The sequence below is a fragment of the Camellia sinensis genome, chromosome 8, assembly GCF_055761805.1.
Source record: "Camellia sinensis isolate YWXY chromosome 8, ASM5576180v1, whole genome shotgun sequence".
NCBI classification, from domain to species: Eukaryota; Viridiplantae; Streptophyta; class Magnoliopsida; order Ericales; family Theaceae; genus Camellia; species Camellia sinensis.
This window is the reverse complement of record NC_138968.1, coordinates 12,874,791-12,946,755: the sequence shown is the minus strand read 5'-3', so window position 1 is coordinate 12,946,755 and position 71,965 is coordinate 12,874,791. Positions and strand designations below refer to the sequence as shown.

Here is a 71,965-nt window from a genome sequence, read left to right as displayed (position 1 = left end):
CAGTACGCAGAATCTTTATTCCTGAAGTTATCGAACTCTTCGATAAAATTCTCTGCTTCATACTGGGCATGAATTCGGAGAGATAAAAGTTGATCCAGATTTTGGATGGTGATCTTAGAATTCCGATGCCAGTAGAGGAGCACTGGGAGTTGGTCCAAAAACAAATGAAGCTCTGCTTGGGCAAGAGGGTTGAGGACTTGACCCCTAGTCAGGACATCACAAGCCCATTGAAAGTTCTTAAAAGGAATGTCATCCTCAAGAACATTGAAGGGCAGGTGGGAGAAAGCCGCGAGCAAAAGTTGAGCTTGTTTTCGCTCGGCTGGAGAAGGAGGTGACGGAGGTTGGTAAGGTGGAAAAACTTTGTCCATTGGAAGGGCAAGTCTTAGTTTCTCTGTCCAGGAAAGAATGGGAGAAGGAGAAGGAGAAGATGATCCTGCTTCGGAAGATGGGAAGAGAGTAGATGGCTCTGCTTCAGAAGACAAAGGGGAGGGAGTAGATGTTTCTATCTCAGAAGATGCAGAAGAGGATGTGGATGCCTCTATCATGGGAGATGGCACGGGAGCAGAAGGAATAAAGGCATTAATGTAATCAAGCCAATCGGAAGAACAAATCTTCGCCTTCTTGGCTAAGAATGAAGGGGTGTACCCTTGTGCTTCTTCTGGACGCCGGGCAGGGTGCATTATCTTTGTAGGCATGAAAGAAGTATACCAAGCCACAAGCAGAGTCTCTTCCAAGCTACGTCGTAGGTCGATGGGCACGTAAGGGTAGACTACTGAGCTTCGAGCGTAGGAGGGAAACTCCAAGGGGTCAGTGAACTCAACAAAATGGTGATTGATTCGCTCCCTTAAATCATAAGTCTCAGGAGTTGACCAGCTTGTCCAGCCAGAAGCCCCAGAGGGTGAAGAGGTTACAGTTTCATCCCATGCAGAGGTCTGTGAAGAAGAGTTTCCTAAGTCCATATTTGCAACTTGTCGAAGCAACGGCTTGAGAGTAGTTCGGTCAAAATACAAAGGGAGCTTAGGGGAAGAACTATTTGTATCTGTAAGTTTGTAAACCAAGGGATTGAAGGCAATGTGTTCGTAGTCCAAGGGTTTATAATCTGCAAAAGCCTCCATTACCTGAATAGAGAAGGGCGGGTAAAGATGGCTAATGAATGCGTGAAGGTTCTTTCGAGGGGGAATATCATCACTCAAAGGCTCTTCATATGCTTGATCAGTAGTAAGGGAAGTTGATGCGGCCATAGCCTGTTCGAATACTAAGGTATTGGGATGTTCGACGAGTTAATGCAAATGATAACCAAATGGATGACGGTTGTGTTTCCAGAATTTGGACTCCTAGAGGCGCGGGAAAATTGTAATCCACTAATATCACCAAGTATTGGGTATATTAGTGCGGGGGGTAATGTTGGCTACATATTTTGTAAAAGCCAGTTACAGTTCGACACGTGGCAGAGTAAGGGTAATAAAGGAAGGTTATTCAAGCCTTTAATCCTGGTCGTACACGTGGCAATAAATATTGGTCCTCACATGATCTGAGTAACACTAGATCAATAACGGAATGCAAGATGACATATCTTCAACGGTTACTCATATTCAAATTCAAGTACAAGAGGGAAGCTCAACTGCCAGTAGTGGCGTAATGGAGCTACTTGTAAGGAAGCATGATCAGCGATCATGGAGGAGTAGTTCGACGGTTCGAAGTGCAGTTCGAAGGTCATCACTGACGAATATAAATAGCAGGGCAGCCCCCAGAAAAAAAGGACGGACTCAGATCATACAAATCAGTCATTTACTTCATATATTTTCTTTTCCAGTCTTTTACATTTCCAGTCTTTAAATACCTGTTCTTTAAATACCTGTTCTTTAAATACCTGCACTTTAAATACCCGCACTGCACTTCGATTCATAGGAGTAGCTTCAAGTAGATTCAAGTAGATTGCTGTTGTAAACCTCTCCGAGGCTGAGTTCGGACCATTGTAAGTGTTCATTTTTATGAAATACTTCAATTGTTCTTCATATTACTGTTATTTCTCTTAATTTCTCCTAAGTCAAGCCACCAGTAAAAGTCCTCTTCATTGAGGCTGAAAAGAACTAAAACACAATCGTCTGATAATTGGTTGGCAATCACAATTTCTGTAAGGACTGATTGATCCTTGCTGGCACGCTCACATTCACAAAAATACCCTTCGAAAAGCCAAAAAGCCAACAGAGTTATGTCTCTGTTTTTCCTCTATGTCTCTCTCTTCTTATTTGAACTCCATTGTTGCTTAAGTTTGAGCTTCGGATGGAAGTCATAACCCAGTTAATAAAAATCACAAACCCAAACCCAAATACATTACCAGTTCAAATATAGATTTGGTTATATGTAAGGTAAATAACAAGGTTCTTGGTATTTGGATGGGTTTAATAAACAAATGACCTGTGAGAGCGAGAATGAGATGAGTTAATTAATTGTAGAGGATGGGTTGTAATTAATTGTGGAGCATGGAATTCAAATAAAATGTATTAGATTAATTCAAAAAATTGTGGGTTTGGAAGAATGGACTTCTAATAATAACAGTATAGAGTCCAATCTGAATGACCCATAAACAATCTAAAATAACCCTAAAAATGTATATAACCTTGAAGCCTTTGAACTCTCAATGACCCACAAAGAACTGAAGAATTGAAGAAAAACCAATGAAGATAGCGAATTTTTAGAGAGAGAAATAAAGAGACAATACAAAATACCTTTGTTTTGGTGTTGAACGATTGAAGCATTATCAGAACCTTGAAGCCATTATCAGAAATAAAGACGACAAAGAGAGAAGGAAAGAAGCAGAAATCGAATGAAACACAACATAAAAAAACCTGAAACAATTCTCAAGTGGAAAAAAAAATTGAAAACAATTCTCAATCTTACCTTGCGAGTGCGAGTTCGAAGGGAGTCGAGTTCGTGAACAGCAAAGAGGGAGGGTGTATGAATCTATAATAATTTAAACTAATCAACCAACAACTTCAAAATTCAAAATTAAAAATCCCAAAAACTCGTTCAGGATTTAGAATTCAAACTACAAATCCAAACAACTAAACCTAATCAACAAATCCAAATAATTCAGGACTCAGAATTCAAACAACAAATCCAAATAATTTAAACAACAAATTCAACCCAATCAACCAACAAATTCAAAATTCAAAATTTAGAATTCAAACAACAAATTCAAACAACTCAACATAGCGATGAAGAGCAGAGAAAGGAAAAAACACAACAACGATTAAGAGCAGCGAGTTCGAAGTCTTACCTTGCAAGTGCGAGTTCGAAGAGAGCCGAAGGAGGAGCCACATCATTTGAACTGCAGAAAGGGAAATTCAACCTAAACAAATCTAGCCAAAAACAAAAACAACGGCTGAGTTCAAATCAACGACAACGACCGGAACACAAATGTATAAAAACAATCTTACCTTGCCAAGTGTCGGTAGCAAAGAGGGTGGGTGTTTTTCGGCGAGCTCTATTGTGAGGATGAGAGGATTGAAGTAATGAAGGGGGATAAGGGAGCAAGAGATAAAGGAATTGAGGCTATGGCTAGGAGAGATGGAGGAGGACAGGAATAGGGGGTTCAAGTTTGGGTCTCCGGTGAGGGAGAAGAGAGGTGGTTGGTGGTTGTCGGTATCGCGACGGTGGTGATTGCCACAAGAGAGGTGGTCGGTGGTCGCGATGGCGGTAGTAGAAAGAACATAGCGTATGAAAGAGATATGAGAAATAGAGGAAAGTTTAGAGAGTGAGAGAGAGAGAGAGAGAGTGGGGAGACATGTGTTTTTGGTGGTTTTGTTCAAGAAGAAGAATAAAGAGGGAAAGAGAGATAAAGAGGAAATGAGGAGGAGACGTGAAAACAGAGAGGGAGAGAGAGATAAAGAGGGAATGAAGATGAGACATGTGTAGGTAGGAAGGCTAAATGAGAGAAATGTTTGGGCGGGAACCATCATTGATTTGAACCATTAATATAAATTTAAGATTCATCTCAGCCGTTCAAATGAAATGTATCTCTTAGACATGTTGAAACATTTTCAAAAACCATTATGTTTTATTATATAGATGGCATGACGGTTTTTGAAAATGTCTCAAAATGTATTAGAGATACATTTTGAATCAACGGTTTAGATTATTTCATCTAACAATTTAAGGGTCAAGATGATTTCTTTACTTTTGCTTTCTCTCCAAAATATCTCTCTCTTTCTCTTATTTTTTGAGTCTTTTCACCGACCCACTCACCCATCCTCCCTTTTTTTTTTGAGTTTTTTCCCAAATTTCAAGTGACTACTTTCTCCAATGCAATTAATAAGTCTTTAGTTTGTTTTTTAATTTTGTTTTGTTTTGTTTTTTGTTTTTTTTGTGTATAAAATGAAATTGGACTTTTAAAATATCTCTTGGAACAAAATTTGACTCTAGTTTTAAAAAAAAATTAAAAAAATTGGACAAATCACAAAAAAAAAAAAAAAAAAAAATCTTAAAGTTTGACCATGATAATAAAGTAAATCTTGTTGTTTTATTTTTATTTTTTAAATTTAAATCCTTATTTTTTTAATTTGAATTATTTGTCTATTTTTATTAAATAAAGCCAACATAAAAAGTATATTTTAGCCATTAAACTTAATGTAGGTATACATAAAATGTTTAAAATATCATTTTTTTTGTTCAGTTTAATGGCTAAAATATCATTTTTTTTGTTGAGTTTAATGATTAAAATATCATTTTTTTATTAGTTTTACTTAATATAAATAGATAAACAATTTAGATTGAAAACAAATCAAAATATTAGTGTTTAAATTGACAAAATTAAAATCTAAGGGCTTATTTTGTTATAAGAGTCAAATCCTAGGAGTTTTATTTATTTTTTTTTTAATTTTTTTGTAATTTTCCCAAAAAACTTTAACCAAATTATTATTGATTTTCTTATTGGTTGTATTTAAAAAAACTAGGCTACGAATTGTTAAAAATTAAATAATGTTCACATTTTTCATATTCTTACACATTTTTATATATTTATATACATGTGTTATATTTTTAATATAATTTATATATATATATATATATATATTTTAAATACGTATTAAAAATTTAAAATTTTCTGACATTATTTGATTTTGAACAAATACTCAGAGATGGGTTGTAAGTATAATATTTTTTAATAACTAATAAGAAAATCAATAATATTTTGGTCAAATGTTTTTTATTTAAATAAATGAAACCAATAAGAAAATTAATGCAACATTTAGCCACAAGGAAAATTTTTAAAAGCCAATGCCATTCAGCAACAATGAGCCAAAAAAAAATAAAAATAAAAAATAAAAAACAAAATGATACCGTCCTATGTGCAGCAATTGCTGCTGTGCTTTATGCACAACAACATCTTTACATCTAACATCACCATTTAAAACTTTGCACCCATCCACCCTCTCTCTTTCTATGTCACGTCTCACCTCATTCTCTCTCTACACTCTCCTATCTCTCTTTCTCTCAGCCTTACTTTCCAAATTTTAAATTTCAAAACACACATTCACTCTCTCTCTCTCTCTCTCTCTCTCTCTCTCCTATGCTCTTCTCACTTTCTCTCTAAACTCTCCTATCTCTCTTAAGGCTCTTAGCCTCACTAAACACTATCTCTTTCGTCTTCCAGTCTCACTTCCCTCGGCCCAAACCCAATAACCTGGCGGCATCGACTAACAAGTCTTCATTGTCATGACCACATCCAAAAGCAACATTGGGGACTCTAGTCCGTCGAAACGTCAACATTTCGATTGAGAAATCGCCCACCGTGAACGAACTATCACTGTACAATGCCTGGTAGAGACACATCTAACGGTTGTTGTAGCTCAGCAAGCCAATTTGGTCAGATCGAAGATTGGGTTGGTCTGAGTGTAGCATTTTCGGTACGGGGAGCACTGAATCCAAACGAACTGTCGTCATATGATACCTGCTAAAGTTGTGGCTGGTGGTGGTGTTGCTGTAGATAGTCATAGATAAGGTTTTGGCCCTACTGTGTCGTGTTGGAGGCGGCGTGGAAGAGTCATTTTAGGATGGCAGTGAGGGTGGTTTCGGAGAGGGTGGTGTCACAGTACGGAGATGGTGATTTTGAAGTCTGATTGACGGCGAGAGTTTTTGAATCTCGAGTTGCTGTCCATGAGAGAGACTGTGGTTTTGGAAGAAATTGTAAGAGGAGGGATTAGGAGAGAGATGTAAAGAGAGAAAGGAAAAGAAGTGAGAAGCCAGACATTATTTTTATTTTATTTTATTTTTTCTATAACCCAGGCATGCCCTAGATTTATGGGTTGATGTGTTTTATACTCTTAAAAGTAAAGAGCATGTCCTAGATTTATGGGTTTTTGTAGTTAGTATAGGAAAGGTAACAAAAATATTTTTTAAAAAAAGAAACAAAAGTGGGATAGAGAGATTTGGAGGCAAAGGCATGTGAAATTGGTGTTTTTTCTTTCTTTTTTTTTTTTTTTTTTTTTTTTTAAGTTTACAGAGTTGAATTCAAAATTTAAATAAATAAAAAATTGAAGTTCTTTGGTTATTAAAAGACGAAACATTATTAGAAATATTTATGTTTAATGATGAGATTAAAATATAATTAGAAGATATTTTTTTGGAAAATGTTTTTTTCTTTGGTGAACAAATTTGAATTCAAAATTTAAATTGGATTTAAATTAGGTTCTATTAACAAAAAAAAAAAAAATGGTTTAGTTTTACTATTAAAATGTAATTTTTTTCACAATGAGAGATAAGAGAGATAATGAGGATGGTGTGATTTGTTTAAAAATTGAAAAAGCCCTTTTATTTCCGGATAACTAATCAGACGTGTGTTTATATTTTCCCATCAAATTTTTAGCAACAAATTTGATAAGTTACATTTTTTTTTTTGATAACTCAGGGTGTCCGGGCCAGCTTGCACGCACCTCGACTAATTCCTGGGGGACCAATCCCACCGTCCACTAGCGGGGGGGCCATTTAAAGCCAGAGCAGAGCTCCGTATGGACTGGCCCAACACAAGAGTTGATAGCACCTAAAAGGTTTTGAACCTGAGACCTAGAGAGGAGCAAACTCCTAAGTCCCAAGTCTCCACCGATAAGTTACATTTTAACTTAATAATTTTATACTCAATTATATTTTGATCTTATTATTAATTATATCATGCCTTTAGGTACCGGTATACACTAGTACTTTTATAGAACAATAAGGCTAATATTATTAAAATAAATAATTTAAATTTAAAATTTTATTTTGAATTAGAATTAATTTCATTGTGATTTTATGTCAAATATTATATTTTTAGAAGTGATTTATATATACGTGTAACGTCCAATTTGATATTAATTGATTAAAATAATGAAATTCAATACATTTATGTTAAGTTTTTACAAGTTAAATTGACAAATGTCAAATGATAAATAGTGTGGAGCATTATTTTAAAGAATAATGATTAATTGAAAATGATTGTGTATATTTAAAGCACCTACTGATATTTATTGAATAATTTTTAAATAAAAATTTTGAATTTATAGCGTTACTGGCAATGCATCTTCATGAGCTCTACCAGAAAAGATATGCAAAAATAATTTGGCTAGAATAAAAATTTTACGATTATTATAATGTGTCACATAATTAATTAGAACCCTTTTGAAAACTGAAATTATTAAGGTTATAGAGATTTTGTGTCTGATTTCATTTGAGGACACTACTCATGATTTGAATTTGTAATTTTTTTTATGTATTAATGTGAATAACTTTTAGCATCTTACTAATATAAGTATAAATCTTACTTTTGAGCCAACCCATCTTAAATACTTTTTTGTGTAATAAAATACTTAAATATTGTTGTATAAAAATATTATAATAGATCATAATTAAACATCATTTGAAACAAAATTAACAACCCGATGTATCACTTTAGACATAACAAAAAAATAAGAAATGAGTAAAGACCTTTTCAATTAATAACTAAAATAATACACCATGAGTTATAACCAAATCATAATTTGTATATTGTAGAATTTTTCGTTATTTTTATTTTTTTTCAAAAAAAATATTTTGATACAAGTAGAATTCATGATTTTTGATAAATTTGATTAACACAAATGAAAATTTGATTTCAGATTTATAATACATTGTTTCTTTAAATTAAAAGAAATTATTTTTATGAGCGTATTTTACATAAGATCATATACAGTGATAAAATTTTTTAGCAGCTATTAATAAATTTATTTATATTTAATTTTTATTTGTTAAAATTATTTACACATAAAATATTAAGAATCAAATTTATTTTTTTATTTTAAAAATAAACTTTCATGTATCGCGGATCATCTACTAGTTTTCTCGTATAATGCCATATATATATATATGGTCCAGCTTGTCTCAAGTTGATATCAAGACTGGACCCGTTCAGTTCGACTCATAGGACCTATTTTTTTGGTCCGTTTTGATAATCCGAACCGTGTAGAACTCGTCGAGTACTACATGTCTGTAAAAAATCACGTTGATTGGATATCAATAACTATGTGATCAAATCAGTTTTGTATAAAAAAAATGGACGGCGAACCAATTAACAAATGATAAAAAACTGTTTTGTTCACATAGCTATCGATATCCGATCAATGTGATTTTTTACAGGCATATAGTACTCGACGAGTTCTATATATTGAACGGTTCGGATTATCAAAATGGGACCCGTAGTGGGTCCCCACGGGTCTAACAGTACGGTCCAGTCCGATCTTGGATTGGACCAAAACCACTGCCTATATATATATATATATATATGTAGAGGGAGAGAGAGAGAGAGAGAGAGAGTGTGTGTGTGATAAACCTTATTACGACACAACTACTACTAGAGTAGGGCCTGTCAAATTCAGAAGGGCCGTGCTTCAGACCCCCAGTAAGAGTTGACCTCCAGTGACGTAGCGCCGTCCCATTCACTGAAATCAAAAAAAAATATATATATATATATATATTTTAGACCAATTACCTTTTTACATACACGACCCCAGTGACCCCCACTGGGTCTTCGGCATTTTTCAATTCAAAAATGGTGGACGACTTGTCTCTTTTTGGTATTATGAAAAAACAATTCAAAGGTCCTTTTCAGACATGACTCTTTTAATAATTAATCAATCAATAACACTCTCAAAACAATTCAATGGTCCTTTTCACACTTGACTCTGTATTAATCAATCAATAACACTCTGAAAAAAGTTTATTTTAGATACCCTTTTATGTTTTCAAACTCTCACTTTTTGGGGGGCGGAGAATTTTTGGATTTTTTGGGGTCAAAATAACCCTATTTCTGGCGGATCTGGGGCACTGTCTTTTTTAAGAGAAAGTTGAAAAGTTCACTTAAATTCTATTTGATAATAATTAAATAAACTGATTTTTATTATAAAAAAAATCAAAAAGTAAAGAGTCTATTTATTATTTGTTAAATAAATAAGAGTTAAAAAAAAAAGTTTGAATAGACACAACTTTTTTTATTATCAGATCGATATAATTTTTTTATAAATAATATATACAAAAAAATTTTACAAAATAAATTATTCAAATTATCAAAACGAGACTTATAATAAACCCATAAACTTCTCAATTTTTTCCAAGTTAGCCCAACACATTTGGAAAAGTGAAAATCATAGACTAATGAAAAACAAATTATTCAACAAACAATGTGGGCTAAGACAGCCTTAGAAAAAATTGACTTTTTCAATCTATAGGACTTTTCAAACCAACCACCTATGCTAGTTTTGTAGGTCACTTATATACACTTTCATTTGAGAAATTTGATTATCGTAGGTCATTCTTGTAGACACTTTCATGTGAGAAATTAGATGAAGTCAGGGAATTCAATCATTTTTAAAATTTGATAATTTCTCTCCTATTTATAGTTTTTTAATTGATTATTGGACTTTTATAGTTATTAGAGTATGATTGTACTATTTTAATTATTTTTATATTTGTAAATAATATTTTATTGATTGACAAAAAAAAAAAAAACAAAAACAAAAAACAAATAGGACTATTTGTGCCTAGCTTTTCACTTACCCTTGTTTTAGAGGCCTAAATAAATGGAGGCCAATTTACCTGCTCTCTAGAGATTACTTCGGATGGACTTACATGGATAAAGTCCACTAGAGAGGCAGGGGTTTCTATTTGCATAAAAAAAAAAACAAGTTATCTTTATATTTTTCAGTACACTTTATTAAATTATTTAAGATTATAATTTAGTCTCAACACACTTTATATTTTTCTCAATTTATCTTTCAAGACACGCTAAAATAATAAACAACTTAAAAATCTTAAATTACACTACATTAAAAACCTTTTAAAAAACCCTGAGGCTTATTAATTATTTTAGAAGGTGACTCTCTCAATATGATTAAAGCAATTCAATCAACTAATCTTGACCTCTCTATTGTTGGGCTAGTAGCTGCTGATGTGCGAGAAAATTTGTCTGGTTTTTCAGCGGCAAAATGCACCCATATGTTGAGGACTGGCGATACTGCTCATGGTTTGGCTTGCAAAGCACTCCAGGTGAATAATTTCCATGCTAGGGTGGAAGAGGTTCCTCTGGAAATTCATAATTTTGTAATCTCGGATGTCCGAGAGTTGATTCTGTTTTTGGTAAGGTATAAAAAAAATAAAAAAATAAAAAAAAAAATGTTTCTTAGATGTCATAGGATACAAAGTAAAATACTCCAGGAAAAATTCATCAACACCTCCCAAAAGGACAAAAATAAAATATTTATATAATAATGATATTGATAATAATGAAGAGTTTTGGTAAGGTAAATTATAATTTTGAAGTGAAAAAGAAGATGAAGAGAAAATAATTGAAACTTAGAGGAGAAGGTGAAGAAGAGAGATAATATAAATAATATGTATAAGTGATTTAAGCGTATCATAAAAAAAAATATTTTACTTTAAAATTTAATATGTACTGTCATTCTTAATAAATTTACATTAAAATATAATACGAACTAAAATTTGGATATACAAAACTATTATTTAGGTGTGAATAGAATTACCCTAGAGAGGTTGATCATACTTCAAGCCCTTAAAGTTCAAATTTCAAATGCACTTTTTTGGCCTAAGCTTCAAATTTGTATCCTTTTCAATTTTTTTTTGGTCCATTCATTATTTAGCACTTTATTCAAAGGTTACAATTCAATAGTTAATCATTATCATATTTTGACTTTTAAATAAATGCTAAATGGTGACTAGATTAAAAAAAAAAAAAATTACTTGAGAAGATCCACTTTCAATGATGACATTTAAACAAGTGTATACATATATTATTAATGTATAAATCACATATAAGTTTATTTTGAGAAGTGAATTAAAAATCACCTCCTAACTTTTAACTCACTTTCTCTGTCACATTAAAAAGTCAAAAATAAAAAAAAAAAAAAAACTTTTAACCATCTTTCCAATCTTACTAGGCTATGAGATATTACAAATGGTACTATCAAAATTGATTCATGCAAATGATGACCCTGCAGCCGTATTATAAGGTTATTTCAAAACGAAATATTAATTTTCTACATGTTTTTGTAACTGTCACAACCTCAATATAATTATCAATATGACTTTTTTCATCCGTTTCACAATCCATAATTAAATATTTCTATTGCACTTATTGCATGAGCTTCATTAAATGATAGAACGACATCAATTTGATATATAAGTGTTAAGAATCGTGAATACACTCTTCTGCCGATAAGTTTTCTTTATTATTATAAATTCTCATTTATTTTATATTTTATATTTTATATTTGTGATCTATTTATATTTTATTCCCTGAATTTTCAACATAGCTAACGTTGGGGTCGATGACTTGACTTGTGGAAGAGAAGGCCAGAGGAAGGGCAATTTGATAATTCAAGGGTTAGATTTCATGCTTTTGTAATTATTTTATATGGTTTCATGTCTTTAATTTGCTGTTCTTTTTCATGCTTCCATAAAGTCTTATCATGTGGTTTTGCAATTTTGCAATCTGTACTATTATTACTGCTCGGTGGTGGTATATACACCAATTAATATACACACTAATATATCAATTAGTATTATGCCATTATTATTGACCCCACCTATTATATAAATTATAAATATTCAAAACCTTTAAAATTATACTATATTATCTATTAATATATTAATTGATACATATAATATTACTCATTAGTGCTTCCCAATCTTTTGTTTTTAATCATCTTTTGTTTTGACAGGAAAAAATCTTCGGCATGACTAGCTTAGAAATTTTATTCCTTAAAAGATAAAATTTATTTAATGTAATTAAATATATAATGACCAAAAAATGATTATATAAATTATCCCTTTCAAATAATCTAATAAAGGGCAATTTCAATATATTGTTGCTATTAATTATGATTAATAATTTATTTTAAAAAAATTAAGTAAACTCAAGGGTGCTCATTTATTTGAATCAAATGCCAAAGAGTATTTGTCAAAAATCAAGTCATGTCTCTTATTTTCAAACTTAAGCAGGGTAATATAAGAATTTCAAACATCATTTTAATTGACATCAGAAAAAATCTGGCGCATAAAATTTACAACAATGATTCATCCCCCTTTTCCTTACACTCCCTTTGACCCCCTTTCTCTCTCATTGGTTACATTTTCTTTTTCTTTTTCTTTTTTTTTCCTGCTCCTCCAATCACCCCCGCCACGTGGCAAAAAGGGGTGAGGGGTGACTCCCAAAAGGGGATCCCAAGCATTATTCTAAAATTTAATCAAGAATAATAAGAATAATGATTCATCCCTTAATATTGCATTCTCAATTTCATCCCAATGATATGGTATTAGTGATGCTAAAGATGAGAAAGAGAGAGGAGTGTGAGATTACGTTACATGAAATTAGGCCACATCAGTAGGGTTAAAATTGAGAAGGCAAAATTAAGAGATATAACACCACTATTTAATCAAATGTCAAACTTTGTCCGTGATAGTAATATATTTTTATCTCACATAAAAAGACAAGAATAAATATACATTCCATTCAACACAAATTGCATTAAAATATTAAAAAATTGTCTTAAATATTAATCTCTATATTCGAATAAAGAAAAAAAAATTCCTATAAACAACTAAACATCCAAAATATATAACCCTATACAACAGTGATTTTTTTTTTTTTCTTTTTTAGTGTGAGAGAGATACAAGAGTGATGTTGTGCAAGTGTAATGTTTTTCTCTTATGTATATATATATATATATATACATACAAACATAAAAATATATACAAAAATCTTATATCTTATACAGATGAATTGCAAGACTATCACTTCAAAAAAAAAAAAAAAAAACCAAAATGACAATTAATTGCGATAAAGTCACTGCCACATCGTTCTATATGAATTTTCCGTAAGAATTAGCTTTTCTCCTTATGTCTTTCATAGGTCTCCATTTTCCGTAAGAATTAGCTCTTCTCCTCATGTCTTTCATAGGTCTCCATCTTCGAACCTGCTTTTAAGAATTCAAAAAAGAGTACAAGTGAAGCACTTTAAAGATTCGTCAATAAAGGTGAAGGATTATTTTTGCATGTCCTCATCAAAGTTCCAAGCCATTCCCAGAAATGACAACTATATAGATTAATCTATTAGGCATGCCAAACCCAAGTGCAAGTGCATTAAGGGAACTGCTATGGTGTGAATCCTTTAAATGGTGCATATTATGTACCCTACCCTACCATAATATATGTAACATATCCACAATGTTTTATAGCAAACACCACAAGTCATAACTTTTTCACTGAAATGTGATCTGTAAAATTTCTCGTCACAAATGGTTCGTAACATTTAAGCCTCACATCATTCATAACATAACCACAAAACATGACTACAATGTTTTGTAATTTTCACTATAAGGGTGCACATCATAGATTCACATTCATCACACACATCACAAACATTCGTAACTTCCACTACGAAAAATATTAACTTCCTTACATGTGAACCCTTACTGGGAGCACATCATAGATTTCTCCTAGTAACTATAAAGGTGAAGGCAGACGGGGCAAAGTGGCAGTGTGATGACCAAAAATTGATTACACCTTTCTAAACCTGCAAGGAAAATAAATGCAACAACAAAGCAATCCGAAAGGTACCGCAACAGGTGAAACATAACGACAACGTTTTATAGCAGACACTACAAGTCGTAACTTTTTTTTACCAAAATGATTCGTAACATTTTTTACCACAAATTGTTCGTAACATAACCACAAAACATAGCTACAATGGTTCATAACTTTCACTTTAAGGGTGCGCATCATAAATTCATATTTAATTTTTAGTGTAAAGTGCATAACACACATCACAAACATTCGTAACTTTCTTACGGTGTGACAGAAAAGGGGTGCACATCATGGATTTCTCCTAGTAACTATAAAGGTGAAGGTAGACATGCCAATATCGCAAATCTGTGTAACTTAGCGTGATGTCCAAAAATTGACTACACCTTTCCAAACCTGCAAGGAATATAAGATAAATGCAACAACAATGCAATCCTACAACTAGAGTTTGGTCGGGATATGGGAGAAATTTCCCACCAAACTAAACCTATCATTTTTATGAAAATTAACACCGAAATAAACCGCAACAATTAGCAACCAATCAAAACTGATGTGCATAGCGCCGGTTCTGTATGGTTTGATTTTGTAAGAACAAAAAAAATAAAAGAGGGAAAAAATCATTTGAAAGCAATCACATATACAGTCTTATGTCTCATGTAGCTAGTTTTAAACCCATTAATGATGACATGCTCTCTTGCACCATTTCGTCTCTCATATCTAAGGTTAACACATTTTTTACACGAGCAATATATCTTCGATCCTGGATGCCTATTTCATGTCTCCTGTCTAGCCTATTTCTTATGAATCCAACTCTTACCCATAAGAGTTATCCTCAAGAGCCCCTGAAGTTTTATACGCAAATACTTGTTATCAATCACAAGAAAAACAATTATGTAGAGCAAATAAATTAGAAAAGTGAGTTTGCCTATAAACATAACAAAAGAACCATTTGCCTCAGCCTGTTGGAAATGAAGTGTTTCTAAATAACTTATTTTGATACATACAGACACAAATAGGGAGAAACATGAAGTTGAAATAAGGGCTGTACCTCCTTTTAATTTAGATAGCATTAATGCATCATAAACTATTTCAGGTTATAACAAAAAAGCCAGAAACAACTTTTATTTCTTTAAAAAATAAAATCAAATCAACATCAAACAAATTAATAATTTACTCAATCAGGGAGCCTGCACATCAAACATATTTCCAGTGATGAACATGCAAAGCCGCATCAGATCCGAAATTCAATAATTAATAATATGAGTTCAAGTATTATGAATATGTAATCAACCAATCAATTGTAAAGAAAAGAACCCACAAAGAAAAAATGAGATGAGAAAAACCAAACTATCTCAAGGAAAAAGCAAACTATCATAAGCAGGACTCAATAGTAGACCCCATTCTTTTTTCCCTTACAATAATGTCGATCCCATTATCTATGTTATCATAAGAATGCCTATTCATGTTAGTTTTAGAAGAATTGTTACCCTGCCATAGAATTTCGTATTTACTGTTTGTTTAAAACTGTTGTGTCATGAGTTTTTCATTTTAAGAACCAAAACTTGTTGGGATTTGTGGTTTGACATCTTAATTTGGTTTAATGTAGGAAACTTGATTATGAGGAAAACTGGAACTCATACTTTTTATGTTTTCACCAAAAATAAATAATAAATAAATAAAGGGTGAGGTTAATGCCACGAATGGAAAGTTAGTTCCACGCAATTCCATGGTATTTGACAAAATTATCCTTAAACTAGGTAAACCCAAGTTGTGTCACTCACATGTCCCTCTCTCTGCAAATTTCTTTCGTAACCTTCTGTGACTCGTGTTTTTCTTATCTTTATTCTACACTTATTTCTCTCACTACACAACAAAGAGAGCAGACAGATAAGGGAAGGAGAAAAGCAGGAGGAAGACAACCAAGGGAGACAACCGCAACAGGGAGAGTGATGCTGCAGTGTGAAAAAATAGACTCTATAGTCGCTTCCTTACCAATGCCCGAATGAAGATGATGAGAGTGGGTGGTGGTGCTTCGGACAACCTCCAGCGACAGAGCCTCGCTCGCCTCTTTAATTCACTATCCCGCAGCAGGGTTCTCCCTTTCAGAACTTAGAGATAGGGAAAAATGAATAAAATATCCACCAAAAAAAAAAAAAAATGAATAAAACTGATTGCTAGGGAAAATTAGGAAATGATGACATCGTTTAACAAATTAGATGGAGGGAACGACGAAGTTGTTCAACAAATTAGTTGGAAGGAACCCAAATTATTGGGAGAAGGAATTTCAAAACGCTGAATGTATTTGCAGAGGTTTTGAAAACCACCACTGTAAAAGAATGGCAGTTCAACACTACTGCCGATTAAGTTGGATTTTTGTTGTATAATACACGCCCTTTTATTGGCGGGTGAAATTAACCGCCCGTTAATATTTATTTTTAATGGCAGTTTGTTTACCGACTATAATATATGTCTATAAAGGTTGTTCTCTTATCGTTTTTGAAACTGTCATTGTAGTGTACACCTATGAATTGACATGCAACCAAACACTTAGTCTTACACACATCTGTTAGAGCAATCAAACAGTTAGTCTAACACTGAAAATTAAAAGCAATCAAAATAACAGTCTTACACACATACACAAAGATGCATGAAACAATCTAAAGCAATAAAACAATAAAACAATCAAGCAATCAGTTGAAAAGAGAATGCAAAGCTTGATAAGCATTTGCCCTTGTTTTCTGATTAAACTCTCTCATTCTCTCTATTTCGTTTGCATTTTTTTTTTACAAAAAAATCAGCAACAACAATTATTTCGTTTGCTTATTAATCTCTTTTGACTTCAGCATTGAAATTTTGAAAACCGAATGCCCAACAAAAAACTGATTTTTCTTCTACAAGAAAATCGAACCAACCGTTACCTATAGAAAAACTGACCTAAATTGGTCGTTTCGGCAAATTTTACTTGATTCATGTAGGTTGGTTGGTTTTTCTTACTGATGCGCGCTCAAATAAAAGCAATTCAAGGACTTATGGAATTTGGCCCATATTCAAGACAAACCCACATGGGAACTTAATAGAAGCAAACCAACCAGAGAATATTATAGGATCATCTTTTCCTTCAAAATCCAAAACTTCTATCTCACGGTGTAGGGCACATTGTGGCACATAGGATCTCCCACTTTGTAAGAATATAGTGGCGAAACCAACTCTAAGATCAGACTAATGTAGGGAAACACCTTAAAAAGCTTTAAAGCTAATTTCTAGTGGGAAATTTAGGGGTTTTAAATATTACGAAAGGAAATAGTTTTTAAATATTACAGAAGGAAATAGGATTACTACTTAGATAATAAGGACTGTCCTGGGTGTTGTGAACAGTACCCACAAACAGTGTTTTGGGGCAGTTAAAGTGCAAAAAATACAAGAAAGAAAGGCATCACTCCTAAAGGCCTTAGGCATCACAACCTAGGGTTGATTGCGTCACACAATCTGTAAAAGGAAATTTCAAAACTCTAAAATTTTTCTAAAATGGCAGTTCTATTAAATTAAAAGCATTACATGTCCTTATCCCTTTATATAGACTTTAGATACATCCTTCACCAACCAGAATTAGGATTTCTAAAAAAGACAACTACTAATGTTGGACAATTGGAGAGTGAGGTTTGCCAAGATGAAATTTGTAGCAATGGCAGAAATTTGGTGGTTTGGTGTTGAAGATGTTGAGAAGATCAGAATTACCGCCAATCAACACATGGGAAGAAATGAAGGCCAAGCTTGAAAAGAAGTTTATGGTCTCAAATTATTATGGCAGGATATGCATGCAACTAGCTAATATAAACAGGGCAGCATATCAGTAATGGAGTATATTGAAAGATTTGAAGAACTAATGTCTCAAAGTCAATTTATTGAAGATCCACATCAAACAATTGCTTAATTTAAAGCTGGTTTAAGTGCTGATATAAGGTTGGAGTTGTTTTGACAAACTCTATATACACACCGTGGACCAATCAATCCAAGTGCCATTTGATATGGAGTTGTTTGCACTTAAAATTCATCAATCGAGTTCCAGTGCAGCCAAAGCTCATAATTATTTGCAAGAAGAGAAGGTTCATCAAAAAACTAGCCAAAGCAACAAGTGCTCAAGTAATTCAAGATGACTTAGAGCAAGTTGATGAACCTACAATCTCAGGTCACCATGCCGATTACTTGTCCAGAGGCTAGAGTAAAAGGTCAACATCCAAATAAGTTTTCAACTATAGTGCCTAAAAAGGTGAAAAAATGACATTTAGTCATGGATCTAATTCGCCTTCCAAGATGTCCAAGTTACTATCTGAATGCTACGAAGTAGTGCCTAAAGAATCACTTGATGAATTTTTTAGCATTGATAGTGTTAAAACCTATCACCTACTTCACCCACTAAACCTAACCCACTACACCACTACCACCTCACCTACTCCACTAAACCTAACCCACTACACCACTACCACCTCCACTTCACCTACTCCACCTACCACCTCCACTTTACCTACTCCATCTACCACCTACTACCACCTACTCTTCTATATATAGGAATCATTGTAGCATTCAATAATTCAACAATTACAACAAATCAATATCAATCAATAATACATAAATTGTTACATGGTATCAGAGCAAGGTTAAGAAATTAGTATTTTTCGCTTCACCGGCGGGCGGCAACCTTGCCTTGGCCGCCCGCCGGACCTCAACCTATGCCGCTTATTTTCTACACATACCTTCCCATCATTGCCCAAATCCACCTGTCTCTTTATCTGTAACCAGTCGAACCCGCTTGATGGGGCCATAAGCCTCAAACTCCCTTTTGATTTTGCTCTCCGATGTTTCATAATTAAGCCTAGCAACAAAGAGTGTCTTGTATGGGTCTCCAGAAATATTTGGGTCGTTAGTTGGATCATATTTCTCAAGCTCTTCTGCAGCCTTTTTTGAACCCTCCTCCAGCCGTAATGTGTGGATTCTAGCCCTTCTTTGTGCAGGAGTTTCACCCTTCTGGACAGGTGGTTCACATTCAGGATCACCTTTCTCAGCAAAATTAGTCACAAAATGCGCCATTCCTGTATACTGTGGGCATTTTCTCTTTTAAGGGGCCTTGTCTCAATTGATCGTCTGATTGTGCCTCCATCATGGCAGCCGTAGGCCACTGCATATAGACAGCATCCTGAGATGTCTGATTCAATCCCGTGGCACAGAAAGGGTTCCCGATGGGGGTCCTGTAACTAAGGGAAGCTTGGGTTCTCAGCATCTGACCCAACTGAGGAAGAACGTTATCATACTGCACAAATGGAGGTTGAATCCGGCGCCGCCCTTCATCCAGAAGTTTCGTGGCAAGACCATCATCGTCAAATCCGGTGCCGCCGCCATGAAATCCTCGTCCTCCGTCATCTCCGACCTCGTCCTCCTCTCCTGCGTCGGCATCCGCCTCGTCTTCGTCCACAGCGATGGCCCCGAGATCAACCAATGGCTGTTGACGGCAAAGTCTCCCTGTTCCTCGTCGGCCATGGAAATCATCTCCATGTTCCTCGTCGGCACAGTCAACAAACACCTCGTCTCCCTCTCCTATCACACACATGATACCTGAATGGAGAAGATAACCAATCTCTCTCTTGGGTTCCATCACTTGACCGATTTCTCTCTCTTTTCAAACTCATTTTATTTTTCTTCTTTTATTTCTTTATTTTTTCTTTTCATCCCTTTTCCATCATCAACCCGCAGATACACACACACACTCATGTTCCCCACTCAATTTTTTTTACTCCATCTTTTGAAAAGCAACTCGTGGGCTTGTTCCCACCATACTATTATACTATATTCTATTATTATTATTATTATTATTAAAAAAAAAAAAAAAAAAAAAAAAACATTGCAGTTTTTCACAAAACCGTGGGTCACAAAACCTTATTTTCATTATTCTTTCTTTGCACAAAAAAAAAAAAAAAAAAGAAGAAGAAGAAGAAGAAGAAGAGAAGACGAACTGCACACCAAACTCATTTTATTCATGTCGGGGCTCACCCCGATCACCATTTTACACCAAAAAAAAAAAAAAAACACAAACACAAACAACACAACCACACCCACAGTGGGATTTTTCTTCTTTACTCAGCCGCAGGTCTCTTCTTTTTGCCTCCGTCCTGAGCAGCCCTTGCCGGTGTTGCCTCCGTGTTTCCCACTCCACTGGGCACGATCACTACTCCCTGCTCCTCCACTGCAGCATATGGCGTCCCTCCAAATCGGAACATCACGGTGGCCTTCCGCTTCAGCTCCTTGTTTTCTGCCCTTAGCACGCTTATCTCTGCTCGCGCATCCTTATACATGCGTTGGAGCAGAGCCAGCTGGGAGTTTAACTGTTGCACCTCATTTGTCCTGCTCTGCAGCCGGTGCGACAAATTTGTGACCGCAGTCATGGTTTCCACGCATGACTTCAGAGTATACTGATTGGCCTCAATATCAGTTTGCACCGCCATTGTTTGCTCCACCGACCGCATCGGAAAGTTCAACGGAGCAAACACAGAGGTGTTTGGTTGAGGTTCACTGGCCACCGCACCAGTTATTTCTCTTGTGGACTCATTCAGTTCTGGAAAGAGCGTAAGTAGCCCACGGGAAGAGGAGGCCATGTTTTGGGTAGCTGGACGGGAAGAAGAGGCCATGTTGCTGAGTGTTTCAGAGACGGGTTGGTTACAGAGTATTACAGAGTTTCTCTCTCAGGCAAGGAAGATTTTTTCAGAAGATTTTAGCAGGTTTTCTGCCTCAGCCTCCGCATTGATTTATATAGAACATGACGAAGAGGCCGACACGCGCACTGTCGATCACGTGCATCACCGCGTGTCTGGCGCGCCTTTTGATGGCTCGTCTTTTTATGGATTGGGCACGCCTTTTGATGGCACGCCTTTTGATAGATTGGGCACACCTTTTGAGGGTGCGACTTTATAAGGGTCCGACAAGACTCTGTAAACTGTCCCGACATTGATTCCGGTTAGCTCCTTTATGGGTCCGACAAGACTCTGTAAACTGTCCCGACATTAATTCCGGTTAGCTCCTTTATGGGTCCGACAAGACTCTGTAAACTGTCCCGACATTAATTCCGATTAGCTCCTTCATGGGTCCGACAAGACTCTGTAAACTGTCCCGACATAGATTCCGGTTAGTTTCTACAAGGGTCCGACAAGACTCTGTAAACTGTCCCGACATTGATTCCGGTTAGTTTCTACAAGGGTCCAACAAGACTCCGTAAACTGTCACAACAACTGTCACAGCATTGTCTGCTACAACGGTCCGACATGACCCCATAAACTGTCTTCTACATCGGTCTGACACCGCCATCCAGTGTCCTCTACACCGTTATGACACCACCATACAGTGTCCTCTACAACGTTATGACACCCCCATACAGTGTCCTCTACAACGGTCTGACACGACCATACAATGTCTCCTATCCTCTTTTATTTTTTATGTATTTTCTTGTTTTGTTACTCTCTCCAAACTCAAGTTTGTTAGTTCCTATCCCCCTTGAGTTTGCGGGGGCCTGTTAAAACCTATCACCTACTTCACCCACTAAACCTAACCCACTACACCACTACCACCTCACCTACTCCACTAAACCTAACCCACTACACCACTACCACCTCCACTTCACCTACCACCTCCACTTTACCTACTCCATCTACCACCTACTACCACCTACTCTTCTATATATAGGAATCATTGTAGCATTCAATAATTCAACAATTACAACAAATCAATATCAATCAATAATACATAAATTGTTACAGATAGTGTTCAACCTAAAATATATCATTCACTGGTGTCTCAAGTGCTTAATTTGCCTACATCCTCCGAGAATCTAATTGAGCATAAAAAGCCACACATAACTTCCACACTCTGACAATGCTCAAGAAAAAACCAAGTTAAAGCAAACAAAGATACCAAAGAAAAAACGAAGATACCATTATGGGCAAAGAGATGGAATGAAAGACTCTTGTTACATATCTGAATGAGTGATAGGAATTGGCAAAATTTGGGAAGGAAGTGATAGAAAGGTAAACTACTGAGGTTATTGTACAACATCAATTCAAGTATACTTTCTTTTCACTTTGTTCCAACAATTGATTGTCATTTCAGTGAAATTTGATGACACTATTAAAAAGATTAATCTCCCTCGTTTGCTTCCTCAATGCAAGAAGAAAAGAATGTGTCACTTTAAGACTTCTCAAACAAAGAATTTGTCATATGTCATGTAATGCTTATAATTTAATAAAGTTGATGTTTTAGAGAATTTTCAAAGCTTTGAAGTTTTCTTTTATGGATTGTGCGATACAATCAACCCCAGGTGATATGCCTAAGGCTTGCAGGAGTGCCTCTTAAAACTATCTTCTTATTTTCCTTCTTTATTTTTATGTTTTTGCAACTTAACAGCCAAAACACCGTTCACAGAACCCAGACAAAACAGCCCCGAATTTCATTTCTTTTCCTTATTTAATTAAGCCGTAATCCTATTCCCTTCCATACATATTTAAAAATGTTAAATTTCCCAGAGGAAATCAACTCTAAACCACAAAATAACCCTACAAAACCCAGCTTTAAAGCCCTTTAAGGCACTGTACCACATGACGTACACCCCTCCTACCAACACTGTTAATAAAGTACCTTTTACCCATATTTTGACCATCCCACTCAATTCTTTGTGGTTGTCTAATATAAACTAACAAAGCTGCCTTTTATCGATTCTACCGCCTTCTAAGCAAGCTTTTAGCAATTAAGCACTTTGATTTCAACAACATGAACAACGCAAATAATTTTGAACAGTTTAATCATCCTACAAGTTAAAGACAAATATATTATTTTTAGCTTGGCATCAATTTAGATGATAACTTTTAATTGGTAGGTTACACATGCTCCCAGTGGGATTGAACCCACTATTGTGGGAGGATAGTGCATCAACATGCCAAATTTTGGGTTTTTAAATAATGGCAGTTTTTTTATGGGAAAATTAACATGCCAAGTATCATATTTGTTATTGGGACAATAACAGAGCATGTGTAACTAAATTTATAACAGAGCATATGCAAACTAGATGGAGATACTCCGAATCACTCTAAACATTGAATTCAGGCATTGGCCAGCTACAAAAATTGAGGGGGAAAAAAGAAGAGAAAACGACAAGAAGAGCATAAAGGACATTATTACCTCTCTTGCAATCACTGTGATCCATGCCATAACCTGCAACACAATTAACTATTTGTTAGTAAAAAATGAAATAGGGCATGGTGTTACTTAGTCCTTTTTTGTTTTTTTTAATCAGTTCTAAAAATTATCAAGTCTAACCAAGTCAAAATTGTAAAATACCCCATGCAAATAACAAGTAAATCAAGTAAGTTCAAGCTTCAATAGTTACAACATATTATGCACAATCAACCAGCAGTTTCTTGAGTTTAAGGCCCCATCCCTTGCAGGTTCACCATGGAAAGACAGGACGTTCAATATGGAAGGCCACTTGAGAAACTGCAATTGTAACTATTGAAGGTCACTCCAGAATCCCCTGTCTTTTTATTTTTTTCGGGTTAAGGAAGACACCCATGAAAATTTATTATAACTATTAGAAAACATCCGTCTCCCTTTAAGAAGTATCCGTGCTTCATAGGATCTAAATCTCCTAAAAACATCTTAGTTAATTGTAACTATTGAAGGTCACTAGAGAATCTCCGGTCTTTTTAATTTTGGGGGGGTTAAGGAAGACACACATGAGAATTTATTACCAAAAGATATTGCTTTGTAACAAGGTGCGAGTTTGGGGGGACCCATGGCTGCCATCACCCACTTCTTTTAAAGTCATTTGTCTGAAAATTATTCCTTGACAATGATTAATGCTGTCAGAAATAATTTTCTGTAATTGGAAACAGTAGTGAGATTATTCAAAACCTACTAAGATGTTTTCAGGAGATTCAGATGCTATGAAGATACTTCCAAAAGGGAGATGTATTTGTATCGGATACCGATACTCCTTGGATACTCGCGGATATGTATCAGATACTTCTTAATTAATTTTTCATTATTTTTGAAGTATCAGATACTTAATTTTGAAATATTAGATACTTAAGAAGAACGCAGGGAGTTAAAGTAATATAATTTGTCAAATTGACGTATTCTTGTTGTATCATGCATGTCCTTTATAACTACATAAAAAGTAAGGATTAACAAGAGAATATAACAATTGTAAAATTAAATATTGTTGTTCTATTCTATTATTGTAATATAAACATACTAGATTTGATATTGAAATGAAATATTTGTAAGACCTATTAAAAATTTTAAAAAGTAAACTTCCTTGTTTAGGGACAAAATATTTTGGACAAAATATTTTAGCCAAAAAGTCAAAAATTCACCATAAGTTGTCACATCACTCACTACTTTTCTACACATCTTTCCGTTAAAAGCCAAAAAGTTACTAAAATAGCTTATTCTCAAACGAGATAACTTAAGTCAATACTTAATTCTTAAAGATAAGTATTTTGCATTATAAGCTTATGTAACTCACTAATAATTTTTTTTTTTTACAGATGTATCCTAGTCGTACCCGTATCCTATTTTTTAGGTTTTATCGTATCACCATATTCGTATCGTATCGTATCTGTATCTTGTATCCGTATCCATGCTTCCTAGTTTAGATATCTCACGTCAATTGACAAGGTAATAAAGTTGCTCACCTACTTGCTCGATTGGCACAGCATGAAGAAGAGACGAGAGGTTGGATTGAAGAAATTGCTATGGAAGTCAATGCTTGTGTTCTTTCTGAATCTATTCATTCGATGCAATTCTCTTTCTCCTAATAAAAAATAAATAAATAAAAAGATCTTTTTTTGGCAAGTGAGATTTTATTACGAAAAAAAAAATAGATACAAGGCTCAATACCAGCACACTTCTAAAAGGCACAGTCATGTTACAAGGTGAGACCCAAAAAACCTAGACCACTAAAAGATAAATTTAATAAGATAGTATATTATATTATATTAAATATTTATATGAAGAAAATAACTTTTAAGATGATTGATGTTGAAAACCACAATGCCATATAGTGTCAATAATAATTCAATAAGCACAATAATGAATTAAAAAAAAATGTCATCGTCCATTAATGGAACTTGGAATGTTTTGTCTCATTGGAAAATCCAAAACAGGCCTTTTAAGCATAATATGAATGGTCCAAAATGAGTAAAGAGACCATCCAACAAAAACAAAATATCAAAAAGCCCCAAGTCTATTACATAAAAAGGCAAACCAAATAAAATCATAATAGATTCACACAAACTGCACTACTTATCAAAACTCACAAAATGTAAATTATGTTTTATCAATATTGAGAGTTTGAGTTTTAGGGCCACATTAAGTTGTTTATCTATTCTATTCGGACTTGTCCACGACTCTTATGATAAGAGTAAAAATTATTTACATTGCAATATCTTCAAAAAAATAATCACAAAAAGAAATAAGCTTACCAATTCAAAGCTTGAGTCCCTTGTAGCCAAAAGGACCGTGCCTCATCAATTTCACCATATGGTTAGCACTAAAATGAGTTAAGCAAATCTGATCGTCGAATTTAGAACACAGTAGAAAATGTATCTTGGGCAAGGCGTCAGGCAGAACTTGGTGAAGCTCCTTGAGAATTTTTCCAGACCAAACATCACGATTGATATCCCTTGCATGCTCGCAGACGGTCCTCAAATACGTTACAACGTCATTGGGAAATTGATAATTATCCCGAAAAAGTGGTTGTCCTTGGCTGTCATACAGTGCTCGGTCATACAGAACTTGTCGCAGGGGCGGCTGATTGATATCCCCATCTGGTAAAAAAGGATTAATTGGAATTGCAGCCAGCCAATCAGTCATGTTAGTGAGAGGGGTGGTTTGATCTAAACGAACCAGACGGTTGAACATTTGTGGATTCCTCTTTCGTATTTCATAAACCTTATAAATGAAGTGCGCCATTTTCACTTTGTCGAAAAAAAGCGGATGAGAATAATTGTAAAATGCAACTTTCTTGACATACCGAAGACAAGAGTCGTACTCATGGTGTTGGTCAAAACCATTAACAGCATAGGGTTGGTCAAACCCATATAATGGTTTAAGATAGAGAAGCCAGGCATCAGGATAGAGATAGGGAACATTTAAAGGAAACCGAAACTTAACTGAATAAACCATGTATCTCAAGTGTTGAACATCAGCTATAATCCCTTTGATCGGGTCAATAAGATTTGGGGGGAGGGTTGTTAACGAACTCTACTTCCCAAGTTAACCTTAACCCAACTGTTATACTACTAATCCTTAAATTTTCCAACAGATTACCATTAAAAACACTCCTTTCGTGAATATCATTCAACATTTCAATAACTCCATTGAATAGTTCAATCAATGATTCACTGAGTCCGATAACTCTGTTACCATAAACATCCCAAATATCAGCAAAAGTTCGACTGGGATGATGGAGCCACTCCCTAAATCTCTGTACAAAATAAATAAATAAATAATGGAAAGATGAGAAAATCTATTCTCAACGACTTTAGATGGATGCGATTTAAACACAAAATTAAATATTAAAAAAAAAATTGAAATAAAAAAAATTTCTTACCATAACATTATTATGATGTCCATTTTCCATAATCAAGATTTGAATCTGGGATTGTAGAGCATGTATTGACGACGATGCCTTTTGTTTGCAGAGGTCCTTTGCTGGAAGCTTTCACACTCGAGAAGAGACTTGGGTTAGAGAGATGACTCCAAAACGACATCGATTTTGGATTAAACATATTCAATAATAAAACAAAAATTAACTGGAAGATAAAAGTGTGCGTTTGGTTAATCTTGTTGAGATAAATTTTCAAAAAAAAAAGTTTGAGAAGAAAGTTTAAATTTTTTTTTAATTTGTTTGGTTTTATATTTTGAAAATAATTTTGAAATTTGGAAGTTTGGAACGACGAGATATTTTATTATAATTGAGTCGATACATGAAAAAAAAAATAATTAAGAAGAAGAGATGAGAGAAAAAAATGATTGAATAATTAAGAAAGAAAGGGGAGATAAAAAAAATGATTGATCGATATGTAATATAGAGAATTAATTTTAAAAAAATTTTGAGAAAATTTGTAAAACACAAACTAAACACACCAAAGTATCTCCAATCCTTGATCGTTAGATATTTCATCAAATTTTTATCAAATCAAATTTGAATAAAAATTAAGAAAAAATTTAATCGGATGGAACGTATATTTAAAATAAATTTTTATCAAATTCATCAAAAAAAAAAAACGATTATCCACGTCACTAACAAATTTAATGAAAGGATCGTTTTCATTAATTTTTAATCAAACTTAAATTTAAATTTAATAAAATATCTGGATTGGAGATGGTGTAATAACCATCCCCAGAGGATCCAGATCCGCCGCTTTGGACGGTGCCATTCAATCGCTCTGATTAACTGGAACATAGATCAATACCTTTTGCTTTTACACTTGGGAGTTCATTATTCAAAAAACTCAAAACCCTAGCCCCTAACAGGCTACTCCAAAGCTTACCTTACGTTATTGTCTCTCCGAACTCCATTCTTGATGCAGCATTTTCCCTTCTTCAGGTTTTTCTCGATGGTTATGGCGAAGGGAGATAGTAGCGGAGGAGGGCTGCCATTTAGCGTCACTGACGAAGGGTGTTGAATGCGGCAGAGCTTCCATGGTGTGGTGGGCAGCGATTTTGCTTTGGAGCAGTGATCTAGACCCCCAGCAACCCCATACACGTGGGGGGCAACCATAGGAGGATTAAAAAAAAATAAAATAAAATAAAATATGGGCCAATCACATTTCACTGGGTGGTGGGGTCTGAGTCTTTGACCTTTTGCTCTGTGGCTATTAAAGGATCGATGTCCATGCGCTGGCTTCTTCATAGATGACCACGTGTAGTCTATGCCACACAGATAACAATTCTGTCTGTCTTTGGAAAATTTGGAAAATTTGTCCTCCTATTAGTAAGGCTCTCAAATTATAATTTTATTTATTGATTTAAGTATGTTGTTTATTTTTAACTTTCAAATCATAATTTTATATTTATTTTTTAAAATTTAATTTAAAATATAATCACTATATTTTAAAATTTATAATTAAATATATAATTTAAAATTCTTTTCAAAATTCAATTCAAATTAATATTTTAATTTTGTTAAGATTTTAAATATTTTAATATTTATATATGTTACGATTTTTTTAATTTTTTGAATATTTTTAAATATTTTAATTTCAAAATATTATGATTTTAATTTTTTAAATTTAAAAATATTTTATAAAAATAAATTCAAACTCTATTTTATAAAAATATTTTTAAATATTTTAATTTTTTTGTTATGTATTTGGTTACGATTTAAGTGTAGAGTTGTGAAAGTAGTATGAAGTTTCGAATTATGTATTTAGTTATGAGTTTTAAAAATAATTTCTTAATTGAGTTTTGTTTTATGTGTTTGGTTACGATTTGAGTGTAGAGTAGTTTTTAAATTTAAAATATTAACATTTTAAATTATTTAAATTTTTACGATTTAAATTTTTTGAATATTTATTTTAATTTTTTACTTATTAAATTTTTTAGATTATTTAAATATTTATGATTTAGATTTTTTAAATATTTATTTTGAAAAAAAATTATTTTCTCTGTAGTATTTTCAATTAAAAAATTGATTAATGTTATTTTTTGTTAATAATAATTTTTTTAATTGAATTTTAAAAAGAGTTTGGTTATGAGTGTTAATCAAAATTTTCAATAGTGTGAAAGTAGTGTGTTTTGTTATGAGTTATAACAATTTGAATTAAGTTTTGAAAACTCTTTTCAAAATTCATAACCAAACAAATTTTCTTACTTCACATGTCAAATCAAACTTTCAAAACATAATTCACACTCAATTCAAAACTCAATTCAACACTCTATTCAAAAATCATAACCAAACAAATTTTCTATACTCAAATCATAATTCCACAACTCACAAACTCAAAATACAACTCATACTCTTAAATCATATTTACAAAACTCTACCAAACGCAACATTGGTTTTTGTGCTAGATTGATTTGATAATTATGAAAAATAAAATAAAAAAATTATAAATTAGATGTGATATTTTATCTTATTAATTATTTTAATTAATTTTATCTTTTAGTCAGCTATTTTAATTCAATCCTCTTCTTAAACGACGCCTTAGACAAGTAGATTGAGATAAATTTAGGCTAAGTTTGGCATCCTTTGAAAAAGTCAAAAAATCACTATCCTATTTAAGTCACATCATCTTATTTAAGTCACATCATCTTTTTACTACATCACTTCAAACCCAATGCATATTTCATAAAAAGTCAAAAAATGCACTTATTTAGAACATCTCAAACAACCCCTTAGTCTACTAAAAAATAAATTAAATTAAAAAATTAATATAATAAAATAAAATATCTCATTTAAATTATAATTATTTCACTTTTTATCTCAAAAAATTAATTTTTTTTCCAAATGAAACTTTTTAATCAACTTGAAATAACTAAAAAATCAAAAAGTTATATTAAAAAAGTTATTCTCAAATGAATACTTAATGTAATTCATGTAAATACCTAAAAATAAATGATAAAAAAAATCAATATTATATATGTGTTATTCAAGTGATAAGTGCTCAATATATCAAAAGGCTCTGTGGCAGAATTGATCACCGTAAAGAAGCTTGCAGGTTCAATAGGCCTACCGTCCCACCGGCGGCGAAGATTATAGCCGTTACTGATACTATAATGCCTGACAATCAAATGACGGAGGCTAACGGAAACCTGCAACCCGAGCAAAGGGAGGAAGATTCATTCGGCCCATGGATGTTAGCTACCAAAAGAGGTAGACACCCAACCCAACCAGACGGGCCCAACCAATTCCTGGCCCAATTCCAAATACTAACAAATTCAAATATTTGGAGGAGAGCCCAGATGGCCAAGACAAAGTTGCCAGGGGCAGGAAGACCTATAGGTCAGGATTTGAAAAAGGTCTCAGTGAGCCCAGTATTGTAGTCAACGCCAACCCAACGAAAGACCCTAAGGGTAAAGGTAAAATTGGGTCCCCCCTTTCCAAACCTAAAGAACCAGAGCCCCAATCTCTGCAACTACCGAATACGAAGTTAATGGAGGTGAGCACATCGTATCTACCCACCGATCCTAGGGCAGAGTCACCAATCTGTGACCAAGCAATGGTCCCGTCCAAACTTGATGGCACGCAACCAATCCTGTTGTCCCCTGACACGATTCCTACTTTGGAAACTCCACCTAGAGCTGTTGACTTGACCATGGCAGAAGCTATTTCAACCTCTTCTACTTATGCCAGCCCAACACCAGCCATCAACCCTGCCCAGAAACCTATAGACACATAGAACCACCGGATCCAGGAGAAGACAGCAATGGAGCCTAAAGACACATAGAACTCAGGAGAGCAGATAATCGACGTGGAGGAACACCAGAATCAGACCATCATGGTGGCGTTGTTGTTAAAACCAGAGAGAGAAGCTGCTCACCTAGTCGCTTTCGTTTGGTGGATATAACAAATACGCATGACACTCGAGCTAAATTGGGAGGGCACCAGTCTCAAGCCATTTCACTCGATTCAAATGGCCTCCATGAGATCGGAGGAGGCCGATCTCCGGAGGATCCGCAACATTGTTAAGGATATGGTAACTGACTCACCCCTTATTTACCCATCCATGGATTTATTACGAACATTATTCTGGAATTGCCGTGGAGCCGGCAATAAAAACTTCAAACGTAACCTAACAGAAATAGTTCGTGCCCACAAACCTGAAATTCTAATTCTTATGGAAACAAAGGTGCCTTTTAGCAAAATGGGAAATTTCTTTAATAGATTGGGCTTCACAGCTTCGACTATTGTAGACCCAATTGGCCGTGTTAGAGGGATATGGATTGTTTGGGACACAAGCCAGGTTAACGTGCGAGCTTCTTCAGTCAATTCCCAGGCTATTCATGCCACCATCCACAAAGAAGATTATGATGAATGGGTCTTAGCAGCTGTTTATGCCAGCCCAAATCCTGTTGTGAGAGAGTAGCTATGGGATGATCTAGAGGCAGTGGCTATCAACATGTCTAAACCTTGGTTGGTTGCCGGCGATTTCAATGATTATGCTAACCAAGGGGAGAGAAGAAGCTTCAACCCAAGGCACAATGCTGTAAGAAATCAGAAGTTCTTGGATAGGGTCAACAATTGTAAACTGATTGATTTAGGGAGCTCTGGCCCAAAAATGACATGGACCAATAACAGACAGGGTCTTGCCAACACAAAGGAAAGATTGGATAGGGCTATGAGCAACTCAGAATGGCGAACCATGTTCCCGGAGGCCACTGTGAGAGTACTCCCTAGGACTTATTCAGACCATTCACCTCTTTTGGTCTACACCCAAGGTATGCATACCCTCAATCCTCTCATTCGGCCTTTTAGATTTGAAGCTGCTTGGATCACACACCCTGGTCTCCTTGATGTTATTAAATCCTCCTGGTCTGATATAAACTAGAATCTCATTGATTCCACTGCTGAATTCACCTGCCGAGTTAAGGAGTGGAACAAAGAGGTTTTTGGTAATATCTTTCAAAGAAAAAGGCACCTCCTTGCTAGGATAGAAGGCATACAAAGATCCTTAGCTAAGTACTTCTCTCATAACCTTCAGTCTCTTGAAAAGGACCTTATTTTTCAATAAGAAATTTTATGGTTCCAAAAATCTAGATCTAAAGATATCACTTTAGGTGATAGAAATTCTAAATATTTCCATGTTTCCACTATTACCAAGAGAAGAAAGAATAAAATCAATGCTCTTAAAGATACTTATGGTAATTGGATCACTGATTCTGTTAATATCAAGGCAAGTATTCTTGAGTATTTTCAACACCTCTTCAGAGATGAAGTTATTACCAAGCTGGATCACTGGAACAACTTAACCCCTACCTACTTCACTCAAGAGGACAATGCTGGTTTATCTAAACCCCTCACTAATTCAGAGATTTTAAAAGCTGTGAAAGATATTGGTGCTTTCAAAGCACCAGGCAGAGATGGCATTCAAGCCATTTGTTACCAAAAATACTGGAATATTGTTCAACATTCCGTGTGTGACTTTGTGAAAAATTGTTTTCATAATAAAATGATCCCTTAGGTCATTAATGAAACTCTTATTGTGCTTATACCTAAGATTGATAATCCTGAAAACATTAGGCAATTTAGACCCATTAGCCTATGCAATGTTTCTTATAAAATCATTACTAAGCGTATAGTTGGTCGTATTAGACCCCTTCTTGACAATTTGATAAGCCCTAATCAAAGCAGTTTTATACCTGGAAGGAACACCACTGATAACATTATCATCACACAAGAAATTCTGCATTCTTTGAGAAATAAGAAAGGAACTCAAGGTGGCATGATATTTAAGATTGACTTGGAAAAAGCTTATGATCGGTTGTCCTGGGTTTTCATCAAAGATACTCTTCTTGAACTAAAACTTAATGATAATTGGATTGAGTTAATTATGAGTTGTGCTTCTAACCAACACTCTTCTATCTTGTGGAATGGTGAAATTATTGAGGGTATCCAAAATGGGAGAGGGCTCAGGCAAGGTGATCCCCTTTCCCCCTACCTATTTGTGCTTTGTATGGAAAGGTTATCCAATATGATCAACTTTAAAGTTCAACAGGGTTCTTGGAAAGGCATCAAGGCATCTCGAAATAGCCTTTCTGTTTCCCATTTGTTTTTCGCTGATGACCTCATCCTTTTTGCTCAAGCTAACCAAATGAATTGTGAAACTATAATAGATGTTCTTTGTGAATTTTGTGAGGTGTCTGGTCAGAAAATCAATTATGCTAAGTCTAAACTCTTTATTTCCCTTAATATCCCTAAACTTTTAGCCAAATCCATCAGCTCCTCTAGTGGCATTCCCCTAACTCAGGATCTTGGTAAATATCTAGGCTCACCATTACTTCATAAGAGAGTTACTAAGAGCACTTTCAATGACATTCTTGAGAAGATGAAAACTAAACTATCAGGTTGGAAAGCCAAAAACCTTACCATGGCCGGGAGAGCAACTCTTATCCAATCTGTTACCTCTGCTATTCCCTCATATAACATGCAAACTATGGAGCTTCCTAGAAAACTCTGTGATGAGATAGATAAACTCAATGGAAATTTCCTTTGGGGTGACTCTGAGAATCACAAGAAAGTCCACCTCGTAAACTGGGATAGTGTGTGCAAAAGAAAAGTTGAGGGAGGCCTAGGCATTCGCAAGGCTAGAGCTCATAACGCTGCTCTTCTTACCAAACTTGGGTGGAAAATCCTATGTGATAAGAATAAGCTTTGGTGCAAAATTCTTCATTCCAAATATTTGAAACATCATAGCCTTTTTACTTGGCCTCAGAACAAGCAAGCTTCTCACATTTGGCGAAGCATTCGCAAAAATAGGGATATCCTCCGTAAGGGTGTTAAATGGGTTGTTGGCAATGGGGAACACATTTCCCTTTGGAATGATTGGTGGTGTGGTACTCAATCTTTAGCTCAAATTAATAACACCTACCAATCCAATGATCTTGATAAAGTTAGCTCTATTTTAGACGATGAGGGAAATTGGGATACTGAGAAACTTAAAACCCTTGTCACTAAACAGGACTTGCATGAAATTCTCAAAATATACAGACCTAGGTTTGTTACCTTTACTGATGCTCCTGCCTGGATTGGATCTACCTGTGGTAATTTTAATACTGGCTCTGGTTTTAACATTATTACTAATTCTGTTGTGGATGGCAGGGATTGGAAATGGGTTTGGAAAATCAAAACTCCTAAAAAATTGAAATACTTTCTCTGGCTTATCCTAAAAGGCCGGTTGTTGACCAACCATTTGCGCCTTGAAAGAAATATGGCTTCTTCAGACCTTTGTCCTAGATGTGGGCAGACTAGTGAAACTTTGTAACATCTCCTTAGAGACTGTGTCTGCTCCAGGAATATTTGGATCCACATCCAAAACAACTCTTGGTGGGAGGAAGAGACTGATTTGCCCCTATTTGATTGGGTGACCTGCAATATGAACAGTAAAACAATTCTTTATGGGTCTAAATGGTCTCTTATTTTTATTGTTACCCTTTGGCAGATCTGGAAAGACCGTAACAGACTGGTTTTTGATAACTTCTCAAACTCCACTCAAAACAGTCTTAAGTCCATTTGGGACTATGTGCATGAAATTCAAGAGGCTTTTCAATCCCTTCTCCATCCCCATTATTCTGTACCTAGATTAATTAAATGGTGCCTTCCTCCTGCAGGTAAACTTAAGCTCAACACGGATGGTTGCTCAAAAGGAGACCCAGGCCAGGCGGGGTATGGGGGACTTTTGCAAGATGAAACAGGCACTTGGATATGGGGCTATTATGGAAAACTGGGGCAATGTACAAGCATAGAGGCAGAAATTTGGGCTATCTATGGAGGTCTAACAATTCTGTTCCAGAAAGGAACCACAAATGTGGTGATAGAAACGGATTCAGAACAGGCCATACAACAAATCCAGCATGGTCCAACTCCAAACTCTCCCTTTAAGGCTCTCATTGAGGATGCTAAGTTCCTCCTGCAGAGGTGTGACTGCCCCCTTATCCACACATTCAGAGAGGGAAACAAAGTAGCTGATCTGTTAGCTAATCTGGGTGTTGCCCAATCTGAACATGTTCTGATCCTTGAGGACCCCCCAACTGAAGCTACTGCTTTTCTCATAGATGATATGCTTGGAGTCCCTGCTATGAGGGACTAACTTTCTGTAATGATAACATTAACATTCTCCTTTATGTGTTTGCTGTAATGGTGTTTTAACATTTTCTTTCCTTTGAATAAAAAAAAAAGAAATATTATTCTTATAAAAAATTAAATTAATCAAAACAATGTATGTGCATTATTAGATGACATTTGTGTTCAAAATAATAAAAAGTTCATAATCAAAATTATAATTATCATTTTTTTATGACAAATATAATTTAAGCATGTAATTATGGTTGTTTAAATATATATATATATATATATATTTTTTACAAGAACAGTCTTCTTTTTACAAACTATTTGATGTGATTATTGAAATATGTCCTGTGATAATGAGCTCCATGATACCTCCAATTAGTTTTCTTAATTAGAAGTAGTCATTTCCATTTAGAATATAAATTAAGAGCATCTTTCATTGACATTTTTTAAAGCAATTTTAAATTTAATGAAAATTGTTCAATTCATAAAATTAGAATTTGATAAAAATAAAAATAAATTAAGACAATGAAATATTAAAGATAATTTTTTTTCATTAAATTTGATAAAAAGATAAATTTAAGATGAGAGAAAAAAATTAAAAGATTTTGGTGAAAGGGTTTAAATAATTCATATCATATCAAATTTTTTTATACAAATTAAATGAAAAATTGAAGTAAAAAGTTTTATAATAAAAAATAGTGTTTATTACAGTTCCAATCTTAAACTATCACCAACTTATCTATTTAGTTATTGAACTATTGATTGAGTCTATTTAGTCCATAAAATATATAAATCAAAGTCTATGTAATTCCTAAACTATCGATTAAATTTATTAAGTCCCTAAAGTATTTAATTAAAACATATTTAGTACTTGAAAATATTACAAAAATAAAATGTAAATATTATAAATTAGTAAAAGACTCAACCTAATTAAGATTTTAATCTTAAAATTTTATTTTGATTTTAAAATGTGTTTTATTTCATTGTTTAAATTAGTATTAGAGTATGGTTTATCAATTTTGTTAATAAAATTATATGAGTATTAAATATACTAAAGAAGTATAATTATATAATTTAAATAATAACACTTCACTACAAAATAATAATAAAAGAACAAAATAATAGATTAATTAAGTTATAAAAAGAATTTAGTAAAAAACTTTAAAATAATCAATTAAAAATTATAAACAAACTTTGACATATATAATACTGGATAAAGGTAAACACGTAATCATTGTAGAAGATACAAGTAAGAAAATACTATATATAATTATACTTAGCCGCATAAAAGAAATTCATCATAAGAACTGATGTCCACTTTTTAAAGACATAATAAAAATATAAGTTTTTTTTTAAAAAAAATAAAATTTTAATTAAATAGGATCTTTTACTAATTTATGATATTTATAAGTTTATATTTTATTTTTGTAAAACTTTTATGGATTAAATACATTTGAATTAAATATTTTAAGTATTTAAAGCCTTGTTTGACATAACCTATTTTAGTCTATCTTTTTATTTTTTTGAGTCACATCAATTAATATCCCCTCTCTACTTTTCTATATATTTTTTTTATAAAAAATCAAACAGTACACTTATTTAGAACATTCCAAATCACCTCTTAGTAGATTCAATGTTTAAAGGTTAAATAAATTTTAATTTATATACTTTAAAAACTTAGCAGTCCTTGATTAATAATTCAAAGATTGAATACACAATTTAACTATAGTTGAAAAATATAAAATATAATAAATTTAAAAAAATAAATAAACAAAACAACAAAGTCTCGTAAAAAAGTACGCACCTATTGCGTTTTCATAGCATGTCACATGCGCACCTAATCCTAACAGGATTGCTAATGTGCCTCTTTGCTATGTTTGATTGGAAGTTTAGGGGGCGGATTTCATCCGTGAAAATTATCAAATTTTTATTTGGATGTAACGAAATGTTATAAGATTAGTAGTGAAGGGGCTTAGTAATCCCCTATGTAAGAGAATTAGTTTAGGTGAATTTTAAGTGAGATTAAGAAAATAATAAGGAAACTGAGTCTATTTTACATATAAAAAAAAGTATTTTTTTAATTTTTTTTTTTACAAAGTCACCTATTTGTTTTAGTTTTTTTTAATATAGAAATAATTTATTTATTTATTTTGTATAAAAATAATTTAACAATTCCATCACTAATCATCTCCCACACTATCATCAAAATAAACATACTTCTACTTAGTTCATTCACTAATAATTCACACATTAATAATCTCTTCACTAACAATTCTTTTATTAATAATCTTATCTAATTTAATCCGTCAAATAAATGTTGCCTAAAATAAGAATTTTATCTTTAGGCACCGTTTGAGAAGAAGGTTTTCAGGTTTTTTTGGGCTATTTTAGCCACAAAAAATAAAATAAGCTATTTTAACCACAATAAACAAAACATTACATCCAATCCATAATCATTACATTCTTCTCTCACAAAAAAAATCAAAAAAGTTAAAAAGTCAAAAAGCTCTTCCAAAACCAATTTTTTTAACCCAGACTAAAATAACTAAAAAATCAAAAAATTAACCTACTTTTAATTCACACGCTGCTCAGACATGTGTCCTCACAGGATTGCTAATGTGCCTTAAAGGTAAGACTTTTATCTTTAGTTCTTCAGTTCTTTTGTTCACATGCTGTTCGTTTGTGTGGAATTTACCCGTAGGGCGTGCGTACTGTGATTCAGACAATTTAAAAATAAAATTATGAATTAAATAATAATTTGGCAGATTAACAAATAATGATTTGGGTGATTTTGAACAAATTTAAAAATATTTTAACTAGTTATTAAGTATTTATATAATATATAATATTAATTTACATAATATTTTTTTATATATATAACATAAATTAATTTTACATAATATGTTTCATATATAAAACTATTAATTTGTAATAAATTTCACATTTTAAATCTATTTCATACTTATTTTTATTTTAATATTTCATTAAAAGTTTAAAATATATATATATATATATATATATATATATATATATATATATATATATATATATTAATTATAGCGGAATGAAACAATTTTGAAAACAAATTATAAATTTTAAAATTTAATCATCGATTAGCAGATAGAACGGTGTAAATTGATGCGGATCAATACGATTTTAACAAATTGAGCAGTATTTTACACAATCTTACTTACAAAGAGTTTGGGGTTGCTACTCCTGCACACCATGCGCAGCAACAACTATTACGTATCTTATTGGGCCTATTTTAGGGATTAATTTGATATTTTGAACCGTTCACATTTAAAAGATATCGAATAGAATATACCAATAAAAAATTACGTCAATCGGACATCGTTGGTACTTTCATCGAATCACATTTGTATTTTTTTTAAAAAAAAAGATAAATGTAATTTGAAATATAAAACTAATGCAAATGTGATTTGATGAAAGAGATAATGATATCTAATTGACGTAATTTTTTATAAGTATATTCTACTCGGTAACTTTTAAAATGTGAACAGTTTAAATTATCTAATTAGGCCATCTAATTAGTCCATGAAATGGGCCCAATAAGGTGTGCAACAGTTGTTTCTGCGCAACATCAACCCCAATCACACTTACAAGTCATGTTTTGATAATTTAAATTGTTCATTTTGTAGAACCTTTGATGTGTATTATCTAAAAAAAAAAATTAAATTGATCCGATATCGTAATCTATTCAATTTATCACAATTTTTCAAAAAATGACATACATTTAAAAATAAACCATTCATTTTTCTTTTTTTGACAAACACAATAAATTAAATAAATTACGAACATTAAATCAACCTAATTTTCCATGCAGATGACATAGACAAACAACTGTTTAAAATAAATAATTTAAATTATTGAAATTAAAACAATGACAGACCTCACAAGTCCAAACAATACCTTTTAATTGATAGGGTCGCGTGGAGAAGAAGAATTCATATAACCGACCCCATTTGATGAAACTCAAGGCTTAGTTTGGTTTGGTTTTGTTTGATTTAATCTCTCATTGCTATATTAATGTTGTGTTACTATGCATTAGAAATAAATGAATTGTCATATTGCATGGAAATGTATGTAATTTGTGATCATACTCATGAACTAACTATTATTTTAAAAGTGGTAGCTTCCTATGATCTATAAATATGACATGCATGTTTTAACATCAATCAATATGCTAGACAATTCTCCATCCAATTTATTACTCAATCAATGGAAATGAATATACAATGAGATAGTATCTTACTGAAGATATATGCCTGCAATGGACATTTATCAAAACAATCTCATATCCACGAGGTAATAAGCAAATTCATTTTTTAAAAATTCAGGAGTCAACAAGGAAGGATGTCTAGCAAGCATTTGGAGTGCACCAAGCACCTTGAAATTGTGCGAGGACCTGCACAATTTTGGAAACGTGAAACGTTTAAAGATAAAATGAAAGCATGCATAATATTACATAACATGAAAATTGAGGACGACCAAGATGTCAATGATATAGACTTTAATAATGATGCATATGATAAAAGTCCTCCATCAGTGTCACACGAGCACAGATCTGAACTTTATAAATTCATTCAAAGTCATTATCGCATGAGAGATAGACAAATACAATCTAAACCCCAAGTGAACCTAGTTGAGCACTTGTCCGAATAAATTCTGGGGACCTGGAAAGGATCTACCACCTATCTCTGTTAAAATGAAGGCGAGCTGATCTGCTTTGATCAAGCATCAACATGGAGGTTCAGTGGTAAATTCATAGTTGGTCCCATGGTTCATCAGGTTTGTGTAATAAGCATTTTGCTGATGATCCTTCTATAGATAATAAGGTAAACATTTTTTTTTTGTAATTGATTTATAAGACAATGAGATTCCACTCAAGTATGACTATCACACACCAAACAAAAGATGCTGTAAAAATTTAGTAACAATGCCAATAGGTATTAGTAGGACCAATCTTGAGCAGACGATATCAACAATGACAATATTAGCATATTTTTCCAAGATTGATAACAATAACAACAAATAATGCAACGCTACCCAAGACTAATTATACTTAACAATGACAATATTAGCATGTTTTTCCAAAATTTATCAACAATGGCAACAAATAATGCAATGCTATCCAAAACGAATTAAACTTATTCAGGTCTGTCTTAAGCATTGAACACAAACTTATGAAAGCTATGCTATATCAGGATTCACTCACAAATTGGGCAGTGGCAGAACACATGTTTTCAGCACTCTGGTGCACCTCAGCTGGCATCATTCATAGCTCCTATGTTACACGGACTCAGGTGCGGGTATTGGGTGCGGGTACGTATCTAGGGGTCGGGTACTTTAAAATTAAAAATTGAGGATACGTGGATACGGATCCAAACGAGGATACGGGAACGCAGACACGTTAAATATTTAATTTTTAAAATATATTTATTATATAAAGATAAGTTAAATAGTTATTTTTTAAATATATTTATTATTTTTATCTTATGTATTACTTTTATTGATAATTTTTCTGATTTACCTATATAATTTTTTTTACTTTTAATTGACATATATATTATAAATAACAAAAATATAATAAATAAGGAATAAATTTTTTTAATACATATTAATTATTTAATTTATTTTTTAAATAATGTGTTTTTATTAATTTTATTTTATTTTATTTTATATTATATATGTATTTTTTTATTAACTGTTATAAATATAAGTATTATATATTATTTATAATACTTATATATTATATATATTATAAGTAAGTATTATATATTATATATTATATATATTATAAGTATTATATCTTATATCTTCGTATTATATCTTATATCTTCTATTCTATACATATGTATAAGATAAGACAGAGGCGAAAATGACAGAGAAAGAGAGAGAGCGAAGGCGAGAGACGCGATCTGGTCGAAGAGGCGATCGAGTGAGAGACGCGACTGGTTCGAAGGTCATCGAAGTCGACTGCTGCGACTGGTTCAAAGGTCATCGAAGTCGACTGGTTCGAAGTCGCCGATCAGGATCCTCTCGCCGACCAGGTTTCTTTCTCTTCTCCTTTACTCTACGTCTTCTCTTCCATGCCGTATCCACTTCTTCCATGCCATATCCCGTACCCGTACCCGTGTCGTGTCGTATCGACACAGGTACTTCGCCAAAACTGACGAGTCCGTGTAACGTAGCATAGCTCAAATGTAAGATCTAGGAATACAAATGTCAAATAAAAATAGTGACTTCTTTCTTTCACTGAACAAAGTCTTAATATAATCTAAACTGTATCTGGACTATAGCTTGGGGTTTTGCCTTAACTGATTCAAAGATCAGAAGAGTGAGATATGCAGACATTCTGTAATGTTCAGGATTCTATTAAAATGAAGTTAGGCATGAATCTGTTTCTAAAAAGTTTAAACTAGGGAAATTGAAGAAGGGGGGAGGGGTCTTGGCTGTGTGTCACACACTGGCAATGCGAAAGCCTTGACAAAGATATGCAAGTGTGTGTGGCGCTAGTTAACTCCCTTCACTAGTCCGCCAATAATGCTCCAAAGGTTTGCAAAGACAAGCAAACACAATATTAGTTAAGTTGATGAGCCACAAGATTGGAGACAAGCCACAAAATAGCAATCAACTTGCTGGAATTAATGTAAGCAACAATTGAAAGGCTTTGCACAATGTAAAGGCAAAATGAACTTTTCATTACTCAAAAGAAGGCATTACAAGAGTTGAACAATGCACTAAAAGTGCTACAAAAGTTGCCTTACTATAAGCTAGGTTGAGACACATTAAAGGCACAAGTGGGTCTGGTTCAACACTTGGGTACCCCCTCCTTATATATAGGTTGTTAAGCCATTTCCTAGCTGGCAGGAGGAAACATCTGCTATGTTTGAGGAGTCATAATGGATTTTTAATAATTCTACAAAAATAGAAAAATTACAACTCTTGGACTCAAAACACCTTTAATACTAAGGTATTTACATAAAAATTTACAAGGCAAAAAGATTACATTTGACCCTCTAAAAGTTGGCCTAAAGTTGTTACTTGGTGGCTAGCTTGCCTCATGACATGTCTTCGACTATCTTGCACAATGCCTTGGTCCATTGCTTGCACTTGCACCAACAACTTCTTAGGCATGTCTTTGGCTCTCCCAAAGGGCACAAATGTGTGTGGCATCAAGGTGTTGACCCTTGGATAGGCGCACCTTGATAGTCTCCCCCACTTGAACGGTCGACACTCTCGACGACTTGGCCCAATAAGCATCAATCTCGTCTTGAAAAGCCGACAAGTCTGTCACCCGTTCCCAGCTGATTTCTTCATCTTCAAGGGCTTTCCATTTCACCAAGTATTGCCTTTGTTTCTTCTTAGAAACCATTTTCACCCGATCGGCCAAGATAAATTCAATAGACCTTTTCCTTGCTTTGGCTATGATGGTTTGGCATTTCTGCTCATTTCGGGTTGGATCTTCCTTGTCTGGATAGTAAAGCTTCAAATAACTTACATGGAAAACCGGATGCACATTCAACCAAGATGGAGCATCTATCTTGTAAGCACACTTGCCAATTCTCTTCAGAATGGTTACCGGTCCCTCATACTTGCGCACTAGCCTTCTGTCTCTTCCCCTCATGAACTTGCATTGCTCAGGGTTGAGTTTGACAAGAACTTGATCCCCGGCTCTAAATTCAAGTGGCCTCCACTTTTCATCAGCCTATTTCTTCATTTTACTTGTTGCTTTCTCAAGATAGGCACGAGTAATGTCATAGTTTCTCTTCCATTCCTTAGCAAATTGGTAAGCCCTGGGAGACTTTCCTTCATAAGGTCCATCCACTGTGTGGGGCAACAGTGGCTGCTGGCCATTCACTATCTCAAAAGCACTCTTGCGCGTGGAGCTACTCTTTTGAGAGTTCAGGCATAACTGTACTACATCAAGAAGTTGCACCCAATTTCGTTGATTGGCATTGACAAAATGGCGCAAATACTCCTTGAGCATACAATTGAAGCGTTTTGTTTGCCCATCCGTCTCCGGATGGTAGCTTGATGAAGTATTAAGTTGTGACCCAAGAAGCTTGAATAACTCTGTCCAGAAGTTGCCAACAAAGCGTGTATCTCGATCACTAACAATATTTTTAGGCACACCCCAATACTTAACAATGTGCTTGAAGAAGAGTTGGGAAGTCTCCTCCGCTGAAACATACTTTGGGGCAGCGACAAAGGTGGCATATTTGGAGAACCGGTCCACAATAGTCAAGATAGTCCCGATATCTCCCACTTTAGGCAATCCAGTGATGAAGTCAAGTGATACACTTTCCTACGGACGTTTAGGCACGGGCAAAGGTTCAAGTAAGCTTGCTTTCTTCTTATGCTCAACCTTGTCTTGCTGGCAAGTGAGACAAGTGCGGACATAATCTTCCACATCATCACGCATTTGGGGCCAATAATATCTTTGTTTCACCAAGGCCAAAGTTCGCTCCCACCCCGGATGTCCTGCCCAAAGTGTATCATGGTACTCCCTAAGAAGTGTCTTTCTCAAGTCACCAGCCCTGGGTACAAATATGTGGTTGCCTGTTGTCATAAGAAGTCCATCTTGCCCCCAAAATTGGCGAGTCTTGCCCCTTTTGACAAGATTCATAAGATTCTCCGCCATAACATCCTTATCTAGATGAGCCTTGATTTTCTCCTTGAGGCTGGTTGAAATAGAAGTAAATGAACATACATGATGGCACACGGCAAGCTCTGCCTTCCTGCTTAGTGCATCAGCAACATGGTTGGTGGCACCGGCCTTGTATTCTAAGGCAAAATCAAACTCTGCCAACTTCTCTTGCCACCGTGCTTGTCGTGCGCTTAGCTTGGGCTGTGTTAAGAAATGACTAACCGCTGTGTTGTCAGTCTACACAACAAACCTTAAGCCCAAGATGTAGTACCTCCAAGTCCTCAGACAATGCACTATTGCAAGCAACTCTTTCTCATGAGCTGGATATCTCCGTTCAGCATCATTGAGCTTCCTACTTTCATAGGCAATTGGGTGACCATCCTGCAAAAGAACACCATCGGCAATTGGGTGACCATCCTGCAAAAGAACACCACCTAAAGTAAAATCAGATGAATCAATTTGTATCTCAAATGCTTTACCTAAGTCTGGTAAAGCGAGAACAGGATCTCTTGACATAGCTTTTTTCAAGGCTTGTTGGCACTCCTCTGCCCAAACATGTGGCTTGCCCTTCTTTAACAACTTTGTCAATGGGGAAGCTAGTCTTGAGTAGCCTTCAACAAACTTGCGATAATAATTAGCCAATCCAAGGAATGACCGCAGCTCTGAGACATTTGCAGGTGGCTGCCACTCTTGAATAGCCTTGACCTTCTCTTGGTCCATTTTGATGCATCCATGCTCAACAATGTGCCCTAGGAACTTAATCCTCTCTTGGGCAAAAGAACACTTCTCTAGCTTGACATAAAGCTTGTGCTCTCTCAACTTGGTAAGGGCCTTCTGAAGATGCTCCACGTGCTCTTCTAAAGTGGAGCTATAAATTACAATGTCATCCAAATATACTACCACGAATTGGTCCCGATACTCTTGAAAAACTTCATTCATCATGGTGCAGAATGTTGCTGGGGCATTGGTCAAGCCAAATGGCATGACAAGAAACTCATAAGAGCCATAACGAGTAACACAAGTAGTTTTAGGCTCGTTTCCCTCGGCAATTCTTACTTGATAGTACCCCGATCGAAGATCTAGCTTTGTGAAATACCTCGCTTTGCTCAATTGATCAAATGAATCTGCAATGAGAGGAAGGGGATACTTGTTCTTGATGGTCAGCTTGTTGAGTGCTTGATAATCCACACATAAGCGAAGACTACCATCATGCTTCTTTTGAAATAAGACAGATGCACTAAATGGGGCCTTAGATGGCCTGATGCAGCCTACTTCCAATAACTCTGTAAGCTGCTTCCTTAACTCATTCAACTCAGGAATAGCCATTGCATATGGTACACGAGCTGGTGGTTTTGCCCCTGGCACTAACTTGATAGCATGATCCACACCTCGGCGTGGAGGCAACTCCTTAGGCAACTGTTCAGGCATAACATTTGCAAATTGCCTTAAGACCTTCTTGATTGCGGTTGGGACAGGAGTAGATTCAAGAGCTTCATTTAACTTCAATGCAGCAACCCAAGTTTGCTCACCATGCCTAACACCCCTCTTGAGTTGCATAGCTGAGACAAACCGGTCACTGTTGTTGGTGGCCATAACAGGAATGAGACATGGCCTATCCCCTATGACACACATACTATTAGACTAAGGCATGACTGCCGTCTTTGTGCTTCTCAAGAAATCCAACCCAAGGATGGCTTGGAAGTCATCCATGGGTATTGCGGTGAAATCCACTCTTCCTTCCCAAGTACTGACCTTCAAATGAACAGATTTGCAACGCCATAGATAGGCTGCGCTGCCGAGTTAACCACCTTGATGTGGCTGCCATCCTTCTCTAAAGATAGCCCAAGTCTTTCAACTTCAGTCCCCGCAACAAAGTTATGGGTGGCCCCGGTGTCAATCAACGCACAAAGGGGCTTCCCATTGAGTTTTACATCCACAAACATCAAACCTTTGTTGGATGACTTGTTCTTGTTCAACTTGCCTGATGATTCCCCACTATACATGGGTTTCTTCCCTTTGCCTTCATCTTTAGACTCCACAAGTTGTTTGGGATCTGAATGCTTGCCCACTTTGCCACTCTTGGCATTCTTCTTAGGCCTCCCTGTAGAAGCCCTTTTCTCCATGGCATTCATCATATGAAAGGCTCCCACGCTAGAGCCAGCTGCCTTAGAACCCTTGCCACTTCGCTTAGACCGCACATCTTCTTCCTCGCTGTCATCATCACTTGGTTGAGAGACATGGTCAGACAGTTGCTAGAGCATTCAAGGCACGCTTTTGTGGACATTCAGATAACCGGTGTGGCCCATTGCATAAGAACAAGAGATAGGGCCTTTTGTTTTGTTTGTAGAGAATTGTTGAGGGGCTTTTGCCTTGTCACCATAGCTCTTCTGTTGCCATTGTCCTCCACCCGAATGGGTTTTGGATGTAGAAGTGTTGGCTCCCCCACTCTTAGGTTTGCCATAGCCTTGGGACTTTCCACCTCCCCTACTCTTGCGCGGGGAACCACTATCCCGTTGCTTAGGTTTGGCGTAGTCCGTAAGGCATTCAGCTGCTGTTTGTGCATGGGCTAAATCTTGCACTCTTTGCCTTGGAAGTTCAACTCTGGCCCATGGCTTCAATCCCTCAAGAAAGAAGAGAGCTTGTCTTTCTCTGACATATCTTTGGTGTCTAGCATAAGCCCAGAGAATTCTTTCACATAATCTCTTATAGTGCCGGTGTGCTTGAGATCCCACAAAGCACGCCGGGCATTATACTTAACATTTTCAGGGAAGAATTGGAGCTTAAGTTCATGCTTAAGTTCCTCCCAAGTCTCAATTCTGCATAAGCCGCGTTGTATCTCATCATGTTTAGTCCGCCACCATAACTTGGCATCACCGGACAAATACGTTGTGGCCATAGAAATCCTTGTCTCCTCAGCATCGGCTTTCACAGCTTTGAAGTATTGCTCTATATCAAAAAGAAAGTTGTCTAACTCCTTGGCATCTCGGGCGCCACCGTAGGCACGGGGCTCGGGCACACGCGCCCTAGTGAATTCTATGCCACCACTAGGTGCATTGCCAAAGGCACGGGTAAGAACACCAACCCGGCCACTGAGGTCTTCAATCGCCAGCCTGAGTTCAGTGACAACATCCTCAAAATCATGCCCTTGAGTAGGGCCATGAGTTTGCTCAATATCATAAACCCGTTGCTCAAGGGTTGCTAATGAAGCCGCCATGGCCTCCATGTTGTCCATACGCTGCTCCAAGAGCTCAATTCTCTCCCTTTGTGTGGGTTGACGGTTGCCAGTACCCTTCATTTAGAAAGTCAATAATAGAGAAAGCCAATAGACTGAGCTCTGATACCAACTGTCACACACTGGCAATACGGAAGCCTTGACAAAGATATGCAAGTGTGTGTGGCGCTAGTTAACTCTTTTCACTAGCCTGCCAATAATGCTCCAAAGGTTTGCAAAGACAAGCAAACACAATATTAATTAAGTTGATGAGCCACAAGATTGGAGACAAGCCACAAAATAGCAATCAACTAGCTAGAATTAATGTAAGCAACAATTGAAAGGCTTTGCACAATGTAAAGGCAAAATGAACTTTTCATTACTCAAAAGAAGGCATTACAAGAGTTGAACAATGCACTAAAAGTTCTACAAAAGTTGCCTTACCATAAGCTAGGTTGGGGTACATTAAAGGCACAAGTGGTCTGGTTGAACACTTGGGTACCCCCTCCTTATATATAGGTTGTTAACATCCACTATGTTTGAGGAGTCATAATGGATTTTTAATAATTCTACAAAAATAGAAAAATTACAACTCTTAGACTCAAAACACCTTTAATACTAAGGTATTTACATAAAAATTTACAAGGCAAAAATATTACATTTGATCCTCTAAAAGTTGGCCTAAAGTTGTTACTTGGTGGCTAGCTTGCTTCATGGCATGTCTTTGACTATCTTGCACAATGCCTTGGGCCATTGCTTGCACTTGCACTTGCACTTGCACCAACAACTTCTTAGGCATGTCTTTGGCTCTCCTAAAGGGCACAAATGTGTGTGGCATTAAGGTGTCGACCCTTGGATGGGCGCACCTTGACACTGTGCCAAGGAGATGGGAGAATTGTAGATAGGTATGGGTTTGACATGTACACAGTGACGGAGATGCAGAGAAAGTCCAAGGGGAAACTCAGAATGGGGAAGGAGTTCCATCAATATCCAAGCACCACAGTAAATTCAACCCCCTATATAGATGATTCTCCACTTCGTGATCTTTCAATACTTTTCAGGATGGGGAGGTGAGGTGAGGAGACGGAGAAAGGAAAATAAAGGGTTTTTTGGGTTGCATAAAGAGGGGGAGGAGAGAGATGGTGTTCCATACCTTGATCGGGGAGAGATGATGGACGAATCTGAAGGAGGGAGGTGCTCTTCTGAAATGGCTTGGGCTGCAGAGATCTTGAGGAAGGGAATTGCTTTTTTATGCAGCTGGATTTCACAGAAGGTTCAATGTACTCTTTGGAGAGCCTCAAAGGCTCTTCAAACCTAGCCAGCAAGGAAGGACTTTGATAAAATAGCCAGCCTGTTGGAAGGAGAAAAATGAACTGAGGGTAGCTAACATACCCAATTTGACTAGAATTGATAATGTCAAAGAAACAATCATAGATTTTGGATTTGATAACTTGACAAGAATTGTTAATGTCAAAGTAACAATTCATGCCATTGTGGAGGCTCCTGGTGACCAACCAGGTTGATTTCCAGGCCAACTCGAACAGATCTTATTGCTGCTTTAGATAAATGAGATTTTACAAAAATAAGCATTAATTAAAAAGACCACGGGGCATTTGAAACATAGAACCATAAATTCAAAATCCTTGCATGTATATCTATTCATCTAAAGCCAAGCTAAAATGATAGAGATTATCCATCCGAAACAACTACACGAACTGATTGTTACATCTTATAAAATGTCTAAACATATGATATCATCTGTATTTTGATTTGCATCAAGCAACTACAAAGATATTGAATCTGATATATTCCACTCTAAGTTCTTCTAAATCACATTTCCAACATACACAGAGTTACTTCCTAAAAGGGACGCAATCGATTAGACATCAACTGTACAATACCTGGCTCACAAAATTTCGTTATAAAATGATTTTAACAAATGGATGCAGTTGTAGAGAATTTCAATAAAGCACAAATCATCACTGCCAAACTGAAAGATTGTCTAATACAGCTACAAAAGGGAACGTAAATTCTGTTACATAGATACTGAAATTTTTTGAGTTTTGGGGCCAAATGCAACAGCAACCACATGATCAAGCAAATATGAGTCTAGCATTTAACAAATTTCATTTCCAGTAAATTGTTCAATGTCAATAACGAATTTTGGGTTTTGTCAACCATAATTGTCTATAAATCTACCCATAATTTAAAATGTAATTATATCCACCTTACATCAATGATAACCAGAAATATTTGCACTTTAATTACAACATTTGCTCTTAAGATAACAGTAAAAAAAAACAATTTACCACAGTAGTTACAGTCTCCTTATGCCAACAATCACAGTATGAAATAAACGATCCAGAAAATTTTACCGTGTGCATTGGACAACTGAGATGATGAATGCCAAAGAATCACAAGGAAAAAAAAATCTGTGAACTGCTGCCAGAAACACATGGAAACAACATGTTCTAAAAGAATCCTACTTCATCAGCCCTCTCCCCCTAAAAAACAAAAAAGAATGTCTTACTACGCAACAAAAAACAAAATCAATTACAAAGCCATTAAATTATGAAATACAAAATTTTACTACACGTAAATTCTACCATAAGAATAGAAAGCATGCTTCAAAAGGACCTCGCCAACATCAAGTTCGATACAATCAAAATGGGAAAAAATAGCATATAATATATATATATATATATATATATAAGGAAAATGCAAACATATTAGTGTGGCTCCCAAACTCTAAAGCAATATCTGAAATTACCATCCCCAAAATCTACACCCATTAATTAGCAGCACAACAGCTATGAAAAGTAAACAGAAGTTTGTATGTAGACACATGGGAGAAGAGCTAAGTTTAAGTGTTTGTGCTTCATAGACGAAAGTCGAAAACCAACATTGGTCCAGCTGAAGTTGATAGGTCTTTAACGCCTGAGGTGGGCAAAAAATTGTATCCCTCACATATTACTTACAATCATTTCTTTAAATCTTCTAAAAGGACATATTCTGCTAAACGCTTAATGACTAGATTACTTCATGAGTTTCTAGTTGGCTCCATCACTTTCCAATAAGGTAAAACTTCTTCCACCATCACACTGACAACCTCTTATTGTAGAGATTTCGTGCCGGTGGCTGAATAATTGCATTTTGGGTGGTTTCAACTTGCTCATTTGCTAGAAGGCCTTAGTTATGTTTAGAATCAACTTCTCTCAGTTATGTTCATTTTTGGTTGCTTCATTCTGGGGGATGGCTTGTCTTTACCTTGCATCAATTTTGTTTCACCCTTTTTGCAATTTCAATCTGATACAACCATTTAAAATGGATGCAAATCCCGTTTTATCAATACTGAAAATTGTCTTCAGGACAAAGCTAAGACGCATGCACACGGACACAAGCACAACTTTGACATGCCAACAAAGAAATTTTTCCAAAAACAAAAGTAGGACACCACATGTGAAGGACGCAGAAAGTACATAAATTATATGTTTATTATATGCTATATATAATTATTTTATGCCATGCTTATGAGTATTTAATTCAAAGATAATAACAAAATGTAACATAATACTAATTTTAAAATCCAGATACAATAGAAATGTTAGTTTCCTAATTGTCTAAACTAAAGCATGTTTAAGTCTAGAAAATTTTAGAAAATAGTAGGTGGACATGTTTGGATGTGTTCGACGGGTGTTGAAAAGTGTGAGACGAGTGTCATGTTAGTATCTGGCACAATATGCAACCTTCTTAGAAGTGTCGGTACTTGTTAGGGACAAATCTAACATTCTTTTAATGATTAAGTAAGAATAAGGAGCTAGGGTTGAAATGGATTTCTAAGAGTAAGTTAGGCCAAGGAATTTCAAGGGTTTTTCTTTTCCATGGTCAATTATGATTTTTCTATAAAATCTATGCATCATTTAAAATGAAATTTTATCTAACTCGCATATGATAGCCATATAGAAATGTTTGCAAATGTACAACAACATTCTATATTACATTCCACAATGTTCACCTAAGAAGCACGGGCACGAACACCGACACAGATGAGCACACAAACAGAGACACGATCATTTCAAAAAAATTGGGAGGGATATAGCAGGGTCGCAATAATAATAATAATATTTTTTTGTATATTTTTATTTGCTATGTAGTTTAACATTATATTCATAAATAATGAAAATTTTAAAAAATTAATACTAATGTAATAATAATAATAATATATCACTCTAAAACTAACTCTATTGTTTGTATTATTTATAAATGATCTATTAATTATTTAGTCTAAGCAAATGGTAACAAACATTTAATATCCATCATCCATTAAAAGCACTAAAGAAGAAAGAAAAAAAAACTAGCTAATGTGTCCTCTAGCGTGTCCCTTAAAAACAAATTAATTAAATAAAAAGAAACACCATGTGGGGTGTCCCCATGACCGACACCACTACAACACCTGATTTGGAGTGTCAGTGCTTCTTAGATGTTCACTACACCTAAAATCTACCATAACAATAAAAGTAGGTTTCAAAATGATTACAATCAAAAGGAGAAAAAATGGTGTGTTGCAATGGGAAAAATAAAGGAAATGCTAACATACCACCAACTGTTGTCAGGCATGAAAGTATCTTGAATGAGCATCACTACAATATCAACACCCAATTAGAATGATAGCCATAAAAATCAAATAGAAGTAAAAATATGGGCGAGAGAAGAGCCCCACGGCATAACCTTGGGCCCACTCAAGGCTAATAGGTCCTAACTATAAGACACGTGAGCCATAGATGATACCAGGTTAGTCTGTTAAATTTGTAATAGTGTTGTGAAAAGCACGCTTAGGCAAAACCCTTAGCGAGAAGGGACTCAAGTTGACCCTATGGTGCATATAATGGCTTGAATAGTGAGCCGACACCTAGGTGAGAAAAGTGAGCGCATTAGGCTGTAGTGCGAGGCGCCATCCATTTTGTTGACTTTTATAATTGTACCAAATATTTAACAGACCTTTTGATAGCCCTAACTATAAATATTTGTGAGCTGTAGCAGAACACCAATGTTTCTAAAGAAATGAAAGAAGCACAAAGTCTCAAACCTTCAACGTTGATCACCACACCAACTCTGATCTCCAACACAACAGAGTGTGTTCTTCTCACTTCTTCGCACTTTGTCTTCTTCTTTCTTCGGCCTTTCTTTTTATTTTTTTCTAGAATTCATTTTTTGGGGCATTCTGCAGCCTGGGCAGATTGCAACAGTAAATGCATAGTGAGTTCTTATTTTTTTATAATTTTTGAAATGTTGCCTTCTTAATTCAGCCAGAAACTTGATTTTTCCTTTTACTTTTTTCAGAATTCATTTTGCTGTAGTCCATTGATGAGAAAAGTGAATGATTGCTGAGAAAAAAAATATCATTGATAAGGTACAACTATTGCATTAATGTTTACAATTTTGAATCGTGTGCTGCTATGCTTTTGACCAGCTGGGACCTTGTCATTCAATCACTTACAGTTCTGTTGGATCCTCATCAGTTACAGCTTTGATAAGGTGTAATTTTGTTGAATTGTATGGTTACTTTGCAATAGTTTATACTGAATTGTATTGTTGCTTATCTGAATTGCTGCCATTTTGCTGAATTATATGGTTGCTTTGTGGCTGTAATTTTGCTAGAATAATTAATATTGCTGAATTATTTTTCAAAATGATCTTGATTTGAATATTCTTAACAATGAGTCGGTTTATTGATTTTTAATAATTGATTAGATGTTGTAGTCATGCAAAAGTAATAGATAAGATCTGGGATGGCAATATGCAGACGGTAAATCCCCAAAATTTGTCTAAGTTTGTTCACAATTTTTACGAAAAATAAATGAAGAGTGTTTACCAGCCAGTTCAAACAACATATTCCCGGTGGTTATAAAATGTGGTTGCTTGTAAAAGGTGTCCATCTCATGTAAAGATAAAATTAGAGACTATATAACCAAGAAAGTCAAGCAAAGGAACAATTGAACTTGTTGCCCGATTGTGATGAGATGGATGCCGATGAGGAAGGATGATGATATTGTTAATAGTAATCAACATGGCAAAAGGCCCTTGGTTGCCCCTAGCCAAGGTTCCACTGCTTAAAAGGAAGAATGATGTTTAGGGTCTTATAATTGGTGAAAGTTGTAGACATACATGTTGTCTGCCTTGTGTTTTGCTGCTCAATGGTATTTGGAAATGTTTGATTTTGTTGGATGCTTAATGGTTTTAATGGATATTTGGATATGTTGGAATTGGATGTACCTTGTTTTGAAAATTTGTAAGTTTTTTTGCCTATGTTCTATATTTTTTTTTATAAATATCTTTACTGTTCGCGTCACTTTGATGAAGCCTTCGCCTCTCACTTTGGCATTAGAATACCTACTCACCTCAGCTCGCTTATAACCTCCAAAAACACTGAATTTTGGAGTAAATGAAAAAGCCCATACTATTCTTATAATACTAATTCTACAACAAGGGCATGTTGAAAATAAAGGTTGTAAGCATTTGGTATTGACTTCTTTCATTTTTGTTGTAGCTTGACATCATGATACATTTATCCCAATGAGTCATTCTGGATTTTTTTTTTTTAATCTGAAAATTTATTTATTTATTGTTTGAGCTCGGCAAAAATGGCAGTGGGGTACAAATAATTACAGAAATAAAAAGAACAGAAGAGTGAAAATGAATAGGTACGTAAAAGGATGCTTACACCACCAAGCCACCACGGAAAAACTTCAATCCAGAAGCCAAGTAAGATTGGCACGACAGGATAGAGACCTCCAAGGGAATAATTCCATTCACTGGGTGAAAGTTTTCAGTGGTAACTCGAAGCTTCATACAGTGAAGGCGAGAAATATAGTCATCTTTGGACTCCGAAATCTTCATACGCCTGTGCGGCAACACAGAAACCCACAACAAGCAAAACATGTCGCCACCTAGATGAGCCAAGCGTGGAGGAGTGTCAACATCTCGTACTCCAAAATGCTCCCCATGGTCATGGATAGGGAAATTGCCCACAAACCACATTGACGTCACTAAATCATATCCAACTAGGCTTAGATCATGGACTGAATACCAATACAACTTACTGTCAACAGCCAAAGCTGGCCCTGTTAACACATTTGGGCCAAACTTTGGGCATATTTTAAACTCTTGTTTTTCCCACTTTTTGGCATTTACTTGGTAGATTTGGAGACCATCCCCAGGTGAACCCACCACAATACATGGATTGGGGAACTCTCCAGCGGCTGAGAATATACTGTCAACCTTAACGGGACAACTTGGAGGGTCAGGTAGAGATTCCCATGTATTTAGGCTCGGGTCGTAAGCCATGACCCACGGTTTATGTCTCTCCAACTCCATGTTTTGAGAATATGAGTTGCCGAGCTCTTCACCTGCTGGGCTTATTTCAAGCCATGTAGAGCCAAATAGACTGTCGTCGGGAGCCATAGCCATGGGGAACGATAACGGCCTCTCCAAATCCATCTTTTGAGAGGGCAAACACGGGTTGGGGCCCTCTTCATCCAGTGAAGATTTGTTGTCCCGTAGTGACAGCCTCTCCAAATCCATCTTTTGAGAGGGAAAACATGGGTTGGGGACCTCTTTAGCTCCTGAGAATATTTCATCAAGGTTAATACATGGGGGGCTCGGTAACGAGTCACCAGCTTTTACGCTCAAGTCGTAAGCCATGGCAAACAGCGATTCCCTCTCCAACTCTCCCTTTTTGGATCGAAACCCACCCAGGCAATAAAACTTGCCGGCAAGAACAAAAGTATGAGCCAACACAGCAATCTGATTAGGCATTTGAGGAACTCTCTCCCATTTCGACCTAGTACTAACTAGATCAATTCGATCCACTCGATTGCTTTCGTTTTTAACAGACGATCCTCTCCAATCACCAGTCCAATCATCAAGAATATATAATGTCAAACCCAAAATTGACCAACCTAGAATCCAATCCATATTGGCAGTGACTTTAGGTTTGAGATTTACAAGTCCGGATTCATCGTCATCGTGAAAAGGAACACGGTAGTTAATGTATTTAGCAGGAGGAGGAGTTTGGTTGTGTCGAATATCATCGGAGACATCAAAAGTGTACCACTCATACTTATCGACTGTATATACACAGATACATACGAATTTACCTGGTAAAGAAGCACCAGAGGACGATGACGATTGTAAGATCGACGACGACGACGACGACGACGACGACGATTGTAAGGTTGATGACGAAGATGAGGATTTCTTTACGTTTTTTCGCAATAAATTTCGGATAGGATGTCTGAAGTAGCGAGGGAAGGCATTACCTTCCATTAAAACCAAATTTTGATGAAAACCTAAGATAGGGTTTGGTTTTCGCAAGAAGCAGAATTGCAGATCTAAAGGAGAAGAAGATTATTGATAAGAAAGTATTCATTGTTGCGGAGGGACCACGTCACTTATTAGTCACGCGGTCTCGCTGTCTGCCGTTTCAACATGTAACTGTTGTTGGAGAAGTTATTGACTTGTTGGATAGAATTGTTGGAAAGTATTTATACCTTATGCTTTAACAGTTTATAGTTTATAATTATAAATGTAAGTTATTTTTGATTTATAAATTAAACATCTTCTATCTCACTTAAAGAATAAGTTAATTTTTGACTTACAAAAAGCTATAAGTTATATTGTTAAGCTAAACCAAACACATCAAAATAATTTAAATTAAGCTGAAAGCTGAAATAAGCATCCCACAATGTTGTGATCGGTAAAGAAGGGAGGTAACAAATGATTTTGTGTCGGTTTAGAGAATGTTATGATTTTGGCCTATCTTGATAAGTGAGTTGAAAAGTTGATTTTTTTTTTTAAATGTGTAAAAAATAGTGATGTGATGTAATTTAAAAAAATTTAAAACTTTATTCTCAAAATAGGCTTTTGTGGTGGTATAAGAAAATTATTTAATTTGTGGTAAGTGTTGAGATTGCAAGGAGGACTGTAATATATGATTTTGGGTTTGTTTAGAGGAAGTTGTGATTTTGTGTTGGTTATTGAGAAGTTATTTTGTGATGTTAGGGCATGGTCATATAGTGTTTTAATGGCATGTTTGATTGGGTGGATTAGTGTATGGGATTGAGATTATTAATCCGTGGGCTCAATTATCCTATGTTTGTTTTAATATTTTGGTTTAGGATTATTAATCCAATAGATAATTAATCCAACAAATTTGTAGGATTATTAGTAATGGGATAAGAGTGAGATTATTAATCAAATAGATATTAATCCAATTGGATAATGAATATCACACTAATTTAATAAGTTTATTAATACTTCACTATTAGTCTTGTGAATCAAACATGACCTAAGAGTACTGTAATTGATGGAAGAGATACGATGAAAGACGTGAAATTTATAATTTTGCATTAGGTCACACTACAAGAAAAAGGGACTTAAAAGACGAAAGCATTTGCGACGACATTCTTGTCGTCTCAAAAAGTGACTTTTTGTTACGGTAAAACTTGCTGTCGCGAAAAAGATGACTTTTTACGACGGCACAATTTGCTGTCGCGGAAAAATAGAGTATTTGAGACAGTAGAAAATGCTGTTGTGAAAAATGAGAGTATTTGCGACGGCAGAAAATGTTGTCGTGAAAAATGAGAGTATTTGCGACGGCAGAAATTGATGTCGCGAAAAAATAGAGTTTTTGTGCCGCACCAGCTACAGTCACAAAAAAAAAAGATGAGTTTTTTGCGACTGTATTAGGTACCGTTGCAAAAAATATATATATATTGTGACTTTGAGACGACTTCATATATATATAGTCACAAAATTATTTGAATAAATGCAACGGTATTTTTTTGTCACAAAAAAATAAAAAATAAAAAAACGATGTTCGTTTTACTCTTTTGATATAATATTTATCTTTTCACCTATTTTTCATTTTCCTATCTCTCTTCTCTTTCTCTTTTTCTTTCTTACTCATCACTCTTCTCTCTTTGTTTGTCTCTGTGTCTCTCGTTCATCTCCCTTCTCTTTATCTCTCTCATCTCTCTTCTCTCTATCTCTCTCGCTTATCTCTCTTCTATCTATATCTCTTCTCTCTATCTCTCTTCTATTTATTTCTCTCATCTCTCTTCTTTCTCTGTCTGTCTCGTTCATCTCTTTTCTCTCTATCTCTCTTGCTCATCTCTTTTCTCTCTCTATCTCTCTTTTTCTATGTTTCTCTCTCGTTCATCTCTTTTCGCTCTCTTTCTCTCTCTTTATCTCTCGCTCATCTTTTGTTTCTCTCTTATTTTTTGTCTCTCTCTCTCTCTGTCTCTCTTTCTTTCACTCATCACTCCTCTCTCTCTCTCTTTCCCTTTCTTTCTCTGTCTCTGTCTCTATCTCTCTTACTTATTACTCTTCTCTCTCTCTCTCTCTCTCTCTCTCTTTCTCTCTCACTCATCACTCTTTTCTCTCTCTCTGTTTGTCTGTCTGTCTTTCTCTCTCTCTCTCTCTCTCTCTCCTACTATGTTCGCCTTACTCACTTTCTCACTTCCTTCTTCTCTATTTACCAAGCTCCCTCTCGATTTATTGATTCACTACAAGAAAATGCACTTTTAGCGACCACTTTGTCTCTCTCTCACTCATCACTCTGTCTTTGTCTCTCTCTTTCTCTCTCTACCTCTGTTTCTCACTTATCTCTCTCTCACCACCCATCTCCTCTACCACTTTCACCACTACTGCAAATGTCATTCCATTATCACCACTACTACCACTATTGCTATTCCACCTCTACGACTACCATTACTACCACCATCGCCACCACTCCACTACTACCATCACCATTACTGCCACTACTACTACCATTACCTCTCCTCCACCACCGCCACTCCATCTCCTCTACCACTACCACAACTTCACCACTAATCTCCTTTGCTATTACCACCACTGCCACCACCATCACCTCTTATCGACCACCTTCACTACTACTGCCGCTCCCTCTGCTTTACCACAAAAAATTAGTTCCTGATTTTTAGTAACTCAAAAAAAATGGACCGCAAAAAAAAAAATTTCATTGACCACAAAAAATTAACTTTATTTTAACAGAAAATATTTTTTATTAAAATATTACCCCTACTTCTACCAAATAAATAAAAAAAATAATTTTTTTCATTAAAATAAAAATGAAACAAATAAATTTTCAACCTTAGTAACTAAAAAAAAATAAAAAATTCATTAACTACAGAAAAAATAAATTTCTTTTCGTTTTATCGCAATTTCTATCCGAATTCCCCTATTTCTTTCTCCGCTTTTGTTTCTCACGATCTCAAATCCCAATCCCTTTTGTTTTTTTCCATCATTCTCATTTCCACAGTCCATAAATCTGGTTTTCAGGTACACACACTCAGAAATAAGTACCCATCACTTGATATAGAGGTAAGCCCATTTCTAACTGTGATGCTTTAGTTATCTTCTACGTGCTTGTATTCATTATCCATGTTGTTGTTTCTCTAGTCTGCACCAAAGTTACCCAAAATTCTCTTTCCAAACAACAAATGCAATTTAGGGTTTTTTACCCTAAATATTATTGGTAAACATCTAGGGATGGATTCTTGAAACCCATAAGAGATGTTTGGGAAACACTTGACATATTGTGATGCTGTTATAATTTTTATGAATCCAGAAAAAAATGTTATGAAGTAGTTTACAAGGAGAAAAGACATATCTCAATACATGAAGGTGGGTCTTAACTAGATTTGTTTATGAAAATGTGAGAGCAATGTTGGTATCAATTAGTGTCTCTGTTTATGGTCTTTAGTTATCCATGTCTGATGGGATGTGGAGGAGAAGATTTTCTTATATATGTTAGGCACATACGACCGCCTAGGCATAAGAGACTTGCGGGAGAATAAGGGACTCGAATCGGGTTCTCAGTTTGGGAGTTAGAGCTGAATTTTGGTCTAGGCAAACTAGTTTCTTAACAAACTTAGAATTCGAGGTGTTGACGATCCAAAATCACCAAATGGCGTCGAATTAGCACGAAACTTGTCACACACGACCGTCTAGGCACGAGAGACTTGTGGGAGAAGACGAGACTCGAATCGGGTTCCCGGTTTGGGAGTTAGAGTCGGATTTTGGTCTAGGCAAACTAGTTTCAGAAGAAACTTAAAATTCAAGGTGTTGACACTCCAAAATCACCAAACGGCGTCGGATTAGCATGAAACTTGGCACACACGACCGCCTTGGCACGAGAGACTCGTGGGAGAAGACGAGACTCGAATCGGGTTCTCGGTTTGGGAGTTAGAGCTGAATTTCGGTTTAGACAAAATTATTTACTTAATTATCTTTGTAATTGTATAGTAGTTAAATTTTTATTTTTTTATTTTTGTAATTAACATATTAACACATAATTATATTGTCATTAATTATTTTTGTTTTTTGTTTTCAGATATTTCGTGAGTAGGAGTTTGCTTCTTGTGGAATGCATGCTTGTGAAGAATGCGACTAACTTTTGGTTTTGTTGCCCACGGAGAATGATGGGGAAAATTTTTGTTCTTGGTTTATGTTATTTTGAATTGTGAACAAATTACGTATTTAAACATTATATTTGTATTATGGAACATTATGTAGTGGGGTAATTTTGCTGATGTGCAGTTATGAATGCAAGAATATTTTTATTATGGAGAAATTGTTATTTCTATACAGGAATTTTTATATTATTATGCAATTATTGGTTTCTTTTTCATTTTTTTTCATTTAATACAGATAATTTTAATATTTTTAATAATTTTATTACAAGTTTTTTTTGTTTTGTTTTGTTTTCTTTCTTTTTTTTGCGACGGCACCACACCGTGGCAAAAAACATTAGAACTAAAATCTATTTTTTTGGCGACATAGGCAATGCCGTCGCAAAAGAAATTGACGACAGATGTCATGCGGTCGCAACAAAAAAAGATTTCGCGACAACATTTTTTTTGTTGTCTCAAATAAAACTTTTAGAAATGATACAACATTGCAAAATTTTTACCTATTATAGGCGATAGTAAAATGTCTCAATTTTTTACCTATTATAGGCAATAGTAAAATGCCGTCACAAAAGGCCACATTTGCTGTTGCAAAAAAAAAAAGACGACACTACACTGTCGCTAAAACGTTTTAGAGACGCCCTCTATTGTGACCCCCCTTTGCCGTCGCTAAAAATCATTTGTCGTCGCTAAAAGTTTTTTGAGATGGCATTAGGAGTATTAGTGACGGCATTTTGCCGTCGCAAAAAACTAAAATTTTTGTAGTGTCATGAGAAAAGCATGGACATAGTATTTGGTGATTGGACATAGTATTTGGTGATTGGTATTGTTCGGTGATGCCAGACACAAGATTTTGTGTTGATTCATGGGGAAGTTATAATTTTGTGTTAGGTTATGAAAAATTTATTTAGTAGTGATGGAGGTGTTTTGAGAAGGAGTAGTGCTATACAAACAAACTTTTCAAACAAACTTTCCTTACAAACTAATGTGTCACCTAGAATATTAGTAAATTGGGCCTCATTTCACATTCTAAAGTTGTATCACTCCATGCCACATCAGTTTGTAAGAAAAGTTTGTAAACTTTTTTTTGTTTGTATAGCATTTTCATTTGAGAAGTTGGTTAAAAGCTGACTTTTTAACTTTTTGTGACTTTTTTGTGTAAAAAAGCTAAAAAGCTAGCTTTTTTAGCTTGTTCTCAAAACACCACGTAGTGTCTCAAGAGTAGTGTCATTAAAAGATGTAAAGTTCACGATTTTGTGTATGGCCAAAAGTATTGTGATTGGTGAAAGATATATGGTTTGTTTGGTTGAAAATAGTTTTAGAGTTTGGGAGTTTGAGATGATTTGATTCTTTGTTGTAGTTGAATAGATGTGTGTGAAAGAAAAAGTAATTGAGAATGAGAAGGAGAGAGGAGAGAAAAAGTGATTGATTGATGTTTTGGAGAGAGAAAGTGATTTTGAATTTTTTTTTTCAAAAAATTTGAACCAAACAAAATTTTGAATTTTTTTTAAAAAAATTATATCTTGAGATACAAATCAAACAAGCCCATATATTTTATAATTTTGTGTTTGGGTCATGAGAACAACAGGGGCATGGTGTTCTGTATTGTCATGTGGTGCTCCTAGATCACCAAAAAAAATTTCTAGGTTGTTCTGAGTGTAATTCAACTCCTCAACAATCAACCCATTACTAAACCAAACCCGTGACTAACGTCTGACAAATGGACCTTTACCTACGTTATGGACTATTCCTCAAAAAACCAAAGAAAGTTATGGAACAATTTCATGGTACTTTTAAAGCCATTAACCAAGTGATTTTATGGTAAATTTTTAATTTTGAAAAAATAAAAAAAATGTAAATGTTTGAATTGTTATAACAAAATAAATTTTAAATTTTATCTATTTTAATTTTAATTTAATTTTTTGATTTATTTTAGATTGAAGAACTAATAAATCCCAAAATGTGATCTTGTGAATTGTTTAGTCCTCCTTTTTTTTTTATTATAAACCCGAAAGACCCATTAAAGTGGAAATTGCATAAAAGGGTAGTCACTTACATGTTTGGGTTTAATTTTTTAGGGATAAAAGTGGGTTTTTTTCAAAATGTAAAATTACACATTTAGGCAATTTGTACCATAGAAGTTTTGGATTTTTCCTCATTTTAGAACAAATCCCACATTATGAACAAAAATCTAATACTCCAATAATGTAACATTTCAATATAACACACTAAAAACAACTTAGAGAAAATAAATAAATAAATAAATAAAATCCCACAAACAACTAATGCAAGCCTCCTAGTAATTTCTACATGAGTCAAATCCTCCTAGTAATACAAGCCTCCAGTAATTTCTAAATATTTAGTGATACAAGTCTCCTAGTAATTTCTACATGAGTCAAAGCCTCCAAGTTTCTTTCATTGTCTCCATCTTCAAAAATTGCCCTGTGTTTAAGAATCTAAACATGAATATGTGTGTACAAATCATCTGCAAAAAAAAAAATGTAGATGGAAGTACAAAAATGGAAAAACGAAATAAAATAAAAAGCTAGGACAGCTACATGAGGGCAATTTGGGCATAAGAAAATGCATGACAGAGGTGTTTAAAGGGATGGCTCTAAATGCACCCCAAAGATTTGCTTGGCCTTGGGCATTCCATTTCTTAATACCCAATTTCAAAATTCAAATTTTGACTTTTGTCTTTGAACATCCTAATTAATGCCAACATTACCCTCACTGTAACAACCCCGACCTATGATTAGCTGATAAACCATGATTAATTATGCTTAATGAGTAATTAAGATGAAATTCTGAATTAATTGCATGTATATTGCATTATTTGTGTAAATATCTATTTGAGATTCTGTTATATTTTGCGAATTGAAAGACTTATCGATCATGAAATTGACTTGGTATATGTGATATTTGGAATTTTTAGAATTTTAGGGTAAGTTTAATTAAAATTCAATTTGGAACGATTTAATTAGAATGATTAATGCCCGCGCGATTAGCTTAAGCCAAGTTTAATTAGGACTCATTAATGAGCCTATATAAGGCCTCTTCTAACACCTTTTATATACTTTACACTCTCAATCCCTCATACTTGAAGACTAAACGTGTGTGAGAGAGAGAGAGAGAGAGAGAGAGGAAGAACTAAGTGCAACCAAAGTGACTTGCTAGAGAATTAAAGGGAACTAAGGAGGATTAGCTTGATCACTTCAGAATTGGATTACTTGAAGCTCAATTGGGAAGTTTAGGTGAGAATTCAAGCTTTTGATGATATAATTAAGTTAGCTAACTCATGAGTTCAAAAGGAATTCTACATTAAGATAAGAATTGAGCTTGGTTAGATGGCTATGGGAGTATATCATGCATGCATACATAATTCTCATGATTTTAAGGTTGCATTCAAAGAATTTCCTCTTGTATGTTCTCAATTTGGCTTTGTTCAAAGAATTCATCATGTTTTCCATCAATTTGCCTTCTTTGAACATGATTTGGAAGCTTTGAACTCACTTTATTGCATATATGATATGTTTTAAAAGTTTTGAGTTTGAATTGGCACAATTGTCATGCTTTTGGACTTTAATTTTGTGAAATGATTTTAGATTCTCAACATTTTACAAGTTTGAGCTTGTTTTCTCAAGTTTTGGGGCCCAAAAGTTGCATTTTGAGACTTTGGATTTGAGTTTTGAGCTTGAGAGCAAATCTGGAAATTCCAGAATTCTGTTTCTCCGCTTGAGCGACAGAACCTCTGCTCAAGCGACCACCTTTATTTTGGTACTTCCACTCGAGCGACAAATAGATGGCTCAAGCATAAAATGCATGCTCCCCGAAGTTTACCATTTTTGCAAACCGCTTGAGCGACAAGAGTTGTGCTTGAGCGAGGACCTCAGTCTCACGCTCGAGCGACAGTCGAGTAACCATCTAGCGGAGAATTCACACAACCAGTACTTTTGTAGAGTTTACAGACCACTCGAGCGAAAGAATTTGCGCTCGAGCGGCCACTCATTTTTTTGAACCTCCGCTCGAGCAAAGGAAGCTGCGCTCGACCAAGGCCCTTATTTTCAACATATTTGCCTAAGTGTTTCAAAAGCATTTTAGCATCCTCATTGCATCCTAGGTATTCCTAGGCTATGATTAAGACATAATAATAAGGATAAGACTTAGAGACACACTAAGGACGGAGTGCAATAAGTTAAGTACTATCCTAGTGTGTATTTCAATATGTGTCTCTGTTATGTTTGTGTAGGTCACGTGCAGTAAGCCATCAGATTTGTTAGCTCTGCCTGTCTGCTTTCGGAACCATCTGTGAGTAATAACTTAATAAAGCTATGTTCAACTTTATTTATTTTCTGTATGATGAAATAAGATTTATTTTTTGAAAGGATATGTTCTATACAATGAATAATTGTCCAATTTCTGAAATGTATTTGTGGCATCCTTAGCATATCTGTTAGCTATTACCCAGTAACGGAGGTCCCATTATGGAACTTATTATATCTGTTATCTGTTACCCATATGGGAGGCTCCATCATGGAGCCCAGCATATCTGTTATTTGTTACCCGGATCCGGAGGTTCCTTTATGGAATTGGTTATACATAACCATCACCTGTTCTGTATCTGTTCTGTTAGCGCTAATGGATGTACCACGTATGATTGAGCATGAACTCTGATTCTGTAAATGAATAAGAATCTGTCTCTGATATGAAATCTACTTTTCAAATCAGATGTGGAATATCATTCAATTAAACCCTTTACTCTGTTATTATTCACTGGGCTTCCGCTCACTTTATTATTAATGTATGCAGGTGACTAGGCGCGTGACCAGGTTCAAGGTTGATGACCTGGAATTTTTGATTTTGTCAGTCAACCCTTTGTGCCTCCCAAGGAGGTTTTGGAAAATCATAGTAGTCATGTTTTGTGAATATGTAAGACCTTTGGAATATGAACAAGTTTTCTATTTATCTGTATATTGGGCTAAGACCTCATTCTGGCTATATCTGTAATGAATGTGACGTAAGACTAATGTAATTATGACCTCAAGTGTATGTATATGAAGTTTTTAAATTTTTGTTCCATGTATGTCTACTCGATGGACTGTGTATGTTTTATATATATTTGCTTCCGCTAGCCCCTTAATTATATGTTATTTTGTGTAAAGGCCTTTGGTAATCCAAGGATTACTGGTCGGTTACGACGCTAAACCTATAAGGGCAGGTTTGGGTCATGACAGAGTGGTATCAAAGCACGTGTTATACCGCACATACAAGTCCATACGAGCTATAGGATGTCCTAGACAAGAATTTGGGACATTTTATCTGCATGTGTGAGTGTGTGATAATTTCTATGAATGTGAAAGCTAAAGTTGAATCTAAACACGAACATGTGAAATTGACAAAAAAGAATTGGAAGTGAATACTCCGAATATTGTGAATGAACTATTTGCCTATGTTTACAAGTACTTTGTTTACCTATGTAGCAAATGGAAAATACAAGAAGTAATGGTACAACTAAATCCTCAGAGGCTTGCATAAGCCGAATGGAACAAATGCTTGAAGCCCTAACTGAATCAATGAGAGAGCTGCAAAGACAACCCCTGCCTCCTCCTCTCTCTTTGGTCCAAGTAGAATCGGATAACAATGATATCATAAATCTAACTTAGAAGTTCATGAAGATGAAACATCCAACATTCTTGCGTGGTATTGAACCATTAAAAGCAGAGACATGGTTACTCGAAATGGAGAAATTATTCGAAGTATTTTCCTGTTCTGAGACTTAGAAGGTTCTATTGGCCACCTATACTCTAAAGGATGAAGCAAGAAGATGGTGGTTGTTATTCCGAAATAGCAATGAAACCATGACACGGGCTCAATTCAACAAAATCTTTTATGACAAGTACTTTTCTCAATGCTTCCGGGACCGAAAGGTTTCTGAATTCCAAGAACTCAAGCAAGGCAACATGTTTGTAGTTGAGTACGAAGCTAAATTCACTAAACTAGCTCGATTTACTCCTCATATGGTGGATACGGACTACAAGAAGGCCCAAAAATTTGAAGGTGGATTAGACCTAGATGTATTTGATCGTGTAGGTGTCTTAAAGCTACCTACATATGTGGATGTACTTGACAGAGCATTGATGACAGAGGCTAATTTGGCAGCAAAGAAACAAGTTAAAACACTAACAACAGAATGGAGAGGTAAAAGGTCTGGGTATGGTTTCAGAAAGGGCCGTTCTTTTGTAAACAACAAGAAGCAAAAAACGGGTCTACTAGTAGCACAAGTCAGAGCAGTGGGTCTATACCAATTTGTTCTGAACGTGGGAGGAAACATAGGGGTGTATGTTACCATTCATCCGGTGCTTGTTTTCTATGCTGAAAGATAGACCATGTAGTGAGAGATTGCTCACTTGGATCTGATAATGCCAACTGTCCTACAACAAGTTTAGCCGGGTCCACTTCTGTAGCTAGAACAAATACGAGAGCCAATACTGGAAGAGAAACTTTGAGACAAGGCCGAGTTTTCGCATTAGTGCCTGGTGATATGCAGAACACCGAAGCTGTGGTGTCGGGTATACTCCCTATTTGTGCTTAAAATGCATGTGTATTGATAGATTCTGGTTCTACGCATTCCTTTGTATCGCATGCTTTCTTTTAAAAATTGACTAGACCACTAGAACCTATGAATTATTTTTTATCTGTATCTACACCATCTGGGGTTCTATGGTATGCGTATATGTTTATTTGGCATGTGACATTATAATTGGTGATATGACATTATATGTTGATTTGTTGCCATTGGGTATTGATAATTTTGACTGCATACTTGGCATAGATTGGTTGACAAAGTATTGTGCAACTATTGATTGTGTGAATGAAATTGTTGTGTTTCGACCACCTGGCATGCTTGAGTTCGTATTTGCTGGGAATGGGGTAATTCCTTTACCGTATTTGATTTCTTTTGTGAAACCCAGGAAGTTATTAAGAAAAAAGTATCGGGGTTACTTATGTTGCGTTTTGACTGTGACTTCTGATAATTCTACTGTTGATTGTAGTAAATGACTTTCCCGATGTGTTTCCAAATGATTTACCTGGAGACTTAATTGATAGGGAAATTGAGTTTACTATTGATGTTGTACCCGGAACACAACCAATTTCCAAAACTTCGTATAGAATGTTGACTTCTGAACTGAAGGAATTGAAAACTCAACTTCAGGAACTGTTAGATAAGAAGTTTATTCGCCTGAGCACTTCACCTTGGGGTTGGTTGGAGTGAGAAGGGCCTGCTAGAGCGGGAAGGGGTTGTCGGAGTTAGGGTTATGATATGGGCTTTTTGGTAATTTAATTTAATGGTGAAATGGTATTATTTATTTATTTTTTGAAAACTAGAGTGTCTAACCAAATCTATGGAGTGCATTTAGAGCCTTTCGTGTTCACACCAAGTAAGTCATGTGTTTTCTATAATACTATAAGATAGTTTAGATATCCTCATCGAAGTTCCAAACCATTATGAGAAAAGCTAACTACACTTTATAGATTCATCTACTAGGCATGCCAAACCCCAAAAAAAGTGAACAACATGATCAATTCAGCAACTTTTTGTTGGAAAATGGCTTTAAAAATCTTTATTTTTTGCTAACTTTGAGCATTAATTAAGGTGTGACCCAAGCGTTATTTTTAACGTTTCTAATTGGGTTCATGTTTAATGTCGCGTAGTGAATAACATCGTGTATTTAGTTGCTCAAAACCATTTTTAGATAAATGAGAATTCAACACGCATTTTCGGATTCATGGAAATGGATTTAGGTGGGTTTCCTACACATTTGTGAAATGTGCTTGTCCTATATTGAAAAGGCTTAAGGTTTTGAATGGGTTTGTATATCTTAGCTTGGGATACTTGAGATGGGCCCCAAGGGGTACCCAAGTTTGTGAGGGTGAGGTTATGGGTAAAGTGGGCTAGACCTATTGGACCTAAAACAAAAACCACATGCGCGCTGCTGCTGTTGGCGGTCGGTCGGGCGGGTTGGGCTTGGGTGTGAGTGCGTGATGTAAGGTTTGGTTGGGCTTGTCCGACCCAATACTTATCTTTTTTGGACCAAACATGTTTGTAATTTATTTATTTATTTTTTTAGTTTTGGTTTCAAAATTCAAAATAAATTGGTGTAGATTTTTCTTTCAACCAAACAGATCCCTAACGGGTTCATACTCACCCGCATAGGTTCAAACTGTTCAAAATAGGTTCATTTGAATCGGACAGATCTGTATATGTCTAAACAGGGTTTTTTTCCCCCTGTTTTGAATCTGTCCGAATAGTTGCCTATCTGTTGGCCCCTGTTTGAATAGCCACCAATTTTCCTATATATACCCTGCTATTCCAGCATTCATTTGTATCGAAAAATTTCCAAACTTCTTCTCTTTCTTCTTCAGTTTGTCTTCCTGCGCTCCAGCATCTGTTTCTGCATTTATTTTTAGGAAAATAAAGAGAAAGAGTTACAACATAATTTGGTTCACAAGACTTGATTTTGTAGTGCTGCAAATCAAGTAGTAGTCCTTGGATCTTGGGAATTAGACGCCGTTAAAACTCGAAGCACCGGAGTGAGGGCGGAATCTACTTTAAGGAGATTGTGTCCAACACAAACCTCGACTTTAATTTCTGTAAGCGTTTAATTCGGAATTTAATTTATATAATTATTTTCTGAATTATTTTATTTTGTTATTTATTTTTAATTACACATTTAATTTACACACATATCTACTGTGGGAATAACAATCTTAAAGTAGATTTTCATTTTTATTTCTGTGTTAGACAGACAAATATTTTGTTTCGGGAAATTAAATAGTAGTCACATACTGTTTAATTTCTTAAATAGTACTAATATACTGTTTAATGATTTCTTTGATAACATAGTTGTAATATACTGTTTATCATTAGAATTTTGTAACAAAATATTATTTTGTATATTTTGTGTGTAAATTCTTTTCTGTATAAATTTGTGATAATATTTTGTATATTTTGTGAGTAAATTCTTTTCTGTATAAATTTGTGATTGGTGTATTATTATTTCATTAGAATTATGACAACTGAAAAAAACAGTACTGAGACTGTTATTATTCAAACCCCTAAACCTGTTGTGCCAATGATAACTTCGGCAGTACTAGTAAATCATGGGGAGAAGCCAGAAAAATTCAATGGAAATGATTTTAAAAGATGGCAACAAAAAATGATGTTTTATCTTACCACATTGAATTTGGCTCGCTTCATCCATGAAAAAGATCCGTCACTGAACGAGGAAGAAACTGATCGACAAGTGGTTGCCATAGTCAATACATGGAAACATGGTGATTTTCTCTGTCAGAATTATATCCTCAATGGGTTGGACAATACACTGTACAATGTGTATAGTGTCAAAAGCACTACTAAAGAACTGTGGGAATCTTTAGATCATAAATATAAGACGGAGAATGCCGATACAAAGAAATTTGTTGTCGGTCATTTTCTGGACTTTAAAATGGTAGATTCCAAGACAGTTATTAGCCAAGTTCAAGATCTAATTAATTCTCCATGACATACATGCGGAAGGGATGGTTCTTAGTGAATCTTTCCAAATAGCGGCAATCATTGAAAAATTGCCACCATCATGGAAAGAACTCAAGAATTATCTAAAGCATAAGCGCAAGAGATGAAATTAGGGGAACTAATAGTGCAGCTCAGAATTGAGGAGGACAATTGTGGTTCCGACAAGAAGTCAGGAAACCATATCATGTAGACTAAAGCAAATGTTATGGAACATGGACAAAGGTCAAAGTTCAATAACAAGAAGCGGAAGCGTGATGGCAATGGTCCCAAACAAGGATCCACTAGTAAGATCAACAAAGGGATCAACAACGGGTTCAACAAGAGGTTCAAAGTCAAGTGTTTTATATGTGGCAAAGATGGACATCGCGCTAAAGATTGTCATGTTCGTAAGGACGAAGGGAGTTCAAGCAAAAAGTCAGCACAAGCCAACATAGCTGAGGATTTTTATTTTTTCGATGGAGTAGCAGACATCAACCTTGCTGTAGTAGTCTCTGATCCCAAGGAGTAGTGGGTGGACACTGGAGCAATCCGCCATATCTGTGCAGACAAGAAGATGTTCATAACCTATAAAGGGTGGAAAGTGGGGAACAACTTTTATGGGAAACTCCTCAACTTTAATTGTGGAAGGACAAGGAAAGATCGTGCTGAAAATGACCTCGGGGAAAGAACTCACGCTCAACAATGTACTCCATGTGCCAGAGATTCGCAAAAATTTGATTTTTGGGTCATTGTTGATCAAGAATGGGTTTAGATTAGTCTTTGAATCTGATAAGGTTGTACACTTCAAGAGTGGAATGTATATGGGGCGAGGTTACATGAGTGATGGGCTTTTTAAGCTAAATGTAAATACTGTTGTACCAAATTTGGCTATTAATAATAAGAACACATTTTCTATTTATATTGTTGAATCTTTTTTTTTTTTATGGCATGGTAGATTAGGACATGTTAATTTTAATTCTTTGCATAGACTTGTTGTTTTAGAATGCTTACCAAACTTAGAGTTTGATCCTAATCATAAATGTGAGATTTGTGTTGAGGCAAAACTCACTAAGGTATCATTTAATAAAGTAGAGAGAAGTACTGAACCTTTAAGTTTAATTCACATAGATATCTGTGATTTAAAATTTGTTCACATTAGAGGAGATAAGAAGTACTTTATTACTTTTATTGATGATTGCACTCGATATTGCTATGTTTACTTATTAAGAAGTAAAGATGAAGCCTTAGAAGCTTTTAAGCAATATAAACTTAAGGTTGAAAATCAACTCGGCAAAACTATTAAAATAGTGAGGAGTAATAGAGGTGGTGAGTATGATGCACCATTTGAGGAATTTTGTTTTGAACATGGTATTATTCACCAAACCATTGCACCTTATTCTCCTCAATCAGATGGAGTTGCTGTGAGAAAGAATCGAACTCTTAAAGAGATGATGAATGCCATGTTGATTAGTTTAGGGTTACCTCAGAACTTGTGGGGGGAGGCGATTTTGTTTGCTAACTTTATAACAGGGTACCCCATAAGAAAATTAATCAAACACCTTATAAAGTATGGAAATGTCGATGACCTACCTACAATTACCTCAAAGTGTGGGGGTGTTTGGCCAAGGTGGCAGTCCCTAGTCCTAAAACGTCTAAGATAGTGTGTGTTCATTGGTTACGCAAATAATAGTAGTGCATATAGATTTTTAGTTCATAGATTTGAAAATCTTAATATGCATGTAAACACTATTATTGAGTCAAGAAATGCGTTGTTTCTTGAACACATTTTTCCTTGCAAGGAAACTGAAGAGACAACTTCAAATAAAAGAACTTTAGATACTGCTATGGGTGGCAATGAAGACCAAAATGATAATGAAGTAGATGAACCTAGACATAGCAAAATGGCTAGGATCTCTAAATCATTTGGTCCAGATTTTCTGACATACCTGTTAGAAAATGAGCCTCAAAACTTCAAGGAAGCAATGTCAAATCCTGAAGTTCCATTATGGAGAGAGGCTATGAATAGTGAAATTGAATCAATACTGCAAAATCATACTTGGAAACTGGTGGATCTTTTACCAAGGTGTAAACCTCTTGGATATAAGTAGATATTCAAGAGAAAAATGAAAGCAGATGGTTCAATAGATAAATACAAGGCTAGGTTTGTTGTTAAGGGATACAGGCAGAAGGAAGGCCTTGATTATTTTGACATCTATTCACCAGGGACAAGAATAACATCTATTCGCATATTGATTGCGATTGCAACTTTGTATAATCTTGAAATACATCAAATGGATGTTAAAACAGCTTTTTTGAATGGCGAGTTAGATGAAGAAATCTATATGGAATAACCGGAAGGGTTTCAAGTTCTCGGCCAAGAGAAATAGGTTTGTAAACTTGTCAAATTCCTTTATGGATTAAAACAAGCTCCGAAACAATGGCGTGAAAAATTTGATCATGCTATGCTTTCAGAGGGTTTTAAGATAAACGAATATGAAAAATGCGTCTATGTTAAACGCATAGACAAAGGCTATGTCATAGTTTGTCAATATGTGGATGACACGCTCATTATTGGAAGTAATAATGACATGATTAAATCCATAAAGAAAATGTTGAACAAAAAGTTTGATATGAAAGATCTGGGAGTAGCAGATGTAATTCTAGGAATAAAAATTACTAGAATATCTGAAGGATATGCTTTATCTCAGCCTCAATATGTTGAGAAAATTTTAGAGAAATTTGGAAAGCATGACAATTGTCCTGCTAAAACATCTGCTGACATTAGTCTTCATTTGTCAAAAAATACAAGTGCAGGCATATCACAATTAGAGTACTCTCGGATAATCGTAAGCTTGATGTACTTAATGAATTGCACTAGGCCAGATATAGCCTATGCTGTAAGCAAATTAAGTAGGTGCACAAGTAATCCAGGGTCCGAACATTGGAAAGCGATAATTAGGGTACTTAGGTATCTAAGACATACCCGGAATTATGGCTTACATTATACCAAATATCCAGCAGTACTCGAGGGGTACATCGATGCAAATTGGATATCGGATACTAAAGACTCAAAATTTACTAGTGGATATGTCTTTACCCTGGGAGG

At 35.1% G+C, this 71,965-nt stretch overlaps 1 protein-coding gene and 1 long non-coding RNA gene across 11 annotated transcripts; both read right to left on the bottom strand.

Annotated features, from left to right (window-relative positions):
* Positions 1-13,023: 13,023 nt before the first annotated feature.
* On the bottom strand, positions 13,024-27,856 carry LOC114258355 (uncharacterized). Of its 2 annotated transcripts, XR_003627927.2 has the most exons (6): positions 27,696-27,856; positions 26,753-26,860; positions 25,623-26,626; positions 24,834-24,952; positions 23,317-23,349; positions 13,024-13,496 (listed from the first exon to the last, which is right to left on the bottom strand). It is a non-coding gene; the product is annotated as an uncharacterized LOC114258355 (long non-coding RNA). The 2 variants fall into 2 exon arrangements; XR_014337377.1 differs by lacking the exon at positions 27,696-27,856 and having other exon boundaries at positions 26,753-26,924.
* An 11,279-nt stretch (positions 27,857-39,135) lies between these two features.
* LOC114258356 (uncharacterized) lies at positions 39,136-55,331 on the bottom strand. Of its 9 annotated transcripts, none has more exons than XR_003627937.2 (5): positions 53,537-55,314; positions 51,902-52,043; positions 51,413-51,455; positions 49,191-49,319; positions 39,136-39,359 (listed from the first exon to the last, which is right to left on the bottom strand). XR_003627937.2 is itself a non-coding variant. In XM_028198320.2 (3 exons), the coding sequence occupies exons 1-2, from the start codon at positions 55,138-55,140 to the stop codon at positions 51,425-51,427; spliced, it is 1,635 nt and encodes a 544-aa protein (XP_028054121.2). In that variant the 5' UTR covers positions 55,141-55,323; the 3' UTR covers positions 48,920-49,319; positions 51,413-51,424. The 9 variants fall into 9 exon arrangements, 1 of the variants encoding a protein (XP_028054121.2); XR_003627933.2 differs by lacking the exon at positions 51,902-52,043 and adding an exon at positions 47,969-48,166; XR_003627931.2 differs by lacking the exon at positions 51,902-52,043 and having other exon boundaries at positions 53,537-55,331.
* Positions 55,332-71,965: the final 16,634 nt, after the last annotated feature.

Excerpts from the sequence above, each read along its gene's own strand:
- LOC114258356 (XM_028198320.2), bottom strand. The coding sequence starts at position 55,140 with ATGGAAGGTAATGCCTTCCCTCGCTACTTCAGACATCCTATCCGAAAT. Across the intron at positions 51,456-53,536 it reads TTCCGTGGTGGCTTGGTGGT|TGATGCTCATTCAAGATACT; the intron begins GTAAGCATCCTT and ends TTGATATTGTAG.